The sequence below is a fragment of the Centropristis striata genome, chromosome 9 (genome assembly GCF_030273125.1).
Source record: "Centropristis striata isolate RG_2023a ecotype Rhode Island chromosome 9, C.striata_1.0, whole genome shotgun sequence".
NCBI classification, from domain to species: domain Eukaryota; kingdom Metazoa; phylum Chordata; class Actinopteri; order Perciformes; family Serranidae; genus Centropristis; species Centropristis striata.
In genome coordinates, this window is record NC_081525.1 from 27068384 (window position 1) to 27140472 (window position 72089).

The 72089-nt window shown below is 42.8% G+C and overlaps 1 protein-coding gene across 1 annotated transcript; it reads right to left on the bottom strand.

The window, feature by feature from the left end:
* Positions 1-32882: 32882 nt before the first annotated feature.
* midn (midnolin) lies at positions 32883-60474 on the bottom strand. The gene is made up of 8 exons (XM_059341368.1): positions 60094-60474; positions 57889-58117; positions 56165-56252; positions 55938-56000; positions 45056-45607; positions 43617-43794; positions 43048-43368; positions 32883-36283 (listed from the first exon to the last, which is right to left on the bottom strand). The coding sequence occupies exons 1-8, from the start codon at positions 60167-60169 to the stop codon at positions 36021-36023; spliced, it is 1770 nt and encodes a 589-aa protein (XP_059197351.1). The 5' UTR covers positions 60170-60474; the 3' UTR covers positions 32883-36020.
* Positions 60475-72089: the final 11615 nt, after the last annotated feature.

Sequence of the window (72089 nt, forward strand, 5' to 3'; positions counted from 1 at the left end):
ATTGTATATGTTTTGGGAGGGTTTGCCTGTTTTTTAAGGTGGCTGGATATACATTTTGCTGCTGCACCCTGTCCAATCTCTGGGTGTGCCACCATCCACTGTAGGTACTTCATATAACCCCATTCAACAAATCAAATGAACTGAAATGCACAACTCAGAATGAAAAGTTCCTAAATCTTTATGACCGTAAGGAGACGTCACAAAAATACTTCATAACAAGTAACTTTCCTTCATTCTGATTGAAAAATGTCCCTTGTGGGTCTTATTACATTATTAGATTATTATTAGTGATGCATGAATGCCCGACTAGCATTTGCTGTTGGAGCTAGTCAATCAAGGACTGATTTTTATACAATATGGTGCTTTCTAATACAGTCAGGTAGTTTTATCCAGTGGTTTCCAAACTAAGATTCAGGCCCCTTCAAGGGACCCCGGGGCCATGTGATAATTAATGGAGTAGAAAAGAAGGAAAACAAAGTTCTGCTACACAAATTTGTATTCATTTTTCTTAAATCTAATCTTTCATTTTTGTAAAATGTCAAATACATGCAGGTTATTACTCATTAAATTATTTCTGCCATTTGGACAAACATTTAATTTGTTTGTTCCTCAACATTAGGCAAACAGTCGTCGTAGGGGGAGTGACTTTTACATATTTCTGAGATGACTGAGCTGCTACATGCTCTCAAACTGAATTTCTTGATGTGCAGTTTGGCTGGACCCCTTTCTGTACGCTTAAAAAAAAAGAAAAAGAAAAAAGAGGAGCTGGAGTCTGAGTGCTGCCAAAAAACACTTGAGCGTTCCCTAATGCAAACAAAAGGAGACGGCCTCGCATTGGAAATTTGAGGAAGCACATAAATGTTTGCATGCATACATTCCAAACAAACCTAATTGTGACGTGGGTCGTCAATTTATAACTGTTATCTAAATGTCACGTGGGGGTAAAGCTTGTTTTGGAGTCTTGTCAAACAAATGCCGTCCAAAATCAATGTTTCATATTCAGATAGTTTTCCACTGTTTTCACACAGATGTGTTTATGTTCCTGATTCCTTCCATATTAGCTCCTCTCTTGTGTCCCTATCGCTCCTCAGGGTGGAGGGTGTTGTTATTTTTGTGAGTGCAGTTTTGCAGAGTTGGAAAAACTCTTTCATTAACATTTTTTGTGACTTACAAACAGTAAATGAAGTCATGCAGCTATTACCGACACTTATATATCCACAATGGATCACATGACAACTCATACATATCGCTTCTGGTATCCTCAGCTTTAAAGAGCATTATAGTCACTATTATCTCATCATGTTGGTTTAACAGACCCAAACTGACTCTTCGCCAAGCCCCTCCTTAGAACATCAACTGTCCAATCCTACATTAGCAACAGACACTAGGTATGGCGGCTTGCAAAGCTTTCAAGGATTTGTCTAAGGCCCCGTTTACACGAGGACACTTGCGGGTAAAAACGACAAAATATTTTATGGGAAGTGCCTTTCGTTTAGACAGTGACAGTGTTTTTGGGGATTAAAAACGCAAAAATCTGAAACCACCCTCCAGAGTGTAAAACTGTAATCCACTCCGCCGTAGCGTGTCCGTCTACACTGCCAAGACGCAAAACTCTGCTCAGATCTGCCCACGTCACGTACGCGTTTACGTCACATACATGCTCCAGTACAGGGAAATAAACAAACATGTGGGATTATTTCCAATGCGTCGAACCTTCAAGCTGCTCTGGCAGCTCTAATAAACTTACAGGAGTCTTTCCACCAAATGTACAGGATATGTACAGATAGTATTAGTGAACAGAGAAGGATCTGTAATTACCTCTATCACATTTTGGATGCACCAATTGGTCGGAGGCGAGCCAGACGACTTTGGACGAGACCTGGGAGATCTAGTGGATGGTGGAGAACTTTGTGGAAGGAGTAGCTGATGAAAATGCGTGGTGTGAAAACTTCCACATGCACAAAGATGCTCTTATGGCTTTAAGTGATGCCGCCTGGCATACATACCCAATCCAATTCACACACTTTAGCGTCACCGTATGCAGCAGATTTCCTCTTGAAAACACTCGTCCAAACGCGGAATAAAAAGTGAAGACGTGACGCCACTTTTGCGTCTTCTGTTCTGACCGTCATCATGTAAACGTAGCCTAAGTAGGCTTATTAAAGAAGTGTTTTGATGCTAACATTAACGCTGGATTTGGAAATGAAGATGCCAAAATGGTGTGCACATGGAACCAGCAGGTCTTGAAAGCAGTTAGCAGAGTTGGGCAGTTTGCCTTTTTCATCTGGGTAATGCTTGCAAATGTGCATTAGCATGTTATATATTATTATTATTTATTAACAACAGGACCAGGAAACACACAGGTGGGTCTTTCAGCTCCGCTGTGCATGCTAGCTCTTTACTTCGTACAGCTAAAGGTTTCTGATGCTACATTTAGTCAGAATGAAATGTTTGCTCAAAATACAAAGTCTATAAGGAGTTACCCTGCTGTATAGGAGCATTGTTCTTCCTTGTCTGTCCCTCATGTAAATTGCCAAGGCGCGGGGTGCATTTAGCTTGCTCTGGGACCAGTCAGAATTCCCTTGATTTTAATGTCCTCTTCATTCACAATACTCTGCCAACAAATTATATTGAACATTTAGCAATTCAATGTTGTACTCTTTCTAATTAAAGAGTTCTAACCAATGCATACCTAAATATCATTCTCAATAACTGCAGACAGAAAATGTGTAACTTAATGTCTTTAAACCATCATAATACCCCTGCCTATAACAGTAGCAGTTTCATCAGAAAAGATATGAAAAGAAGAGTAAACTTATACTTTCTTAAGATAACAAAACTTTTGTGTAGATCATCATTTCATTGATTCTGAATCACAACTTGAATAGTGAAGCCTAACACATGAAAAACCTAATGAGAAGAGGACAGCCTGTGCCTCACTGGCCATTTTAATGAGCAAACTCCTTCTTCTACCACCCACCACATCATTCCTCTTTACCTCCCCTCAGTACTCTCACCCCGTCCTAACACACTATCACACACATACACAAACATTTGCGCGGCTCATTAATTAAAAGCACAAACAATTTACGGAAGCCGGCTCCTCCAGCTTCCAGAGGTAGGGCTTTTTTTCCCCTTTCCTCCATTTGTGGAGGAATGTTTGGTTGAGCTGGGCCTTCTTGTTAATGTAAATAATTTACCTTTACCTTTATCCTGATGGAATCTTAATTGTGCCTCTCCGGCTCGCCTTGCAGCAATTCATCAAAGTCCTCCTTGACCAGAAAAAGATGCGGTGCCTGTCTTTGGGAGGGGAAGGAAAAAAATGTAGCACTTTGAAACAAAGTAAGAGGGTGCACACACACTGGTCTAGATTAATGACAACTCTCCACCAATTAAATGAGTGTTTGCTGTTTCCATCTGATGCTGCTGGTCATCTATTGTCTCTGGATATTGATCTTTATTTCAATGGAGCAAATACAACAGAGAACAATAAGAGCATTACTGGCTGGGGCCATGTTAGCTCCAAGAACATTTGGAGCGTTATTGGCGAATCCATTCATTCCGGCGCAAGGTATTCATTATATGTGAGACTGATAAATGCAAAGATGAGCTGCATGCACATATGGGCCTGGAAGCCATTCAGAGGGCAAGACTGTGTGCATGTGTGTGTGTTTATTTTCGTGTGTGCAAAGGGGAGGATCAGAGTGGAGGAGCGTGTGAGGAGGAGGGGGTTGGCTCTTTATTTTTCATTCTTGGCATATCAACCTTGGAGGGCCTCGGTGGTGCAGTAAAAAGCCATGCATCTCGGTCACGTGACCCGCAGAGTGTAATTGCTAGCCTCTCGGCTCAAAATGAAAGCAGCGTTCGTCCATTTCTCAACACGCCGGGCTAAAACGAGACCACAAAAACCCACCACTTCCCTTAGCGAGAAATGTCCCTGCACTCCCACAGCCTGCGCTCTTTACCAGAAGCAGCAGCAGCAGCTGACAAGGCAACAGTGGCTGTGCGTGTGTGTGTGTGTGTGTGTACACAGGCAGGGCCTACGCTGGTCTCTGCTGATTTATCTGTGCTTAATTATGTTGCGCTGTGGAGTCACAAGCCAATTATTTGCCTTTTCAAAGCTTTAGAACATACTCAGAAAGGGAAGTACAAGAGAGGCGTATTTTTAGCTAAAGTACATAGATGTGCTTTCACAGGTACACAGACACACCACAAGGGCACCTTTTCATTCATAGTTGTGATTTTAGAAGTATGCCCAAATAGAAGAGCCCTGCTGACAGTCAATTCTGCTCAAAAGTGGATCTCAAATACTAACTTCCACTGACTACTAGGGCTGCAACTTATAACTTGATTAATTGATTAATCTGTACTTCAACGAAAGGTTGTTAATGCATAAAAAGAAAAAAAGCTCAATCTTATTATTTCCAGTATTTTATTCAAAAGACAAAACATTGTCCATTTCTTTTTGTACACTGCTCTTTTAAACATTAACAGGTACATCTAACTAAATGCATAATGTTTTGTTTTTTAAACTAATATGTTAATGTAAAAGGAAAGTACAGACAAGGCCATAAAATAGATGGAAATGCGGATGCAGCCATGCACTAAAAATAAATGGGGAACTGTAACTACAGTATAATAGTCTAAATTTGATCAAATATTGCTCAAGTTTTGTCTTCTTGTGAAGAAATAAAGGATTCACTTTAGACCATCTCTGGGTAAGTAAAAACTCCACAATGTTACATTATTCACTGTTGCAGTGTGAATGTGATGAGACATATGCTCAGTGGAAAGAAAATAAAGATGGACCCAAGCTGCTGGTCTTATTTCAGCTAGCATTTATAGTGTAAGCTAAATCCACCTTCTATGGTAGATTTGTTTCTGTTTTGATGGACAAATGTGTTTTTTTTTATTATTTCAATTTGATTAAAAAGCGGACACTTTTGTGATGTGTCAATGTAGCCGAGCAGTAGTTTTATAAAGCTTTAGGGGCTCGGCTACACTGGTCCATCACAAAATAAAGGATAACAAACCAAAGGTATTTTCTGTCTGTTATTTTTGTTTTTAAACTAACCCCTAAATGTGTTTGTCTGTCTAAACAGACACAAATCTGACACTAATTACCTAAAAATTAGACTGGGGAGACACTGCAGCTTGCACCGTACATAAAACATATTATAATAGACCTCAACCAATCCATAATGAAATATGTTGTCAACTATTTTTATAACTGATATTATTTTATTTAATCCCTTTGTTGTTGCAGCCCTGCTGACTTCCTGTACAACCAGATTTTCTAAGTATAGAGGCATAGACTTCTCTTTCTCTTTGCTGCACACATCAATACAGTATGCCCTGCACTGAAAGAAAGAAATATGAAAGACAAAGGTGTTGTGACAATAAACTGATGAGGTGAGAGGTCAATTTTGTGTGTGCGTGTGCATTTGTGAAGCAGAGAGATATATACGGATAGAGTGCATCTGGGGGACAGGTGACTGAGTGTGTGTGTGTGTGTGTGTGTGTGTGTGTGTCCTGGTGATGAAGGGTCAGCTGAGGGTCACAGTGATCCAGTTACACTCACCTTTTCTTTCCATTGATCCCTCAGATTCCTCTGATACACTGCTGTTTCTATATTGACATCTAACCATACAGACGAATGCTGGAAGGCATACAGTCTTCCAGCGTCTGAGCTCTTTATTGAGCCGTGCGAGGCGCTAATGAGCGGGATAGCTCTCAGGGAGCCTGCATGCCGTTCTCCTCCACCTATCTTGACCTCTGTTCTCATCTCACATATGATCGCTCACGGCCACGGTGTCATCAAGACCTCATGTCTGTCTTTCAGTCTTTTCATCAATACTCACCTCTGTCTATCTCCAATTTGTCTTTTCTTCTCCTTCTCACTCCTGCTATAGTTTCCGTCTCCCTGGCTGCGTCTCTTTCCCTCCCCCCTCCTTCCCTGTGTTTCCCCGCCCTGCACACCTGCCTGTGCCTCCCAGTCCGGGCAGGGTGGAGAACAGACGGCCCCTGTGTTTTCTGATAATCATCACATAGCTTGCATGCCTTCTTCTCTTCTCTCTGTGTTCTTTCTCCTCTCCATGTGCCCCGCCTGCCAGCTTACCTCAGCCAAGCCTATAACCAACCCCCCCAGCTCCCTCCCCTCCTCACTGCATCTGCCCTGCCATACATCAGCCTTCTGACAGGCTCACTCAGCACCCACAATGCCTTGGTCTCATTCTTTTCACCTTTCGTCATCAGTTTCATCAATTGCAGCTGTCAATTGCAAAACAGACATCTAGTATGAGTGTTCTGTCCAGGAAATGGGAACCAGCATGCATTTTACAGAAAAGTCTCAGAATTTTGCAGCATTTCTGTCCAAAGAGAAATAAAAAATACTTATATAATACTATAATTAATGATATATAATGTATTAATAAGGGATATTCAGGTTTTGTTACCTCTGGAGACAGCCGGGCTAGCTTTATGATGAGCTAAGCTAACCAAATGTTGACTGTATGTTTTACTGGATTTAGTGAAGTGGGGTTACCCATAGTAAGTAAGAGTATAAACCTGGAAGCTAAGCTAAGTACCGCTAACAAAAGGGGCACCGGCAAAGTTTATTTTAGCCACCTAATAAAGCCCCACCTTGCTGTCAGATGAGTGTTTGGCACAGGGAGAACTGAAGCTGCTATCTATGCTCTCTTCAAAGACACCAAACTCCATTGACAAAAACTGTAATTTTACTGCAGGACACAGGAGTTGCTGGTCTACACTGACTTGATAGTAATGTCTGTCATTGTGGGACTTTGGTGTTTTAAAGGGTTCGTTGGATTTCACTTAACAAAACTAACCAAACAAGGCAGTGGTAAACCAGTAACTCCTGGGTCTGTGAGGTAAAATGTCTGCTGGCTTCGATGAGAGAATAAAATGGCTTCAGTTCCCCCTGTGTCAACTTAAACAGGGCTGTCTGACAGCAACGTAAGTACAACGCCACTATAATAAAGCCGAACTATCCCTTTAAGAGACAGAGTGATGTTGATCTTGTCATCATACTCTCTGCAAGAAAGCAAAAGAACATCTTTCTTTCTCTTTCTTTCTTTCTTTTTACTCCTCATCTAAGTGTTTCCACCTCCTTACCCTGACACATTTTTTCCTCTGCCCCTCCACCCCTCCCACCGTGCCCGTGTCTCAGTGCAGGTGTTCCCATTGCCCGGGGTGAAAAGCAAAGAGGAGGCAGAGCTTTGCTTCATTCAGCTATTGAGCTAATGGTTCCTCATTCACCACCCACACTGCTTATTAGGCCTGCTCTAAATAACCGAAAAAAGAAACAGAGAAGCGGCAGTCGGTTCCCTCCCAAATGCTATTCACAGATCCCACACTGCATATTACTCTACATGGGCGAGGATATCAGCTCACGGTGTCATTATTTGATCAAGTGGTTCTCAGTCATGCAGTGGTCTGTGTAGTTAGTACTTGAGGGAATGAACACCCCTGTGGGCCCCTCTAAGCATCTATTGTGTCTGTGTAAAGAAACCCCCGTGGAACAGGGGGCCCCATTGTAGAAGAAATTGTTCATTTATTAATTCATGCTATCAGGTTGCCGGGTTTCATGTTTTACAAAAAGCGCCAGCAATGGGCAGATTGGTTATCAACACCAGCTGTCCAGACTAGACTGGCTAGACTCTCCATCCCCTCCTACTCTGCCTACAGCTCCTCATGTACCATCCTGTCTGTGCTCCTATCTGTTTATCTTTCCTATCCTTTTCCACCTCCTCGTCCTGTGTACTCTGTGGCATTAAAGGTCTGGATCAGGCAGATGGACAGAGCCTCAGATCAATCAGAAAGATCAATACTTCCAGACTGGCTAAAGCGATCTGCGCAGACTGACGGACATCTGACGGCTCTGATCCGGTCCAGCCTGGGCTAGTTTCCTCTGGTCATGGATCGGCTTAGTTTAGCTTGGTTTGGTTTAAGTCCTGTCTGGTCTTGTTCAGGTCTGACATGTTAGGATTACAGTTTGAAATGTTATACAGTTTGTGAACAAATCCAATTCATCAGTCTGTATTTTAAAAAGAACCTGTGAAGGCAGAACAGAAACATCTTATCTGGTAAAGTAACGTTTCTTTCTCAGGTTTTCCTTCAAATGTTTGCCGTATTTTTGGACACATCCCATTAATTTATTCTACATGTGTCTGTTCCAAAAACAGATATCAGCAAGAGAATGATAGATGGCGAATGAATGCAACAACAATTGCACGTTACCTCTTTTCTCTCTTCATTCACAAGTCATTAAGTCAGAAGACAGCTCTGCTAAATGTCAAAAAGCTGCAGGGGGGAAACCACAGAGAGAACCTGCTTTCATTGTTATGCTCTTTGATTATACACAGGTCAAGTGGAAAGTCTATCTTCATCCTCTGAAAAGAACCTTTTTTCCTCAGAAAAACTGGCATGTACTGCGTTTGTAATTGCCCTGCACCAAGAGAACGGATCGCAGATGAATGAGGATACAGTTGCCACTTGACATCAGCTCTGATATTCTCATTTTCTCTCCTCCCCCTGAACACAAAGTTCAGACGAGGCTGAACAGAAGAACACACTGACAAAAAGCAGATTGAAAGTTGGCTTACATCCCTCCCCACCTGCCTCCCACCCCCACCTATGCCGCGCTGCTCCGTTCTAGGTCAGTTTTCTGATGATAGACAGCGACAGAGCCGAGCAGAGCTTCACGGTTCCTGCCTGTCTTCCGGCTGCAGCGTCTGGTGTGTTTGATGTAGTCCAGGCTCACCGCCGGCCCCGTCTCTGACTGTTGGCCCATGACACCAAAACTCAGACAGAGCTGAAATCTGGAGGGCAGGAAGGAAGGAAGCACACTTCCAAGACAGTCAACTTAAAAAGAAAAACAACAGCCAGTCATCACTCAGTCAGAGCTTATACACTGTGACACAGTTCAAGAGTTGTTTTCAGTGGAAGGAAGAAAAGCAGAATAAAGATAAAATGGAAATAAATTTGATGGCTTTGCTATTTCCAAAAATAGAAATGATTCTTCCAATTTAAAGTTTTCCAAACTCCTGCTTTTAGTAGCGCTCACAGCCTGGCCCTAAGAATGGCAGCGACGTCAGTCCAAAACTTAGATCCAGACTGAAACATCTAATGAGTATCAGATGGATTGCCTGGAAATGTGAAACTATTAACAGACAATGAATCCTTCTGACTTTTCCTTTAGTGCCACCAACAGGTTAATTTGTTTCAATTATCCTGTCATATTTTTCACATTTTATTTGGATTGGCACAACAACAGAATGGACTATTTGTCAACACCACTTATAACAGCTCATATGAGCGTTTGTCAAAATGACTCATATGATAATTTCGCAGCTCACAATACAGATCGGAGTGTTCAAAAAAGTTGCAGTGACTACAAAACCACTGACCTGAAGTAATGGAGGTACTGTGTCTGAGCATGGAGGCCAACCAGGAAGTGCCATAAGCTGCATTCTACTGAAAAAGTTTGGCTGCAAAAAAAATCTGCCCATTCATTTCAGTGCAAAATTTGAAAACGTCTCACGTGATTTATTACCTCAGAAAAATTTTTCAGGACAACACTATGTTCTCAATCGCTAGTAAAAAAATCTTCTTCAAGACAATTTCATGTTAATAGTTCTAATAATGGCCCCATTTAGAAGAAAATAGAAGATAAAGAATCTTATGATTTGGGGCGTGGCTACCTTTGATTGACAGGTCACTAACAAGGCGAGCCGTCATCAGGAGAGAAGCAGAGCAATGTGTATCCACGGCAACGTGTCAATAAAGTTATATATAAAGTTATTTAGATATAAAAAAGGAGGTTTACTGGTTTGGTCTCATAACTTTGACCATTTCACTGTATTTTCACTTAATGACAGTTTGTTTGAACATTTTGTTCAGTAAAAATGTCTTGTTCAGCGTTTGGTTGGACTAACAGACACTCCAAGGAGTCACTGTTCAGTTTTCTGAGGTAAGTAACATACATTTTCTTTTTCTCTTTTGCTAGCCAAAACTAACATCCCAGTTAATGCTCCAGTTAATGCTAACATGAATTAGCAGCTACTTCTCTCAGTCAGGTTGAGGTGTAGAGAGGCTGTAGTCAGTGATCAGATCCCTCTCGCTCCTCCACAGTCCAGATATGGTCTGCTCCCCGTATCGGAAACAAGATGGCGACACAAGATGGCGACGAGTGTAACGCTAAACTTGATGCTTCCAACGGGCCACAGACCAACGGGTGACATCACAGTGACTACGTCCATTATTTATATACAGTCTATGGTAGGTACATGCCGGAAGTGAAGTAGTTACGAGGATGACGTGACTAGAGCAAGATGGATAAATATAATGAAAAAAATAAATATTTTGCTGCCTGTACAAGCACCCTTCATTGCCATTTTTGAGTGGAGACCAGTCTCAATATTTAATAAAACCATTTATGGTCCCAGAGGATGAATCCTAACAACTTTTGGGGAACTTTTCCTCTAAGACAGGTTGATGTTTGTGCTTTTGAGAGAAGTCCGTATTAGTTTGGAACCTCTTAGTCCATTTTTTTTATTTCATAAGGGGGTTGTTAACGGGTGCAGATAAAAGTGCCTCCAAACAAATCAAAGCAATGAAACATCACCCCCAACCAGTCGGATCCACAAAGCACATGATGTAGTCCTGATTGACACATGGAGGTAAGGGCACAGTAAGGTTTTTTTTCAAGCAGAGCAAACATGACGGCCAGGTCACAAACTCAAGGTAAGAAATAAACAATGCAGTAACAGAATCACCTTTCATATTTGATCAACGCTACCTAGTTTGACAGTTTTATCTGCGTTTCACACATAATTTTATAACACTTCTTGACTTTTATTGCTGTTATTTAAAATGGAAGTATCTACGTAAGATTAGTGTTCTTGATATTTTCTGCAGTGGTTAATTTTACCTCAGAATAATGTGTTATTGTTAAAGGGCCTTGGCATAAGACACACAGCACACTGAAAGGGAACACATAAATACACTGTCAGCATGCACATTTGTATTCTTAGAGCATTTAAATTTCCCCCTGGGCACTTCTAAAACTGTCATGTGAAGAGGGTTTGGCTGAAGGTCACGATGTGAGTCACAAAGCAGAGCAGGCTCGTGTTTCCTGCCAGGGGAGTCGAAGAGTGTTTCATGCTTCCTTGCTGGGACAGGAAGTGGAGGGGTAAACAGAGGGAATCCCACACGCTGACGAGGAAACTCCACAGTGCCGTCCTACACTCAACCCGCAGGGACTCTCTCTCTCCCACACGCACACAGACACACATGCATGGATGCAATGCAAAGTCCACATGTGCATGCACAGGGTCCCTCATGTCCTCAGTTTGAGACAATGGATTTCCATGCAGCGTCTGGCAGAGATAAGAATTTAAATCACATAAAGATTTTTGCTTTGTTCCGTTCAGTAACTTCTGCGGGTATCCACTTTTTCAAGCTTTGTTTTAGAATGCACAGCATGAAGCGTGGTAATCTATGTGTGTGCTTGTTGTGATGGCTTTTGTCTCTTCGACAAGGAACATTACTGGGCATGGGAGGGAAAAAAAGAGCTGCAAAAAGGGAAAAAAAAAGTGACTGATATGCTTTGAACATGATCACCATCGTGATGCAATAATGTGCAACGTGCCCTTTCTAAATTTTCAGAGGAATTAGCCTAGTTTTTGAAATGTCATAGCCATTGCTCACCTTGGCGTAGCGCTTTCTCCCCTGTTAGCATGTGACCTTATTTCTCTTATCTGTGGCAGCCATGCAGGACCTCCGCTCATCTGTTTATGTGTCAGTCATTTGTGCTGCACCAAAATATCTAGGTCTGAGGCTTTGCAATGCTGTGTGTGTGTGTGTGTGTGTGTGTGTGTGTGTGTGTGTGTTTGTGTGCTTTTAGGGTTGACCGTGTGGTTGCCGCTCTGTTTTGACAACAGTGTAATACCGCGATTCGCCTAATGGGAAAGTGATCCGGAGCCTCCTGAATATTTGATGTTAATGTAATAGGAAAGTCATAAAAGCTTTTCAGATCTCAATTTATCCAGTCAAAGTCATTGATTTAACCTGCAAATTTATAGACGGTCCCTTCCTGCAGCCCCCCCAAGCTCACCACACTGAATGTTATGCCCGTAAATCGCACGTCCAAATCACAATGAGGATTTTTTTTCCCTCAGTAATTTATATTCCAAGGGGCTTAACTATCTCATTTGAATTATTTACTTGTGGGTTTGATGGAGAGACTGGGGAGCAACTATTGATCTGAAAGATTTAGAGCCTGTTGGCTAAGCTAAATGGCAGCATGTGATGGTTAGTGGAAGCGTTGGGAGGTCTGGTTATCTCCTCTTCATAAATATATGCAAAGCGGAGATATATAAAGAGGTATGACAGAGGCTAAATACATCTGTTTTCCATTTAAGTCATCACTCAAAATATACCAAAGCCCAAGAAAACCGGACTGATTCAACCAAACATTTCACGCTGACAAATGCTCATAAAAGAGGCCTCTTGAGCATTGACAAAACTGTCACAACATATTTGGGGTTGTATTTTTTCAACCTAAGCAGGACCTTCATCAGAGACTTGCTCCTACTTTACGGTTTTTTGGTTGTGTAGAAGATCTTGGGCAGCAGATGTAACAGAGGGTCAGCACGAAAGGCCTAAGGCCACCGACCCTAATACTGGCTCAGACCTCCACACTTCTGTGATGATGATGATGATCCAAGGAATCGTGCATGTGGGTCAATGAGTGCCTGCCAGGCACAGAGGGTGGGGAGTGGGGGGGGGCCAAGATGGAGCACAGGGATCAATACATAATATCTTACAAATTGAATTCGACCTGGATCGACCCAGAGGGCGTGTGTGACCGGCTGAGAACTGTGGACGAGTGCACAGTAAATCCTACTGATCAGTACGGAGGGCACAGAGGAGGGGGAGGGAGGAGGAGGGTGGGGGCGTCCTCTCACAGGGGGTGTCTGCTCAGGGGGAAGGAGGTGTGAAGAGTTGGGTTTAGAGGGCTGATGGAGGGGAGTAGAGGTGATGGAGTGAGGGGAAGAGATGGAGGTAGTATCGGTTTATCACCTCCAGTCGGGGGGTCACCCACTTCTCTCAGTCATTATCTTCAAGAGGCTTCACCCCCAATCTGTCTCTATAATGGTGGGCTTGTTTGGACACAGTCAATTTTATAGTCTCATCTGGGCTCTTCAAACGTCTATGTGTGTCTGTGTGTGGCCATGCATGTGTGTTCAGATACAACAAAGAGATAATCTTGTATTTCAAACAAGCTTTAAAGCAAAAATTCGACATTTTGGTAAAAAAAAAGTTATTTCACTTTCTGGTGGAGAGTTGAGATGAGATGATACCACTCTCATGTTTGTTTATTAAATAAAAGGCAACAACCAGCAGCAGGTTAGCTTACCTCGAAGACCATTTTTCATGTTTGTTCAATCAGAAGAAAAACAAGAGTGTGGAAATGGCAATTTTTGCGTGGTTACTGTATATAACTATCTCTTGTCTAGAAATAGACAAAGCAGCGTTGTGCAAGTTCATACTTAACAAGAGCTAAATGAACTAGTTAACAATTCTGTATTTTGAACCTATTTCACATTCATTTCCTCTGTTTTTATTTTGACAAGCTTTCCCAAAGACTAGTCAGATGCTTCAAATCGATGTGTCATTTCGATCCCGTTTGGGCTTGTTATTTCAGACCAGGTGTTGTATTAGAGTCTGTATGTCCTGTTAAAATGCTGTTTCCTGTACTGCCCCCCTTTGTAGTTAGAGTGGGATAAGGTTTGGTCCAGATTAAGGGGGAAACACATATTGACGGGGGACAGGCTTCGAAACAACAACAGTGGAGTAAATCCTTTAGTGCAGCAAAACATAGTGACTGAGTGTCATTAACTGTTGTGAGAGTGAAACAGGCTCATATTCATTAGTTGAAAACTGATACGTTCAGTTCACCATTCATCACGAACATGACCATGTTCAATGAACACTCTTTTTTGGCACTGGCAACCACCTGAGACTCAAATAAATAGTCTGCCACACAACCCAATGTAATGCACACAATTGTTCAAAAAATGTTGTGTTTACACTTCTGTTTTTCCTGGATTAAATAAACGAGATATAACCTGTTAATAGAGAGCTTTAGAGGTGCCAGTAAGTGGATTACCTTCCAACAGAGCCAGGCTAGCCGTATACCTCTGTCTCAAGTAAGATAAGATAAGACTTTATAAGAACTTTACTACAAAATCTATTCTAATGAAAGGGGTTTTTCTTCCTTTGCAATAATGTGTAGTTTGCACTTTTAATGGCTACAAGAACCCCCCTTTGGTGCAAAAACAACTCTGTTTTTCATTCTGTGCAAAATTATAATTTTTCTAAAAAAACAATAACAAGCTTGAGGTGCACTGTTCCCTCACTTTCATTTTTGTAAATGGCAGTTGGTTTTCAGAGAAAACAAAGGGAAAGTCAGAGCCATAAAAGGTGATTCACCTACATGGTGTCTGCAGTGTCACACACATCGTCTGCCTGCTCACCAGCCGAGCCCGGGGTCAAAGTGAAAAACAATCTGTGCAGCGGAAAAGCTCTCGGTCAATTCTAACCCAGAAGGCCCTTTGGTATCGCCTCGGCTCCGGTGACACGGGGGCCGATGTGTGGGTGTCGTTTACATGGGAGGCTCTGCATACGGCTGGCCTGCTGAGGTTGAGGGCACATTTATTTGAATCTGTCTAATTGACATGTTGGGATCGATGGGGGAACAGAAAGCCTCTCTACAGAGTCCGCCAATACAGAGCCGGTCCCCTGGGCCTCCACACGCTGGGGCCCGCCACCCTATCAGTCACAACCATAGCACTGAACTAAAAGACACCTCACCCCCTCCTCACCTCACTTAAACACACACAGATGGAACACACACACACAGACTAGGAAACCACCGCAGCAGACACACATATACACACAGACAATCAAACACACAAAATCCCTATTGATCATCGCCCCCCTGTTGTACCAGAGGCCCCACACTGTTTTGGGGGAGGAGGGGAGGGAGGGCAGCCTAGCAGGAGGGTCCCGGATGATCCACTGATCCCTCCATGGACAATTGGATCACACTCAGTGGTATCTACTGGAGGGCTGGTGATGTGTCACTCATAGCGCCATTGTTACTGGACAGCGCTGACACATAAAATCCATCATGAATGGAGAAATAAAAGGGACAGTGGCTATATTTTACATTATTTTTGCATTTTTACAGTTTTTCTGTCTCCATTAAGGCAACTTAAATCTGTTGGTCAAGGTTAGGGAAGGCTCATGATCATGGTTAAATACTAATACGTAGGACTTTTTTAATACTTAATACATGTCAGGTTAAGCTATACAAATTTTTGTTAAAGGGTACGATACCATGCTCATAAATGCAAAGTATTGCAAAGAGTAACAATTTTTCTAACTATTTATTACTGAAAAAAAAAAAATAAAAAAAATGGTATGCCCAACCATATAAATCATATAAGCCATATAGGTCTACTTCTTATGACCCCAGTATAAAACCATAGACTGTATAAAAGAAATGAACATAGCAACTGTGATGTCAAACATTGGTTTTTGGAAGAACTCTGGCAAGTGGGTTCACTTTTGTTATAGACTTCTATCTGTAATTGTTCTTTTGCAGCCAGTGAAGCTGATCATTAGAAAGAATGCAGGTTTAAGGCACTCCTGAGGAGGTTGCTGCTGCTCGTAAAAGACGAGTCATGTTCCTGGATGGAAAATAAAAAAGCATCATTATTGAATGTAATCTCAACAGCAATTACATTTCCTGCCAACCATATTTTGCCAAAGGAAATGGGTGGTACACAATCATATTTTGTAGGAGATATGGTTGCTGATACTCTGAATTTGACCCTTGAATATCGACAACATGACTTGTCTTTGAATTTGAATTTGTTGTTGCGTCTAATCGTTCAGTGGCCTTGGATATGAATATATCCAAACCCTATCCTTTTAGGAATGTTTTGCAAATTTTACATTTTGTCTGGTTGTATATATGTATGTATCTTTCCGGTTATAGTTTCTATCTCTGTGGTCTAAATTACATTTCTTAGATTTAACCACAATGCCAAGACTTTAACTCTAGTTGAGCAATATATCCGTTAATTTTAGTTTTCAGCCTACAAACAGTCACATTTATAGCTACTGGACCCCAAGTTGGAGATTTAAAAACAAACACCATATGTAATGTAGCAAGAACTTGTAAGGCTTTTAAATTACCCCCAATTCCCAGAAACAATAGTAAAGGACCATGACTTTATTGCGGCTGACTCTTGCTTGTGTTTAGTTCACCAACCCTAAAATTTAAACATATAAAATGTACACAAAGACATATAGAACATAAATGTTGTAAACTTACACAGTACTGTCTTTTGACTACTACTGACCTAACAGATTGAGAATTGTTCCAACAAACGCACAATTTGGCAACACAACTGCTGACACCCCAGAATCCTTCTTACTGCCACAGACACAGATGTTTCAACGTATGGCTCTTCAGAGGGATTTATGATCATAAATCATAACCACTGACAGACATGGAATAACAATCCTGCGTTTCCATCAGTGTGTGTGTGTGTGTGTGTGTGTGTGCGCGCTAGGGGCTAATGAGTGGAAGACCATTTCTGAGGAGCTTAAAACCCACGAGGCACCAGCACCTGTCCCCTTGCCTTTCAGAGTATTGTAGAAAAAGAGATGGAGAAGAAGATTGAGAAGAGGGGGGGGGGGGGGGGGGGGTTAAATCTGTCTGGATGATTATAGGGCCAAAAAAATCAGATGTTTGTCCGTAGGTGTCTGTGTAACTAGAGCCAAGCCTCCCATCATACAAACCACACAGGGTCAGCGGTGGGCTCAGGGTTTATCCCAACCCCCCCGCCCCCGATCTGCATGCATACACACCTCCTCTTAAACCCCCAATCCTCTTGCACGTGCCTCATTCACTATAAGCACACACACCACACCAACACACACAGACACACACTTGTATCCCCTCCTCTACCCCCTTTTAAAAGAGGTTTGTTGTCTATGGATTTAGCCTTGAGGGCCAAATGAAATCTGACCCCCTTTCTTTAAACCTCAATTCTAATATAGAGCAGCAGCATTAAGAAGCAACAGCTAATTACAAAGGATAAGGCCGCAGCTAATGAGTGAGGGACTGTTGTGGAGACGGAGCTGGATAAATCTGTATGGATGCAGTTTTTAATTAGGTGGCAAGGGGGTGAAAGGCGAAGGAAAGATGAGCCAGGCCACGAGGGAGTCGTTTTCCTGGCCCAGGACGGTTTACTTCCTGACTGACAACAAATCACCTGCCTGTACAGTCGGGGAAATTCACCCGGTTTTTCAGACTTTGTATGGCATTGTGTGTTTCCACAATCACAGATAATAAAATAATAATAATACATTTTATTTGTAATGCACTTTGCACTAGAGGAAATCTCAAAGTGCTACATGTTCAAAGCATAACTGTCAATTATAAAAAAGGATAAAAGAGGAAAAAACAGCTAAAAACAGAAGAAAAGGTACACATACCGTATTTCCTCAATTTAAAGCCGGGCCCCTATTCATGACCGGCCTCATTTAGTAACCGGGTGTAAAAACAATTTTTTGTAAATAAAAGCCGGCCTCTTTTATAAGCCGGGTGTCTTACCGGTGTTATGTCAAAGTCTGTTCCCCCATCGATATGTGTCCCCCTTACCTTAACCTGCACCAACCTGACCCCTGACCCCAACCAGTCCTCCTTTAAGTTGTTAACATGAGCCCAAGTTTACCTTAACCCCAAACAGTTCTCTCTACAAGGCCTAATCTTAAACTGAAATCCTAACTCCAACCGTGGAGGTGATGCTACGGAGAACACCATTCAGGAAACATCATTTGACGGGGTTAACAGATTTCAACACAACACCTGTATTTTGAAGTTTGGCCACACGAGTTAGTACTGTAGGTAAATATGGTTGTTTCTCCCGCTGTCCTAGTCATTCTCTGTAAAGTCGAGCCGTTTACCCACATTCTTCTGGGCTTTTTAGTAGTTTAGACATTTTAAATCCTGCTTAAAATGAACATTCAGCGTGCTGTTCATTGTTTGTTTACATCCGAGTACTTCCAATATGGCTGACATCCGGGTAACTGGCTACAATGCGCTGTGTAAAACACCCTGAGCTGCTCTGATTTTCTTTTTTTAATAAAAGCCTCCTTCAAATAATAGTCTGCCCCTATTATTATTGAGGAAATATGGTACATACATACATACATGCATACATACATACATACATACATACATACATAATCTAAAAAACATCTAGACGGGAGGTTTTGCTAAAAAGGAAAGTTTTAAGTCCTTTTTTAAAAGTGTCTATGGACTGTGGTGCCCTCAGGGTGTTAGGAAGGGTTCCACAGCCGTGGGGCAGCAGCACAGAAAGCCTGTCTGTCTCCCATGGTGCTGAGTCTGGTTCTGGGTGTGTGGAGTCGGTTTGAGTGGGTGGAGCAGAGGGAGCGTGTTGTGTTTTGTGGGGTGAGTAGCTCATTGAGATATGAGGGGGCGTTTCCGTAGATGCATTGATGTGTAAGGAAGGAAACCTTATATTCAAGTAAGTATTACAGTAATCCAGTCAACAGATATGTTGATATGAAACCAAGCGCCAACCTTTAGAGCTCAAGATAGTGTGGAAGTGCCAAAAGCCACAGTTCCTCAAATGGCCACTTGAGGCTGGCTTCAAAAGCGAGTCAATCCTCATAGACGCCCATATTAAATGCTCAACTTTACAGCAGAAATGACAGCCTGCTACAAAGAACAGTTTTGGTCTACAGCATTACATTTTTTTCACCTGTTTAATTTATATTCAGGTTTAAAGTAATGCATAATTAAGGCCTCACAGATGACTCATTGTTGCATTCAGCCCGCCTCACCAACACTCCTTATATTTGCTGCGTTCTTGAATTAGCTGGGAGTTAGGAGGAGTCAGGCATTGCCAAGATGGCGATGGTTGGATCCGCAGAGACGTAGTGGAGCTCAGAGCAAGTTCTCTGGAATTCAGGTAGTATAATGACTGTCACACTTGAAGATAGACATCAGAAGAGGGACTTTCACCCAGGAGACTTTAGTTTGTGTTCTGATTGTGTGTAAAAGCGAAATTGAAACTTAAGTTATGTAACAAATGCAGTTATCAACCACCTCAACCTAACCAAGTAGCTTTTGCTTGAATTTACAACATTAACCATGTGTTAAAAAAAACAACCCAGCAAGGAGTGTTCACGCTAAATGGGTCAGCAGAGTGACTAATAGAAGCAAAACATATTTAAGATGGAAGAAGAGCTACTTTCTAGGTAATAACTGCTAGAAATAATTTGGAAAAAGCTTTCCTACAAAGAGGGTTAAAAGGAATAACTTAACCACTTCAGCCCTGGAGGCATCAGGGCCTATGACATACTCTATTTGAGCCATGACCTTAAAAATTGACAGCATGAAATGCATGCTTCTGGCATTTTATTTCTCTCCGTCCCTAATACATGCATGCATGCACGCCTGCAGTCCTCCTCCATTTCCCAGTTTGCACCATCCTCGACACCCTTCCAGCTGGTGGTGATAATTGCTTTGTTCTGTCGTATTTCGTCCTCTGAACATAATTCCACAAAATGATCTGATCACTCCCACATCCTCTCTATCATTCTGGTAAAGTCCTGCTGGCATCATACTGGTTTGCATTCTCAGCCAGAACTGCGTAACACAGATTTACTAAACCAGTGGTTGTGTAAACACTAAAACTGCACTTGTTTCACACACCACTAAGCTGTAAAAGCGACACTGCTAAGAGTTTAAAAATGTGTTGCGACCATATTGCTAATTTGGCATTAACACAGAGAGCATTTGCATATTCATCAGTCACACTCTTGATAATATGGTATTATTATTATTATCTATGCTGTCTGCGCTGCTTTTAAATCATTGTCCTTGATAGTGGTGAACATATGGGGATTTTCCAGTGCAATGCTTTTGTTGAAAGGACAGAACACTGACTTATCCGGTCTCTCGTCATTTTTCTGTAAGCACTCGAAACTTCCCTGTATCTTTGTTTGCTCTGCGTGTGCTCTGCAGCTGCTGCCTTTTAGTCGTAGCGTACTAGAAATGACGTCAAGACAGTGAGAAAGGCGAGTCTCTCTCCCTCGCTGCTTCGGGTTTCAGTTTGTTACCATGGCAGCAGCTGCCACTTCCTGCCAGAGTGGGTCTTCCTGTGTTCATTCATTTTTGTGTGCACGCTCCAGAGGAGTTACGAAGCGCTGTGTTTACATTACCATATATGGGGTTTTATGAACAATGGGCACAGGGCTTCCCCCAAAGTCAAATAAACACATTAACAGTGTCCACACACAGTCGGTACACATGTGCATGCACCAGCCTCTGCATGCACGCACACACACACACACACACACAGCCCGGTGTCACGCTCCTTATCAGGCATTTGTAACTTCACCCATTTGCACACAATTATCTCCACTTACAGTTAAATGGAATGTAAATGTGTGTGCTACTTGACATGGGATTTCAAGGGACTGTGGAACAAAGGATAAAGCATAAAGCAGGTTAGGTTGGAGTCTGTTATTTGATCTTAATGTTAATTATGCCGGGGCTTTTACACACTGCACTATACAGCGTGAGAGCTACCTTTATTTTTTTTACTGCTAACAAGATAATGCCCAACAAACAACCATTATCAGAGCCATTTTCTGTCCCTGTTGCAGTCGTGTCTCTTTTGGAGGAGGTTTGAAACCTTTTCTTAGTGGAAACTATGTTAAACCCACGCACACAACCGGTGTTTCCTCGTTACGTGCAAAACAAAAAAGAAGGGGAAAGACTGAGAGAAGACTGACAAGAAAGAGAGATATAGTTGTCGAACAGTGTTCTTTAGTGTTTAGAGGCTTTGGCTGCCTCAAAGGAATCTCTGTCCTTTTCTAACACTGACTACTGTCCCACATACTTTGGGCTGATTAGCAGGATCCCTGCCCTGCCTGGCGTCTCCAAAAGGGAGGGGCAGACGAGATCATGCACAGCTCCCGGCTCAGCTCCCTGGCTGCAGAAAGGCCAACTCATTTACATTCATCGCACAAGGCTGCATGCACTCTGTCTGTATCCATGACCTCAGCTGTTTCAGCACACTGTAAAGCCATTCCATAACTCACAACCCAGCATTCACTTATGGGAGGAGGGCCAAGGGTGGAATGATGGAAGGAAGGGCAGCTGGATAAGTGGGGCGAGAGCGATGGAGGAGGAGAGCGTGGATGGCAGGGAGGAAGATGCAGAAATGTACATTTATCTGCCTTGCCCTCCTTCTTTCACTCCATCTCTCCCTCCCTCCTGCCCTGCCATGAATACCTGTTGGAGGGCATCCAAACCGCTGGCCTGCCCTTTTCATTGAGTGCTTAGCACAAGGAATCACATCGTTTGTACAAGAAGCATGGTCAGCACCGAGCAGCAACACTACACCTCTCACAATTAACTCAGACACAGGCCTAATTAGGCAACAAGAATGAGTATCTACTGTAGGTAAGGCTCTGGAGACTCTAAACTGTGCCATGTTATAGATGAGACCAGGTTGTTAAAGTTGGACTGTGCAGGCCAGTTTTAAAGCCCTGGGTTGCTGCCATACCAGGTTCTACTGTATAATTATATATTCGACAGGGTTGATGTTTCATTGTCAGGGCTCTTTTGTGCAATGTGGCATGTGCTACAGAGCCTTTAAAGGAAAATAACATGGGTCACTTCCTACTGTACCCCTTCAATGTCATTCAGACTACGATCATTTCCATGCAAACCATGCCACAGCTCTGCAAATCAGGAGAGTGTGTTTCGTACGTGAGAGGTGCAGAGAGCGAGAGAGAACGAGGATGAGGTGAAGGAAGCTCAGCCAATTTCACCCCCACAGCTGCTAAAGGTCACTGGAGCAACTGCTGAGAGGTACCTGATCTTCTTCTCAGAGGAAAGAAGTGACAGACGACAGACAGAGGACACCAACAAAAAGAGCATTTGACATATGACAGTTGCCAGAAACCTCCCAAGTGCTAAATCTGTGAGAGGATACAACAACAATCAAAATGCCCAGCACACAGATACAGTATAAGTTGGGTAGCAGCCCTGCAAAATTACATTACTAATCCAGAATTATAAAAAGTTACAAAAAGACAAATCCTAGAAACTTTGCATGTTTCTGGACCTCTGAATTTATTCAGTAGTTTGAATATATCTGTTTTTGTGTCTATTGATGGCTGTTTCCCCACGCTGGAGAAAGGATGTCATCTGCATAACTAGCTTGTGAACTTCATCAATGCAAAATAGGGACAGAAATGGTGTGCCCGAAATGACGCCAAGCGTGGTTTACATTGATGCAACTGTACAGGCTGATCAAAGACTCGAAAACATGAACGTTATTTCCAAAAATCCAAACAAGCATTTTAGCACCATTTCAGAAATAATCTCCTGTCACTACTTTCATGCCTGAAAACATATATCTCATGACACTACATCCCATTATAAAATGCAGAATTTAACTGCACAACAGCTGCTAGCACGGACAAAAAGGTCAGCAATGCCGGTTATTCAGTATCAATGTTGATTAGCCACTGGTTGTCAAGGCTAATGTTTGTGTTTGTTTTCTTCCGGTAATGGGCCACATGATAGGGCCTTGACGAACCAGGGAAGGAGCAATCAGGAGGCAAATGTGGGTGTCTGCATCATTTTAAAAAGGCATTGTTTCCACCAGTGCAGACTAAAACGTGACACCAGGGCTTTCAAACTAAACCAAGGTCAGCAGCGTTTCCAAAAGTCTCCGTTTTAGCCTTTCAAAAATGCCGGGATAGTCTTGATGCTAGGCGCAAATGTAGTTTAAGTTTTGCGCTTTATAGCGGGACTCGATTAAAAAAAATAATCTAATTAATTAGAGGCTTTGTAATTAATTCATCGAAATCAATCGCATTTTAATCGCATATAAATATTTGACCTGAGAACAGTGAGAAGTAATTTTTTTCACATGGATTTTTAGTATACCATTGAATAATGACTGAATGCATAAGCTTAAGCAACAGAAATATTGTTTATTTTTCTTCAAGTCCAACAGACCAGTGCATTTTTTTTCCATTAAGTGTAGCAATAGCATATTTAGAAATATAGTACATTTCAGAAATTCAGGTAGCCTATAGGTAGGTAGACCTTCTGTAAACTATAATACTTTGGTTTTTGAAGTAAAACACAATCCATGCTAGCTACCACACTAGCCGCTAGCTGCTATATGTTTTGAATTGAGGTGATACTTGAGGCTCGATGTGCTGTGGTGATATGCGAATTCCTTGTTGCATAGCAACACAACCATGCTCTTATCGACGCTTCCATCCGTTGTTTTTTTGTAACTAAATGTCCCATCATCCACGGGGCCAACCAAAGCGCTCTCATCAGCTTCTTCCTTCATGTTCACTGTGGTTTGTTGTTGTCTGAACTCATGAACGCTAGTTGGTGCTCCAGTATAATCGGTCCGCCTGAAACTCATCCAGTGAGAAATGTTCCGCAGTGCAAAAATAAGTGCGATTAAAATGCGTCAAAGTCCGGCCCTATTTAAAACATATTTGAAGTCTTAAGTCTTTAATTGTCAACTGACAATGGCGGAAGCACAAGACCCCTGAGGTGTATAAACTGGTATATTCTAAACATACAGACATCCTAACATGGCACAGCAGGTATACTCCTGATAAGTGAACAGATTAATGTCATTATCAGTGCATCATGGCTGTCTGTGATTGGTAACAGGGAACTCCATTCGCTGTATGTAGAACCTTGACATTTGCAATTTCCTCTGAGAAGTATTTGTCTGAGTCTTAAAATAAATGACTGTACTTTGATGAGAGAACTCTCTCTGAGCTCCGAGAGCTCGTTTTGTTGCTAAGCAGCTTGAGCCATTTATATTACAGTACTGTAGGTTTGTACTAATGCTGTGTGTGTGTGTGTGTGTGTGTGTGTGTGTGCGTGTGTGTGGTTGCTTCTACAGAGATAATTTCCTCTTCTTTTTTTCCCAGCTCAGTGATGTTTGATTAGTGAGTGCCATATGTCTGGGCGGGTGTACACATCCTGTTTACCCAGTTTCCAGGGTTTATTTTAACCATGACCTATGTGCCATTTCCCCCGGGGTCACGGGGTCAACGTCCGAAGGTCAGCTCCACACTGATGGGGACAGCTGAGCACCTCTGAGTGTAATGTGTGCATGTGTGTGTTCACTTGTCCTGCAGTGGCCCACTGATGGCTTGTTCAGGCCTTCACAGAGGAATTGCGTGCATGTGTGTGTGTGTGTGTGTGTGTGTGTGTGTGTGTGTGTGGAGCCTGAAAAAGATATCAAAGGTTCTCTTCACAGCCTCACAGCTGCATAAATATCCATCAGGTAATGTTCCAAACAGAAAGCCATTCTTCTCTTTCAACTGTGCAGGGAATAAACAAAAATAGGCAAAAGACAACAAGGTCCCTGCTGACCATGCAAACAGCCCTGGGTCTTACAGAGGAGGAGACTGTGCGGCCGAGCTCTCATGTTGATGCCCTGACCTGAAGAAAATGCATCTTCAGTGTGTTCGCTTCATTACTCCCTTGTACAGCTGGGGCTTTCATCAGAGCAAAGAGCTTGTTTGTTGTCCTTATATAAAATGATAAAAGCATGTACTCAACCAAGAGACCGAATGCATGAAAACAAAATGAAGGAAGAGTGGGAAAAGGTGGGTTTTGCAGAACAACATCGGAAAATTAAAGTCATTTTTATCCTTAAAATGTCTTGCACACATTAGCACTACCATCATTATTTCAACATATTTGCATGCACATGTTGAGGTATCACTTTAGAAAAGCTGTATGGAAACATAAAAATTCAGCCATTTCTGCTGTCTGCATCCTCAAACAACAATAAAACTTGCTCAATTGAATCAAAATGCTGGAGACCTCTCTCCATTTTTCTCTCATAGCTGGGTTAGATAGCCAAGAAGACTTGTTTGTTTCTGGTTTGAAACCCTTTGCTTCTTTGACTCTGTTTTTAATGTGGGCTCACAGCCATGCATAGCTTATAGCACCAACCTCAGAGGATAATATGCTGTAATCTAGTTTATTCCTCAAATTGATGGATTAGAATTTTTGACTTTGAAATGTCACTAATTTTACTTAAAATTTGCCTACTGCTGCTTCCCCATTTCCAGTCTTTGTGCTAAGCTAACATCTACTGGGGGTGGCTTCATATTTAACATACATGTATGTGAGTATCAATCTTTTGCAAATGTAAATATTTCCCAAACAGTCAAAATATTTCTTGAACACTTCATTTCATTGAGTAGCAAATTGTAAAATCACATCAAGGTTATCAGACCCTGCAGTCTGTATAGTCAGGCGGCTTAGCGAAAAAAAGGGGACACGCCGGACAAAAGCACCAAATTTTTTCCACATGCTCTCTATCACCATAGGTTTCAATTTTAGTAGTTTTTAGTAGTGGGAATGTGATTTTCAGATGTTCAGAGAAAACACATTTTTACATTAAAACACCAATGTATTTTTACTATTTTTGAACAAGCGAACATGCACAAAACACATCCAGCTCCCATCCACACAAACACAGGGCGATGAACTTTCATTATGACAAGAGAGTATATGATACTCGCTTTCATGCAGTGTGACATCCTGGAATATTTTCCGTTATGCTTATGTGTGTGCATGTGTGTATTTTTAAGTGAAGGGAGGATACAGCTGAGCGCGTCTTATCTTAGATCACACACCGACGTGTGAAACCCCAACTCTGCGGAACTCCTCTCCATCCCAGAGCCACAGGGTTTCAGTTTGCGGTGGCAGCTGAGTTTCTCTCTCTCTCTCTCTCTCTCTCTCTCTCTCTCTCTCTCTCTCTCTGTTCTTTTCTGTCTCTAAAGTCAGTTACATCCACAGACAGCGAGCTTGCAGAAAGCAGCAGATAAGTGTGGAGGCTGAGACTGACAGTCAGATGCAGTCAGAAATAGGCAGTGACTTCTCAGAAGAGGCTCTTGATAGTTGCAGTATGACTGGAAGCCATGTGAACTTATCAGCTGCACTTCTTGCTCATGTTATATCCAGTAAAATGTAAAGCTGTAAATAGTTAACAGTCAAAACGTTACATGCACCTGCAATATTTATTTTAAATGTATGTCAACATTGACTTGTGGTTTGTTTTGAGTCTCACGTAACTGACAAATGAAGAAGAAACCTTCTCACCAAGAACGCATTATAAACTGTAATAATCTGTCTTTTCCCCTCTTTTCCATATTTTGTTTCTTATTTAAAAATGTCATAAATTAAGAGAAAAGTTAAAATAACATACATTGACACTTAAGAGAAGGCTTAAGATTTCTATTATTTTCTTATTGTCCATAAATTCCATGAAAAGATCCGAACCAATGCTGTATTGATCCATACAACAAGCCTCCAAAACACGTTACGGAGTCACACTGTTGTACGTGCATGTAAGGAATAAACCCTGACAGCCTGTGTGTTAATGGAGGACAAAGGGGCTAAAACCACCCAACTCAAACCTCTATTTTTCTTTTTTCTTTTTTTATTGATGTGTACACAAATAACCTTAGCCCCAAGCTACCTACCTAAAGTATTGTTTTCCTACCTACAGTTTAATACTGGTGCATTTATCTGGAACTGCAGCAAACATGTACGTCATACGTGTTGGAATGTGCTGTTATATGTACACCTTTGAGTCATTCAGAATAAATAATTTGTTGATGGAACAGAGACAGCAAAATTAAGAGTGTGGCTGTGGTTCAGTTGGTAGAGCGGTCAAACATTGATCGGAAGGTTGGCGGTTCGATCCCTGACCATGGCAGCCTACATGTCGAAGTATCCTTGGGCAAGATACTTTACCCCAAATGGCTCCCGATGCTGCGTGTGAATGAATTTAGCAATGGTGGCAGGTGGCACCAGTGTGCCCTGGTAGCCTCGTCCACCAGTGTGAATGGGTGAATGAGCGCAGTCTGTAGTGTAAAGCACTATGGATAAAAGCGCTGTATAAGTGCAGTCCATTTACCAAAAACAATGAATCGCTCTCTGCTGACTTTGACTTGATACTTTTTCATTTCCTGCCACAGAAAAATGCTTAAAAAGCAGAAGCAACTTGCAACCTTGGCTTGCTAACAAGCAGAAAACATTATATTGCTAACTTGTCCTCTCTGGTAGGTGCTAAAATAACTATTTGACATGCTGAAATATAATGTTTTTTAGCTAGCTACAGGCAATTTGCCAGCCTATTACTCCTTGGTTGTAGCCTGGGTATACCCATACTGCTATGCGCGCTCAAATTTAATTTCGAACCTCCATCCAGTCTGGCAACCAGGGCCGTTTCTTTGTCCTGTTTTAGGGATCCAATCACAGAGCGGGGAGGGACGGCAAGACGATGACGCATACTACTCGGCACTTGGAAGCTTGTAGTTTTCTTACGGATCCAACATGGCTGCAGCAGACGCGAAACTCTCTTTAGCTGTAGACGGCGTTTTAAATAGTTTAGAGCGAAAGTTGAAAGGCGAAAGGTCTCTCGGCGGCTCCGCTGTCCCCCGGCTCGTAGCGAGATCACCGGCGTTGCGGTAGCGCCGGTGATCTCGCTACGAGCCGGGGGACAGCGGAGCCGCCGAGAGACCCGCAGCAGCTTGTTTATTGCCCATAAAATCAGTGGATGTGTGTGGCTGAATGACATGAGGGGGAATAAAGCGTGAAAATAAATAATCTTGCAGAAAGCGAGAACTGGAGAAGCAAAGCAGCAAGCAACACTCTCTCACAGACACACACACAACAAACATCCATTTCTGTAGCTCTACTACGTCATCTGGTATAACTGATACGATTGGCTAAGAGCTACCTACAGACGCTTTTGATAGACATTCTAAGCGCCCAATAAACGGCTCCGGAGGATCGTAAACCACACCTCCTCTACGGAGAAATGCATTGTTGGTTGCCAGACTCATTTGAGAATAGTCTGGTGTTAGCCAGGCTACCCTGGTTGCATATTGTGGCGCAAATAATTTTTCCCTCTGGTGGGCGTGCTTTTCAGAGTATGACTATTGCTCTCTGTCACTGAAATTTGGTTTAATATGATTTCTGTCCTGCTGCCATAAATAATCATCAGAGCAAAAAATTTTTATCAATGCATATAGGCCTAGATTAAAAATGTGGAGGCTCCTGGGCACCAAAATCATGGATGCCACCAAGACCAGCACGCTATTCAGTCACAGCATTCTAGTGGTCTAACATTACTTTAAGGCTATAGGTCTTCATCATACTATCTGTTGAAAACACCGGTTTCTTTTAAACTGTCAGGCTACAGTCTATGATCACAATCTAAAGGACACTAAAAACACCAGTAGATATCTTTTTTTATAATACATCTTACAGGATTTATGCAGAGAGGCTACAGTCTAGGATCACAACTTCAACAAAATACACACCTGTAGATATCTTCTATTATACAGCATACAGGATTCACACTGTCAGGCTACAGTCAGGGATCACAGCCTGAAGGACATTATGGTAAACCTGCACTTAAATAGCGCTTTTCTAGTCGCTTTTTTACACTACAGACTGCGCTCATTCACCCGTTCACACACACATTCATACTGGTGGCAGAGGCTACCCTAAACGGTCCCACCTGCCACCTGACCTACAGTCAGTGATCGAAGCCTGAAGGACATTATAAAAACCTGTAGATATCTTCTATCATAGTACTTACACTACATGATTGCAACAACACTTTCCAGGGCGAGTGGCAACAATATCAAGTTACCAAACAATGTTTAGCTCAATGGCACAAGCACACTGCTCCACCTCCCCCAATACAGTTTAATTAATTTGATCACACACTCATTCTCAACACACACAGTGATTGGTTCATACCGCTCTGCATAAGCAAATATATAGCTCAAAATAATATGTCTATGTAACCTGCATATCCAGTCATGCAGGATTTCCATCATAACACACACCCTGGCACAGAGATGCAAATATACAAGAACAATAAAACAAACCAATGTCATAATGTCATGTCTGACAATGTCAATGTAATGTCATGCCAAAGTATGAACACAACACCTTGGAGACAAGAATAAATAAACCCGTATCAGGATAGAAATTGAATTGGAATAATGTGATGTTTATCAGATCACACAAGCTAGCTGGCAAACTCCTGCTGCTACTATAAAAACTATTTGGTGAAACACTGGCACCGGTCTTCTTTCTGCTCTTTCTCCTCAAAAAGCTGCTCTACAACATCAGTAAGGCTCAGTTCAGAGTGCAGTATTGATAGAGAGTTAAAGCATTGTTTACTCATCCTCCAGGTCAGTTTTAATCCTTGCTGTGTTGGAAAACGGGCGCTCCCCCCCAGCTGTTTGTCACTGGCAAAAGTTGTGACATGTCACTAATCAAAAATGTCCCGAAAACCTGACCTCCCATTATCATCATCACCATGACTGTCACAGCCAGCAACGAATCAGATATCACTGCATTCATTGGACCGTTCGTATAGCGACAGTAGTCTATAACAAATGCAACATTGACTGCTTTTTTGAGGAAAAAAAACTACACTGCCCAGATGTTTTAGGGGACAACTTGGAAGTTTATTATTAAGCTCCATATTTATTACTTGCTGTAAATCTCCAGGAGAAACAAATGAGGTTGAGTCTGACAACAACAGAATGGGAATGTACTGGATTTTGGGGTTTTGTGACAATAACAAAATTATATAATTACACCAGCTTTGGGGGCATCATTATAAGTAAAATATTTACAAATTAGATGGGTTCAATTATCATTATATAATAACACCAGCTTTGGGGGCATCATTATAAGTAAAATATTTACAAATTAGATGGGTTCAAGTTTCCACCAAGTATTCAAGAAAAGGCCCAAGAAATTCTAAACAATTTTTCTGTCAGAATGAAATGTGCAAAGATGTTCCATTTGTTTAATAAAGAGATTTTCTACTATCTGTGTTTGTATCTTTAGAATTATTTACCCTTAAACATCACATTTCATCCATATCTGTGTTGAGATTACACTTCAGATATGCTTGTGTCGAGCAGCTAAATGCCAAAAAAGCTTTTAAGGTTAAAAATAATTGTGGCGACTGTGGATAGAAGCTGCCACCCAACGTTATACCAATAACAAAGTGACAGATGTGAACCTGGCAGGGTTTGGGTTTACCTTACCAGCTGATTAAACAGCTTACTTTGCCTCATATTTAGCATGTTCCTCTATCTATCCAAGTGGTTTCCAGGAATTGCACGACCATTGGCTATTGGTGAGCCAATCAATAAGCGATCGATATTCCCCTTTCATGTGGCTTCTCTTATCAAACTTTGCTGGCCCTGTGTTCACCACAGGCCACGGACAGAGAGGAGGCGTGTTTGCTTATGTGCAGAAGGCCACTGTGTAGGAGGCTTTCATTACCAGAATCATCTCTGCAGAAAGTAGAAGGGAGGCCAGCCATGAGAAAAAGGCCAAGGGACACATTTCTAGTCCTTGGTTATTATCAGAATGAAGGTGTAAACAACACGAGGCATCTGGCATGCCTGGCTGCAACACATTTAATGTGGATGTACCTGCAATTGGAACAAACAACAAAAGAATGGCTGCAAATCAGCACACATTACCAACAAAATAGGTCTGAGCTTAATAAGTTAGATTATCTCTGCCTGTAAGAGATGTCAGTCTATCTAATATGACATGCAGAAGCAGTTCGCGTGTTGTTGCTATGTTGCAGCTTCTCTCAGTGTGCACGCCCTGTTATTGGGACCATGCTTTTGGCATACAGTAGCTGTGCCCTTTCATGTTCAATCCTCTTTCAGCTATTTCTTGATGCTCCGAGTCAAGCTGTGTTCTCAGCCTCGCCGGTTACAAAAGCGGGGAGGCTACAAGTGCTGCTTCAAAACACCTTTTGCTGTAAGTACATGTGTCAGGAAGCGGGGCTTCACATGAGGCACGGCTCTTTCTCCTTCTCCAATCTGTCACTGCACTTCCATATTCTGTCTCATCTTGAGCCGGGCTGCACTCACACAGATGTGGAGAACATTTCTGCTGGCTCTCTCACTGAATTGCCCCCCCTCCCCTTACCCACCTCCTTCCACCCACGCATACACACAAACCCCTGGACCCTGGCTCTATTCAGTAATATGTTGCAGGATAAAAGGGGCCTATTATGGTTTTCCTTTTTTTCCTATAATGTAGGATGTTCATAACAAAAAATACAGTAAAAGTAGTTCCTGTGAGAAGAAAAAATGAATGTCTGTTTGCAGCCGATTTCTATATATGGTCATTTGCCCCAGGCAAATGTAGTGTTTACATACACTTCTGCATGTAGCTACATGCTAACATCAGGGAAACCTATAATCTGGTTGTGCGTGTTCTTTAATTTCTTCCCAATATTGGATCACATTCATGCTGGAACATGTCCAATTGTGTAGTTTTCAGTTTAGAAGCTTGTATTGGGGATTTTATCATGGTAGAAAAGTCCTACTATACTGTGCAATGATGGAAAGTATACAGATGACCCTGGAAACACTAACAAATTAGAGCAGACTGGGCTTTTTCTGGAAGAGTGCTTAAAGAGACAGGCATGAAAGAATGTAAGGAGAGGTGTAGCAACCATGGACCGTATGAGAAAAAGGAGTTTTTACAACAATAAAGAATGAACACATTAGTTTCCTACAGCTGTTTAAGAGAAGAAGCACTTCTCAAGCGCCTGTTTCAGCTGCCAAAACCAAAACTTACCACATTCTCCAAGCCTTTATCTTCACAAAAATTGTCAAAAATAACCTGAAATTGAATTGCATAGGTCCCCTTTAACCAAAAGGCTAAACTGCTGAACTTCAGTATTCTATGCAGATGCATTATTTTAACTACTTTATATATTATTATGTGGTTTTATTTATAAACATGCGTAATCATTTTAGATTAATTAAATTTTTTCATGTTAAATCTTGACTTGAAAAGTAACTAAAGCTGGCAGCTAAATGAAGTGGAGTAAAAAGTATAATATTTGCCTCTAAATGTATAAAGTTATACATGTGGAAATACTTGGGTACAAGTATCTCAAAACTGTACTTTGGTACATTCCACCACTGTATGTAGGAAAAATGTATAAAAACATATTTGATTGGACTCAACATTGACTGACTCTTTAACTTTGCTTTGTCCTTTTGCTTTGGCTTAGTGGCCGCCAGACCCCTCGGGCTTCTCACCAATAGCCCATATACTAATCCATTTATGTGCCCTTTCCACCCCTCAGCCAGCCTAGATGGTTCAGTCCAATCATCAATTACATTAGCGTTTGATATCGAGAAAGGCAATATTTTATCAATGCAATTTCAAGTGTCTCTAGTTTTTCATATGCCACTCATATCACGTTACCTCATGAAATAGATTCACACATGAAATATTAGACTGAATAGCAGCTTTCACTCAATGTTATTGAATGGGCTCGTAATAAAATACTCACGGAGACAACCTGACGTACTCATTTTGTTTTTTATTTATTTATTACCTAAAAAAAGAAAATGTTCTATCACAAGTCACACTGAAATGTATTGCTTAAGAAAAAAAATATATTCATATATTTTTTCTTTTTTTTCCTCTTTTTTTCTTTTTTTTCCTTTTTTTCTCTTTTTTCGGAAACATGTTTTTCGTTTCCATTATATTCCACCAAAAAAAAAAAAAAGGTTTTTTTTGGACATGAGCATCAGCTGCTGCTGTGTCCTGACAACCTTCTCCCCCGCTTTTTAAAAAAATGCACAAAGAAATACATAATTCACAGTTACCATTTTGGTTTCATAAATTAATACAGTCACACATGTGCTACACCGGTCTAGAGCTAGAACATTGTAAATTGTATTCTTGAATCCTGTTATTTTCAATAGTTGGCTACAAGAAAGAACAGGCAACTTAAATGACGTGATCAGAATTCCACCAACATACTGTTTTTTATCCTCTCTGTAATGCTTTTGTCATCTTTTTGTTTTGTTTCATATTTTTGAGTTTCACACAGAAGTGAGGCACACACAGAGTATAGTTCATACATATACAAAAACAAAATTAAATAAAATTTGGGAGGGGCAGGGGTTCAATTGTCCTTAAAAGAATGTTGTGTCCAAGGAAACAGGAAGTGCATGTAGTCTGGAGTCCTCACAGGACCTTTTCTTATACTGGGCTGTTTCTTGCCATCTAAGTACTGAGGTGTAAACTTCCTCAGTTAACATAAGTTACACAGATTTGTAGCTTTCTGCAGCTTGTTGGTGGGAGGACTGCGTTAAGAGGGATGTGAGGTTTGGACAACGGAGACCAACAAGCATGGCAACACAATGAAGAAATGGGACAAAGACAGTATTTGAGGAACAACACCACTTTTTTTGTTTTGATTCACTCAAACAAGCCTCACCCCTTAAAATCTACGACTCTCATGGCTGCGGATACGACAGTCCTGTGTATCAACCAATGAAAACAAGCTTAAATCTGACACTGACACAGCAAGGGCAACATTTTTAAGGCACAGAAGCCTTGACATAATAGAGACTCCACCAGCTAAAAGCACTAAACAACAGATGCCCAGTGTCCTCAGTGAGAAAAATGGCGCCTTGATGACAACAAGTCCGACAACGATGCACACAGAAAGTTTAAAAAACAAAATAAAAAAACATTCCCGCCCCCATTGTCCCCAAGTGTCTAATTTTTTTAGTGAAAGGTAAGGCCACTTAAAAAAAAGATGAGGTTCACCAAAAGGTAATCTCTCACTGCAATCTCTGGGAGTGCAATTGTGGTAGGGTGGTCGATCGATCAGACAGACAGACAGATAAAGAGACGGACCAGATGCTTCTCTCGGGTTTGACGGACAGTACTGTAAATCCGCTGGTCTTTTCGTTCCCTGCCAGAGTACGTCCACGCGAGCCTTGGTTGGCGTTGGGGCTGTGAGGAGGGGGAGGTGGCTAAATAGTTCGTAGGGCCGTCTGGGTCCTTGAGAGTCATAAACCAGCGCTCGGGGGAGTGGAGTCAGCGAGAGAGTCAGTTGCTCTTTGCTCATCATCATCTTCATTGTCACACAACAGGAATGTTCAGTGCTGAGCAAGACGCGAGTCCACACTTAACTTCATCTGTTTTGGTTTTGCGTCGTAATACTTTAGCAGGACACTGTTGTTCTAACATTGAAAAGTAAAAATTACAAAAAACCTAACCAACAAAAGCAGCATTGTTTATTTTCTTCACAAATTCATGCATGTTGTTAACCTTCATTCCCACAGCACCAGTTTTGTTTTTTTTTCTTCCATCAATAGAAAAAAGATCGGTGTAAATCACACTTCTGCATGCAAAGAAAAGTCACTTTTCCCCCTCTCACTTATTTTTTTTTTCATTTGAAGTCCCCATGTGTAGCAGCAAAACTGTGAAAGGCCTAACCTGATATGTCAACGGATGTACTGGTGGAGGCACTAGATAATGATGCTGGATACAGATCCCCACTTCTTCTCCCTCTTTTGCCAATAAAAAAATAGAGTCATTATAATGAGGACTTAGAATTTGATGTTTTATCCTGTTGTGATATAAAGTAGTGACCCATGCATTCACTCGACTGATCTTCATGATTTTTTTGAGAAACTATGGGGTTATTTGGGGAGGGACAACTCGGACAAAAAACATGGGGTATTCTAAATCAATTTACACTAAAATCAAACGTACACACCCTCATAAACCTTTTGCCAATTGTCACATTTATGTACACAAACTAATACAAACCCTCAAGAAGTCCATTCAGGTCTGTAAGACATGAGGTGGGCTGGATGAAATTTATCTTTCCGTATCATTTGTTGTGGCTAGACGACTATAATTCATGAATGAGCTAATGAATGATTGAATGGATGTATTTGTTAGTAGTCAACGACTTGACTAAAGCCACAGAGGGCTGCTGTTTTTTGAAAACAGCAGATAGGAAGAAAAATAAAAAATAGATTTTTTTCCATATACATTTTAAAGATTTTAAAATCCTCTAAAGCACTTTCTGTTAATATTAATTCATTTTGTTTACTCATTAATCATTCCTATCGATACCCTTTGTCACTGAGGTTGATATCAATACTTCCATATTCATTTTTTATTCGATTTCAGGCCCCACCTCCTCCTTCTTGCACACTCTGACCAGCTGTTATAAATCAAGAAAATGTGCAAATCAACAACTACTTTGAACTGTTATATGAAAACCTGAATGCTTTGTGAACAATGCTACATATTTTTTTGTTTATAAAATATAATAATATGTTTCAAAATGAAAAAAAAAAGGTTAACCACCCCGTAACAGGTAAAAACTAGACTCTGGTTGGTGAGTTTTGAGATCGATAAGAATGCCCGTTGGAATAATCCATATAGTTCGGCAGTTCTGCCATTCTTGTGAATAGGAAACACTGAGGCCTCTGGTGCTCCTGTCCTGTTAATTAGTCCAGTGTGGATCTCTTCATTGCTGTCCAGAGTGTGCTTAAGAAAACACAACTTAGAAAAAAAATCTGAAAATACCACCACCACCACCACCACCACCACCCAATGAATTCTGCTATGCTCAAGTTCAGGTATGGTCTCTGTAATCACACCGTAAAAAGTCTTGTACACTGTTATGTCCGGTTTTTGCCTGTCCAAATCCAAGCATCAAGACAAAGTTCTCTTGCTATTGTTGCCGTTTTTCACAAGGTCAACTGTGAAAGTCAGAATGGGATTAAAGTCTGCAGGGAGCCTTATATTTCCTGTTACAGACGCCAGCCACTTTGATTTCCTCTTTGCACAGTTCTGTGTCACCTCCTGCCAATCCACTCCCTCAAAATATATCTCTAAGTAAATCCCGAGCAATGCTTTGCACCTCTTTGAATCTATCCCCCCCCCCCGGCGGGTGGGATCAGATGTTTCAGGCCATGACGAACTCAGTCTTCAAGTCGGCCTTAACGTCGGGCTTCCACACCGAGTCGTCAAAGTCCAGGTCCAGGGAGCCCTCGCTGGACATGCTGCTGTTGCTGTTGCTGCGTCCTGCCTTCCGGTTGGGCAGCCACTGATAAGGGGCGCGCTGGTCCCGCCTGGCCTTCCTGCGCAGACGCTTCTGCTGCATCAACAGCTGCAGGCGCTCCACCTTGCAGCGAGTCGCACGGTTCTCGGTCTGACGAATGCGGTCACCTGGACAAAGAGAAAAAGAGGGGAAAACATGGTCAGTCATGCCTGTTCTCTCTGCTGGTTGGCTAGTTTGATTACAGTGAACTGAATTAACACTAACTTGAACATAAACTAGGATTGAGAAGGACGTCAATAAATGTCTTTGCTTTCGTGTGTGTTTAGCAGCAGATAAAGCAACACAGCCTTGACATTCCCTTGGCTCACACACACATACACATACACACACACTCTCACACATACACAATGTGGAATTTGGTGCTTAACCTCCCCCACTGAGCATCATTAGCCCCCTCAGTGCTATTTCATCCCCTTATCTCTGAGTGGGGAGACCTTCTTAGACCTGAATCTCCTTGAGAACCAATAGCAAGGCCAAAAAACATACACAAGCACAAGCTAGAGACGACACATTGGGATAGCTGCTTATGATATCTGCGCACATAATTGCAGATGACATGCTTCAGTGACTGGATGTGCTGCTAAGTGCATTTCTAGCTGTTGATGTGCCTATAGGAGAATCCAGTCTCGTGGGAGAGGCCTGGCATCCGACTGTGAATGCTTTCTTACAGTGGCCGAGTCAAGCCTAATTCCATTTATACGTATATTCGGGGGCTTGGAAGGAAGGGAAGGCAACCGCAATCTATTAGCCAGCTCCATTAGTATCTGTCTGGGAATTAAATAATTAAATAATGGGCTAGAATGTCAATAAACCGAAGCACAGCGGCCATCTCTGCCTGTGCTGCACACCAGAACACACACACCAGAATACACACACACACACACACACACACACACACACACCCGCATTCGAGTACATCATGTATTCACACAAAACACATACACAATGCGTATGCTTACGCACGTACATGCACACACGCACAGCTGCACACGCTCACAGGTGCATGCACGCACATACACAGCAACAGCAGCAACAGCCGCAGTAGCTTTTAACGTGGATCGATGGCAAATTAAAAAGACCTATTGATTAAACCTTAGCTCTAGTGCAGCCATCCATCTCAGGCCCAGGACAACGCTATTGGCTTTCAATAGAAAATGCAAGCGAATGGAAATTGTAAGCGGAGAGAGAGACAGGGAGAGATTGGGTTTTTTCTGCTATTTATTTTTTTTATTATGGCTGTAGCTTCCCACTCTCAGCTCATTGACCCAACACCCCCTTCTCTCTCTGTCTCTCCCTCCCTCCACCGCTTCCACACACACACTGGGCCCCCCCTTCTCCTCCTCCTCCCTCCCCCAGCTCTTGCCCCATGTCTCCCCAGAGACAGCTAGGTGGGGCAGTGTGAAGAAGTGGAAGCAGGAGGCGAGAGGGGGGTGGGCGGTCGGCGATGTGGGTTAAGGAATTCCTCCCCCAGGGGCGAATGAGGATAGAAAAAAAGGACGGAGGAAGAGGGTGGAGGGGTAAAGGATCAGCCGTAGGTGGCAGTTTTCTGAATCGATTGCGCCCTCCTCTGCTCTCCCCTCCATCGGAATGAATTCCGGACTCTGTGTGGGCTTAATTTACCTCTTTCCCTCATTTGCTTATCGGATCGAGCAGTGTAGAGCCCTTTCTCCAGCTATAAATATTCACCTCTGTCTGGCTGTGCATACTAAAGGAACTAAACTGCCACCAAGCAGCCTTGACGCTGCTTTTTGAGACCAAAAAGGGTTTAAATAGTGACACGAGTTACACAGACATACTGGGGTTTTTCCACTTCCTGCCAATGTGTTCTGTACTGATACAAACGTATGTGTGTGCATCCAGATGTCGTGAGCATTAGGGCAGCGTCATCTCTGAGGAACAGTAAGGGGGTATACCAAAGGGGGGTTCTCCTACATTAGAGCCATTGTTCCGCTGCCTCAGCTCCATGTGACATCCACATACGCTGCCGCAAGGCTTTGTTCCCCCTCCAGTCCTCCCTCTTCCCCTTATTCCCCTGCTCTCACTAGCTACAAGCGAAACCGCCCCTCGGCTGTGTCGAAATATGGCTGTACACAATGAAACGGCACGAAGCCAACACATGCCTACATACAAAATCTGTTTGTCTGCTACAGTGTCTCAGTATAAATTCTTACTTTATTTCTGCAGGGTCGTCCACTCATTATAATCCTGCTTTTTCCATTTACCACTCAACAATATATATAAGAACAGGCACACAAACACACATACACACACACACGAGGCAGTTTGTGGGTCTTTAGGTCTTGGCCTTTGTCTGGGCAAGATCTCTGAGAATGTGGAGCTACACTAAACTTGAAGCTGTGTGTGCGTGCTTGTGTGTGTGGCTATTCATCAGCGTCACTACCGGAGCCCTGGGCGGCTGGGCCGGACACAGCTGGCCACAAGGATCTCCAGACTATGTTTATGACAGTAGGGCTATTATTAGGGCTGGCTAAAAAGAACAGACTATACACACACACTTATACACAGAGAAAAACACAGGCTGGCCCAAAGCCTGGATGCAGAGCCTAAGGTTTGATGTGAGCACAATAACCTTGGAGGACCCAGAGAGAGTTGGATAAGAGACATAGGGAATGAATGAGAGAAAGAGAAAGGAAGGGCAGCCATGATATACATCCCTGCATGACACAGAAAAAACAACAGATCTTTTCCTGGAAATGCACAGTGGAAGATATCAAACAGGAGACAGGTCCAGGGCACAGAGAGCAAGGAAGAGCCAGTCTCCTTGTCCTCCTTTCTCTTTGTACCACACCCCTTCCTGCCAATCACACCAAAACTCAATCCCGAGTAGCACAGTTTTCCATCCCCAAACTCTCCTCTCTGAAGACTTTGACACAGGCCGTGTAAATACACAGAGCGCTGCAGAGAAAGCCAGAGAAAAACAGACAGAGAGACGGAGAGAAAGAGAGACAGAGAGAGAGAGAGAAGGGGTGATCTATGAATAATCGATGCGTCAGTCAGTTTTCCTTGCCTTTGAGCCCAGCCCAGCAACACAGCAAGGACTGAGATAGGGAGCACACGGGAGGGTAGGAGGAGGAGTGGGTGTGTGGAGGAGGAGAGGAGGTAGAGAAAAAGGGAGGAGGGCTGCAGTGTGCAGGAGGCACGGGGAGATTAAAGGAGCTTCTCCTTTTATTGATTGTATAAAGATTGGCCTTCATTTGCAGTTGTCTTAGTGCTGTTGTTTGTTTGTTTGCCTTGATAAGTCTTGTGATCTTGCAGAGAGAACATTGTGTTTGCTCAGCATCCAGGGAACCAGGGGAAAGAGGGAGGGGTGGATAGAGAGGAAGAGAAACTGAAAAGGAGAGCGAGGAAGAAGAGGAAAGAGAATCACATTGCAGCAAAGTCAGCCTCCTCTACTATTACTCTCTTCATGATATCGCAAAATTCACATCACTAGAGTATGCAGTATAATCTTGATATTGGTATCTGACAAAAGCTACAGAAGTACTTTTTTGATTGAGTAAGTAGTAGGTCAAAAGTGCCTGTTTTCAGGGTTCCTATGCTTATTTCCAAGTCAAAATAAAGCACTTTTCAGATATTTTCAAGATGAATTGGCATGCTATAACCTTCAATTTCAGGCAAAATCAAGCACCTTTTAAACCTTGAAAACACAACATAAAAAGTGTTTTCAAGGACTACCAGCACCTGTAGGAACCCTGGGTTTTATGTGAGACTGCTCCAGTAACTCAATGTCAACAAGTAAAAAGCTCAGAAACCACAGTAAATATGTGAAACCTGACCTGAAAAAACAAGCTATTAACACCAGAAAAAAATTAAACCAACTTAAAAACACAAACTGAAGCAGCCAATCAAATCGGAGCTAATATGAGCATTCTGACAGCCAGTGAAAGGGCATTGACAGCCCTGCAGGGACACAAGCTCTTCAATGACTTTTAGACTTCATTTGCATTCTCTCTCCCTCTCGCTCTCCTTGTCGACAATGAAAGGGCACCTGATGTGCTTGGCTGGCTTTGCTAGATAGCTCTGTGCTGCGCTGCGTCGCCGGGGCGTTCGCTGAGTTGCACGTGTGTCACCCCAAACGGTCATGTGTGTGTGATGAGGGGAGTAAAGCCTACCAGCGGATAACTTGGCCTTGGCCAAGCAGGTCAGGGCTTAAATACAGGACGCAGCGAGGTTAAGGTCGTTCTGCGTCTCTCATTCTCCCGTCTCCCTCCCTTCCCCAGCCCTGGCCGGCACGAAGCTAACATGACCTGACAAATCGAAAGGGGGCAGGAGGGGCTGAAGGGATGTGGAAGGGAGACAAGAGAGGAAGGGGGAAGCTTTGAGAGCTAACTTTGCCCCTGCTTTGCCCCTCTCTGTGTGCCTGTGTTGAACTAAGGCAGCTGCAGTGGGAGTGGGACTAAAAGGCAGCCCTATAATCCCATAGCCCTCCCCTCCTCTGGCCCACAATGGCTCAGCCTGGTGCCCTGTATGCAGCCCCTTTCCCTGGCCCCTGCACAATGGCTTTGGCTGGGCAGGGGGCTGAAGGGATGGAGGGAGGGGGGTACCGGGGAGGTCCACCCTACTCAGTAAAGGAATTTAGCTAACAATCAGCCTGCCAGGCCATGCTAAAGCCCTCCTGTTCAAATCCTGGACTGACAAATCTCCACACTCAGCAATACTTTACAGCAAAGCCATGAAACCAAGCTTGTCGCCAAAGACTTTAACCAGGCATTTGTGGTCGAGTGTGTGCGCATGTGAGTGCGTTCAAGCTTTTTATTTACGCTTGTCTTCTCCCTCTCGCACATGAACTTGCAGCAGAAAGGGTAAAGGCTCTCAGGAGACAGCCTAGCTATGTGACATTTTCAAGAGGCTGTTTCAACCCGAGTTTGACTGCACACACACATTCAGGCAGATGGGAAGTGCAGGTTATTCCTGTAGCTGAATGAAGGCAGGTTTCTGTGAAGCAGAGTTAAGCCGCGGTGTTAAGTCCAGTAAGTCTTCCATCAGGTGTCGGCTGATAACACTGCCTGAGAACGCTTAGTCATAGGCCTCCTTAGGACACCATGTGGAACGGGATACAAAGTAGGCACGCAGCCTCTGTCCACACAAACACGGCGGCACATTAATTGTCCCAGTGAGTGAACTGTGCTTGGTTGGACGGGTTACTCATTCACAACCCTTTCTGGAAGTGTACACTGTGAGCAGGAAGTCGGACAGAGCCAGTGAAGTCGGAAAAAGGACATTAGACAGGCTATTCTTTCCCCCATTTTTCTACTTCGCCATCAGTGGGCAGTTGGTAGACTGATGGACAGGATATAAACACCCATATGATGAATGGAGGCTTAGTGTTGTGGTTTTAGCAACCCCCCTCTTCCGCGTCCTCCTCCTCTCACTGCCCTCTACTTCACAAAGCAAATTCTTTTCAGAGCTGCATTTCGGAATAAATCTATTAAAAGGCCAAATGAGCACAGACAATGTATTGATGCACAACACAGACATGGAAAGAGAGGGAGGAAGACAGAGAGAGAGATGGATTTTACAGACGAGGCTGTTTTTGGACAGCAGATGGGGGAAACAGTGGCGTGGGCTGACTAGAGATGACAAGAGTGGGAGAAGAGGGGAAGGGTGGGGAGGAGAAGGGGAGGGGTATGTAGGTGGGGGCAGTAAAGTAAAGGTCTTCCCTGAGTTAGGAAAATAAGCCTGTGTTATTCCAACTGTTCACTGAACACTTGTAAGGGCAGCCTGGGTGACGCAAAGGAATACTGCATATTTCCCGGTTGATCTGTATTCAGTTGCTGAAACTAAAACACTTCATGTTTGCAACTGAAGGTCATAAAACAAGGGACAAAGCCAGAGAATGACAATAGAAATGTATGCGCTTGCTTTTTCACACAAAAGAAAACATTAAACATAAATCCCTGTACTCCGAGACCTTCCCTAGCAGACTATTCAACAAAATTTACCAGCAGCTCACCAAAGGCTAGCTCGATTTCCTCAACAGGAGATAAGGAGGCAGCAGAGGACAATGCTGTTTCTCTCAGCACAGCCAGTCTAACCTTACAACATTGACTGAATGTTATCACTTCTGGACATCTGTCTGACACTCAACATCCTGTGTCTCTGCAAGGAAAGAAGGTTTTTAAAAACACACTCAGTCCCCTAAACGGTATCATCTGAACTCCAGCACCTGTCCCGGCCAAACCCTTGGGCATGGGTTTGTGGAGGTTTGTCCACCAGCCCATACATGCTCCAGCTGTAGCCCTTCTTTAAGAGGCAGGTTAAATCACCCAAAGCCTAATCTAATCTAAACATAGCCCAGCCCAGGCTTGAAGGGGTAAACTTATCTCCTTGGCGCACAAAAACAAAGCCAACTCCGGTGCCTGACAAGTGAAGCCTGACTGAACAGGTTTGGAGAAGCTTGTATTGCATTACTAAGGAGACCCCCTCCCCCCTTCTCCTCCGCCTCAAAACCCAAGAGAGATACCGGTACATGTATGACTGTTTTTGTTCTTTACTTTGACTTCACTGTTGCTGCTTTGTCAGTATTAAAGATGAAAATAAGTACTTTAACAAGGCAATGATGCAAAATCATCCCAACAGAACTGATAGCTAACAATGATGTTCTGTAAGAATAGAAACAGAAGAGACAAAAGATGACAATGAATTCTTTAGTAGGTTACAATCTCACTAAAACGACAGGTTCTAGAATGAAGTCATTTAACACACAAAGGCATGCACGCTTCTCCAAAGCTGTAGCAACTGCAGGAACATCTGCCTCAAGGGATGCACAATGACTTAATGTGTGTGTGTTTCTGTTTGTGTTCCTGACATGCATGCATGAGCAGAGGGAGTGCAGTGTGGAGTCACTCACCAGGGGGTTTGCACATTCGGATCTGGCTCTGGCACTGCACCAGCGGATGAAGAGTCGGCAGAGGGCTGCTCGGGCTGCTGGGGGGCACAGAGGTAGCTTTGGCAGAGAGGCCCATGCCAGCAACCTGGGGCGAAGGAGGCGGCGAGGGGGACGGGGAGGTGGGTGAACCACACTGGGTCTGGTATCGGAGCTGGGTGAGGGAGGGGGGCATGCCCTGGTAGTGCCGCGTGGCGCTCAGGAGGTCGTTGAGGATCTGAAGGATGGTACCAATATCTCGTCTGGGACGCCCACTGCTGTCTTGGCAGTTTGGGTGCAAAGTGCCTGAGGGTGGGAGCAAGAAAAATGGTTACAAAAGAGTTTTCAATTAAATGCAAAAAAGCATTTAAGGACACACGCATGCCCACAGCAGACACTGAGACCAGACAGAGCAGAATGTGCTGAATGGTCTGGGTGTTTTTTTGTGACTCATGCAAGTTCTCATAAAAGAGGCTTTCAGCTGGATATCACTGGGTGCAGACTTATTGCTTGGAGCAGCAATAAATCCTAATGACAGCTCAGTGTCCTCTCACCTGAAAAGGTCCCTGAGAAGACTCCGGGAGCGTGGTTGACGAAGCTCTCAATGATCGCGCCAGGTTTACGGGAGCGTGTTGAGGGACTGCTGCCGCTGCTGGGACTGCTGGGGCTGCTGGGACTGCTGGGGCTGCTGGGACTGCTGGGGCTGCTGGGGCTGTTGGTGCTGCAGTTAGCCTGGAGGAAAAACATTAAGTAGCATAAAGTGAGGCTTCAGGGCATGGGAAAGTTGTGTAAAAAGAACAAAACTGTACACAATGACATCACATCTCATACTGTGTTAACATTTATCAACTGACATTAATGCATAACTTGTGAGTCGTGAAATGTTGAAGCCCTTATATATACAGAACATGATGTAAGCTCTGTCCTTAAGATATGATCATGGGTTCACTAAGTGACCTTTAAAAGTTGTAAATACTATTCACACTATGTAAGTAACCTATGCAGTGAAAGGCTGATGGTTATAAGAAACCCCAGAAAACAGGAAACCTGAGCTTTCTGCCATGCTATAGACCCAAAGCACATATCTCGTTACCTCAAACCTGAAACATGCAAACTTAGCAAGCCTTCACCTTAGCTTACCGTGGATAACTCAACTGACATCTGAAAGTGAAATTGAAACCAAGGCAAAGGTCTCTGTGGCAGGCAAAAGGTCTGTGTTTGTGTGTGTTATGCATGTGAAAGCCTAATGAGGAATAGCCATTTCCGTTTTCTCACTAGTAAACAGGGCCGTCTCTCTGTTTTTCTTGTTATCTCCCACATAGTCCACTGACATCTGGTTCTTATTCACTTTCCATAGGCTGGAGCTCGGGGAGGTAGAGAAAGTATAAACAGCAAATTTTGTTGGCGCAGGCGAGTAAGTATGTTTGTGTATGTGCAGCTGTTAACCAAATAAAAATAAACGGCTGTAAAGGTTAATGATAAATGGCCGACAACAATGAGGTTAATGATCAGTCTTCACATGAAACTCTGATTCATTAAATCTGCCTCCCTTTGAATCTTGCTCTCTCAATCAGTTTGTCTCCACCTCCCCTTCCTCCATATGACTCAATGGGCAGGATGAGGTCATAGGGACACCGTGCCTGTCCTGGTTTATGTGTGTGTTTGGGAAGCAGACAGCACTCCAGTCATGACTAAGTGCACTTTGGTTTAGAAGCACACACACATCACATGCAAACGTTCTCCAGACCTGAGTAAACCACCAGTTTGCACTCATGCTGCTGGGATATCCCGCTAATCTAATCAATTTAAATCGAGTATGATTTAGTTGTGTGCATGGCACTCAGGTCAAGCAGTCATAACCCGTCCCCACCATTGTTCATTCATGAGAGGGCTAAGTGCCTATGATGACATCAGTTATGTAAAAGTTGATGTGTTTCATGCATGTCTCCTTACCAGGCTGTAACAAAAACATGAAGATATTTCTGAGACTAACCTCAGGGCAGAGGACCGGGGCTACAGGGCTGGCCTGGCCCACGTCGTGGCTGGGTTGGCTTGAGGAAGGCTGGTGGTAGTGGTGGTGGTGATGATGGTGATGGGCTGGGGAGCGGAAAAGACCTCCAGGGATGTGGGACGGGCGAGGGGAGTGGGGGGGAGGAGGGGGAGTAGGGGGGCTACAGTGAGCGGAGGAGGGCGACTGGTGGTACATGGGAGGAATGGGCTGGTGGTGCGTGGTGGGCAGGGGGAAGGAGGGGGAGCCTGGGGGGGAGGGGGAGGAAGGGAGCAGGTGAGGCTGGGGCAAGTGGGAGCTGGGGTGACTGTGTGGATGATGAGGGTGGTGGGAGTGCGGGTGAGGGTGGGGAACACGGGGCTGACCCGTGGGTTGTCCCATTGCCGTCTCTGCATTGCCCCGGGTGATGAGGTGTCTGTGCTGGAGCTGGGGACCGCCAGACTGCTGCGCCGCCAACTGCAACTGGACGAACATCATGTGGTCACCGACGCGCAGTGCAAGGGTGAGGGGGGATCGGCCGGACAGGAAGTCACTGACCTACAGAAGGAAAAATCAAAATTTGAGCTATACTTTCAGAGAAACACAGCTTTGCTTAATTAAGGGTTCGAGTACAATTCAAGCACTTTCAAGGTACATTAACCAATAATATCAAGACTCTCAAAGCATTTATTATCACATCTAAAGTGTTACTTTGAATGCAACTGCAATTTAAATAATAAATCATTGATCACATGAGTGGCGGTGAGGCTGCATCACCAGATTGTCAAACATGAAGCATTATTCAAGGGCTATATATAAATTCAAGCACATTCCTTCCTAACGTTGAAGACATGGTGGTTACATGTAAACATTTTCCAAACTCAAGTTTCGTACAAACCCTGCAAGTTGCAAAAATAAGCAATGCATACATGATTTATTGGTGCAGTTGTATTTACAAACTAAGTCTGCATCCAGATTATGTACTGAAGGCCAAAGCCTTTCAACAGGAAAAAAACTCCCCCACACATATTGACTTCCTCCTTTGTAAATGAACAGTCTGCACCATGGATGGCAGTTAAAATGCACACAACAGTGCTTTGAGCTGCTCCTCTCATGGAGACACAGACACACCACATTAGCCCATCATGCAATCAATCACTTTTCTGTAACACTGGCCTATTTACATCTGCTGGGGAGCGGTAGATGAGGAGACCTATTGGAAAACGCACACAAATAGAGCCCACTCTCCCTTGCCTCCCACTGCCCCTCAGTCCGTTCTTACTCAGCAGTGTCATTCAGCTCAGAGACAGAGGCCACCCTTCTGCCTGGCCCGGGGCCTGAAAAATCAGTCCCACGTCCAGGAAATACACCCGCCTGCCTCTCAAACACAGAATGGCCGATTGTCCGTGGCGGATCTGGAAAGGCTGCCCATTTTTGAAGCTCTGGCAACGGCTAATAGGAGCCAAGAGTGGAGGCCTTCACTGTCCCACCCGTGGCCCGGATGGACACACATAAACACACACACAGGATAGTGGAGCTGTCACGACTTGGCTGGAGGATTCACACTAAACAACAAAAGTTTTCTTGCCCCCCTTCCCCCCTCCTGCATGCCTGCGGCTCTGTTGCTGTGTATGACTGTGGCAAGTCTGTGCATGTGTGTCGGTGCGTGTGAGAGTGTTTATTTTCTAGCGAGAGTCATTCGGGGGTCAGAAAGCTTCTTTGGGTCTTGAAGACTCAGCAGTAATGACATCTCAGGTTCTCCCCAAATAGAAGTAAACTGAAACAAGCAGCACTGGCAAAATACAAAGTGACGCTTCTGTCCAAAAAGGTTTCAACAACTTCGACTGTGCCTCTGCGCTCTCAGTCCCCAGAGAGGCACAGAGGGAGGGGGAAACAGGAAGACAGAAGCAGCGTCGTAGAGCTACACAAGGGAGGAGAGAGCACAAAAAGGACGGGAGACGGAGTAAAAGAATAATGACAAAGCAGAAGTAAAAGAGAAATAGATACAAAGACAGCAAGAGGGAGCAGAGGCCTCACCCCCCTTAGACCCTGCAGCCTTTGGTTTGGAGTGTGCTTGTGAGGTGTTGGCCTGTAGTTAACCCTGTGAATCACAAGGCTCTGTCCTCCATCACTTCTCTCCCTTTTCTTCTGCTTATTTATTTCTCTATCGACCGCTGCCTCTCTGTTGCCAGGGTGACCTTTGCACATTGGTATTGACATGGTGTGGAAAAGAGGAGAGGCAGGTGAAAGGACGAGGGGGCTGGGATGATCTGATGGCTGCATTTCAACATGTAAATAATCAACACCTAAAGCAGCAGAAATCAGCATAAAGGACGCTGCAGGATAAACAGAAACTGAACCTTTTCAGAGTGTAAACTCAGCCACTAATTGCTTGTTGATAGTCAAGTCCACACCCATGATTACCCTGTCGTGGTAGGACAATAAACTCAGCAGGGTGGGGTGTGAAGTGAGGAGGAAAACAGGGCAGGGTGCTACCTGATATGACTCGAGGAAACTCTGACTACAAAAGGTCACCTGCTAGACAAGATGTGTGTGTGTGTGTGTGTGTGTGTGTGTGCCTGTTTGAGACCTCAGGGGGAGGCGGAATCCTAAAAGTGGGTGGGGGGAAGAAGAAAGAGAAAAGGAGGAGGAGGAGACGCTTACTGTGTGTGACTGACAGCTGTCAAGAGAATGAGTCGACAGTTTGCCAACCCACAACACACACATACAAACGAACAAGCAGACAAAGTCAGAGGCCCTCAGGGAGACCTTCCACCCATGTTTAGTTAAAGGGCGGGTGGAAGATGTGTGGGGGGGGGGGGGGCACCCCTGGGAAATAAGGTTGTCACAATTCCAGAATTTTAAACTGTGATACAAAACTAATGTAAAACAAAAACACTCTTGTTTTACCAAGTCTCTGTCTAAGGTAGTGTTCTGACCTCCGATCCTGATCAACAGAGACGGGTTACAGTTCACACCTGGCATCAGAATCAGCCTTTAGTGACTGCTTGTGATCAGATTTCACTTCCCTGCTTACATTTGATTTTATCTGTTAAGAAACTGCAACTGCTGCTAAACAGAAGTATTAGTTCTCAGTCTTAATGCTACAGAGGACTGCAGTGGCTATTCAGGTACTTCACTTTCAGTTATTAGAAGAGACAAATCAACCATGTGTAGGAGAACTGCCTTGCTAAATATGGTGCTCACACTGTTGTATATATGTTTATTCTCAAGGAGATAGGGTTGGGATTACTAGTACCAACACCAGTATTTGCAACAATATAGTAATTCATTTGATACCTTTATTACTTAATTTAATTATTGACTGTGAGCAAATAGTCATTTCTTTTCTAACTATGGGTGCAAAAAGAATTGAATGGACATATTGTTTGACTTAATACCATTAAGTACTAATGGCCAACCCTACAAGAAGAATGCATTTCTTCCTGTAAAGGAAAAGGAATCCAAAATACATTAGGTGTCAAGTCTGAACAGGGCCTTTGCTTCCCAACTCAGTTTCTGTGTGCGCAAGCACGTGTGAGAGAGAAAGTGAGAGAAAACGGCCGACAGTGAGTGACAGCAGGAGAAACAGAGAGGAGGCTTGATTACCCTTATAATGACTAGTGTGGATTATTCAAAACCACCAAGATGAAATTCATGTACTCCTACTGAGCTCCCAACACCACATGGCAGGCTACAAATTAGCTTGCGAGAGAAGACAAGCCTTTCTTATGGCCGTCTGCGGTGGTTTGTTATGAGAGACGCAAGACAGGGAGAGTGCAGGGCCCCACTTTTGTTGTGTTAAGGCAGACTGGGAGAAACCAGCCATTCATTGTTCTCTTTCTGATGCAGCAGCAGTGGTATGCAAAGAGAAGAGGAGCTCATGCTTGAAGAACAAGGTGTGCAGCACACATTATACTCAACTGAAATGTGATGGGCAGCGTCATGACAGAGTCTATCCAGTGACACACAGGTGATGATAAAGAGCTGTTTCACTTAATTGCTCCTCTTTACCAACTGACCCCAGAGCCAGCACCATCAACCATTTTGTTTTGGGGTCCAAGAGGTTGTATTTTGTTTAGCAGGAGGCTTTGGTTGCTACGCGGTGATGGGGGAGAATATGATAAGGGGCAGCCAGGGGAGGAGGGGTGGAGAAAAGATGGAGGAAAGAGAGAGGGGGGGTGGGTGGCATGAGAGAGGAAGGGAGAAAGGATGGTGAGGGGGAATGGGGGATGCGGGCGATGGGGGTAGGGTGTCAGAGTGGTGGTGGGTGATGAAATATTCAGTGAGAGTGTGCCTCTGGCTCCTTCCCTCTTTTTTTTTCTTTCGACATCTCTGGCTGACAGTTTTATTTATTGGGGTCCCTGTGGTTCAAGGAACTCATTTGCAGTCGTTCTTCCTTTGCACACTAAGCGAACTAAGGGAGGGAGATAAGGAGTGAGAGAGGAAGAGAGAGGCTGAGGGAGGGTGAGAGGGAGAGGCAGAGGGAGGGAAAGATAGAGAGAGCTGGCAGCACTGAGCTGACATTCATGAACAACTGAGCAGCTTTGTGCCAGAGAAAAGAGGATAGAGGATTGGAAGGCGGGACAGGAGGGTGGAGCGAGGGAAGCCTTGAGAGGAGGAAGCCATTCTGGTTCCACTGCAGCAGCTCACCTGTCCTATCCTCCAGGTGAAGGTACAGTTCAAAAACCTGCTTATTAACCCGCCTATCGACCCACATGTTTTGATCGCACCAGGACACTATTGATAGTCTTTGTGCAGACACATACCGGCTAAAGATGCAATAACAGCCTCTCAAAAGAGAAAAGGAAAAAAAAAAATCAATGACTTGCATCATGCCCCGAATCCTAAAAGCAGCCGGGGGGGCTCTTCAAAGGCCCTATTAGAAAGATAGGCGTCTGTAATGCTGCCTGATAAGAAACAGAGGGGGCTAGAGAGGACCAGCTGGCCATCACTGAATTTGATCGGCAGAGTGAAAAGAGAGATCAGAATGGCAAAGTTCAGGATGATCAGGTTCCAGGCTAAAGCCACTCCTCACACAACAACTGTGCCAACAACTGACCAGCAACACTGGGCTGATTCACATGCACATACAAGCCTGTCAGCACACAGCACTCATGCATGAGCTCCAGTTCAAGGCAAACAACAGTAAAGCAATCCTCATTTTCACTGTACCCCGCAAAATAAATATGTGTATAATTGTAAAAACAGCATCATCACCAACACCAAAAGAAACGGAGGATGGAAATTGCATCTAATGTTTGAGGCTACATCCACACTAATATGTTGGAAACTTTGCTTTTGTGTGGGTGTTCCTTTCTCATATTCATGGCTACCTTTGGTGATGTATAAAGCTTCCGATACCACTCTTATATTTCGCTTTACAACAAATCCCAACCTATGATTTTATGCCGCCATTATTGCACTGTAACAGTTTCAAGCAAAGAAATATCTGGTCCTACTTTCTGCTGTTGCTGTTCTTCCTCAGTAGTATTTTCTGTATTTTAATAACAAAGCAATGTGAGACAATATGATTCCTGTTTACAATGACATGCATGAGCAATGAACGTGAATGATTGCGTTATATGAAGTTTCAGGTGGACGGAGATTCTTCCTGATAAGGTACTAAAAAGATTGTGTGGGTACGGAGATCACTGTTATTTTAAAAACACCATTTTAAAATGAAAACATATTCGTGTGGATGTGGCCTGAGGTTAAGTAAGTGGCTACAGGCAAAGGGAGGAGAGGCAGGAGAGGAATGATGGAGAAAAGATGACATATGGAGTAGTGGCAGTAAGAAATGGCTACTGTGAATGTGCAAAGAGTGCTGTCTTCCTTCAGTATGTTTTTGTATGACTTAGTGGATCGACCTGGGTATTTATGACCCCTGCCTCTCTGTTCCTCCAGTACCATATGCCTAATTGACTTCATTAAACTTGGTGGTGGCTATCAGACGTGACATTCCTAGCCGCCATCCTCCCACACAGTAGCCCCACTAGTCACGATGCCTGCTACTTGAATCACAAAAGCTCAGTGTCGCCAGGGAATGGAAAGAAATGACGGTCACGACTCAAATATGGAGAAATAAGACTCCCCTGGCCACAGAACAAGAGAACACACAAAGACATTAAAATGGATGTTGCCACACACACACAGACACACACGTGCAAGCAAATGCATACACACAATAGGACAATGAAATCCCCTGCAAAATCCATCTATCCATTGATTGCCCCCACAACACACCTTGATTCTCTCCACCCATCCCAGCACCCCCTCCCACTGTGCGTTTTAAGCATCACAAAGGAGATTACACAGGTGCAAAAATACTGCGTGATCAGCTTATTAATGCAATTTTCAAGGCCAGGATTTACATAAGCAGGGACTGAATAGGCCTTTAGATCTGCATTGTCTTGTATTCCATACACAATTTGATTTACACATCCAGCAACAAATTAATTTCTGTAGCTTTAATTTAGGTAACAAAAAGCAAATTACCATTCTAAAGAGCAAGGACTCTCTCTTATACTGCATGCATATAAAAAGCCTTCAATTCAATGGCAGCGGGGAGCTAAAATAAAAAGGGGAAGATCCTCTCATATTGACCAACAAACTGATTCAAGTCATTTTTCAATTTCTTGCACTCCCAAATCCTCGATACAATTACTCTCCAATGATTTCCAGTAGTGTCAATCCGGCTGATTAACTAGCATCTAGATAAGGTGGTCCACAGGGAGCAGGACTGGAAAAAGAAACATATTGACCATCTGCATTGAGCTGTTTTACAAACAGTCATGTGCCGGCACACAGACATACACAGGTACACAGATGATTATCAACATTATTTTCCAAAATCTAACATTTCAAGTAGAAAGTCAAATGTCTTTGTACTCTTTTGTACTGATTTCTTATTTTTTTCCCCTTAAGATTTTCACCTGCATTTCTTGAATTGGGATGGGAACTGATAGGATTTTATTGATACCAATGCCATTATTGATTCTGCTTATTGGATTCTGATAAATGTTCTGTTCTGGAAATAAAGTAGGCCTACAAATGTTTTCAGCATCAACTCAATTGTAAAAATGTTTCAATATATGTGTTACCACCCTCAGTTGTTGTTATTATAATATTACAGACGTAAGCAGCACTTTTGCCATCTTTGTTTGTGAAATGACGGCTTGCTTTGGACAGTTTGTTCCTCTACACCACAACTCCTTCTTGTTGAAAGTTTCCAGGAGTGTAGACGCATTAGTTTGCTGCAATTGTTTTGCAATGTGTCAGAAAGACATGCTGGCATTGACGAAAAGAACTGTCAAGCATGGAGACATCCGATTCTGATGGAGTTACCCAAGGAAATGAGCTCATCCTCCTCATTACCTCCAACCTACAGAACTTGCACACATGCATCGACTTGACATGTAACAGAATAACTTCAGCAAAGCTCTCTTTTTCTTTTCCCCTCCACCTTTCTGGCCCTTCGTGGCACCCCCTGGGGGAGCAGAGGGAAGGAAATGAGGTAAGGGTGACCCCGAGGTGACTCCCCGCAGATTGTTAGATCCCACTAGTTTGCATCTGCCCGCTTCTAGACACAATGACAAAACTGTGCCATATCGTTCCTCGAGGAAGAGGAGGAGGAGGAGGAGGAGGGGAGTGGATGAGGACAGGAGGTGCTTGTCTGCGGGAGCAGGAAAAGTAGAGCAGATACATAACAGCGTATTCCGCGGGGACATATGGAATGGCAACACACAGCCTCCTCCCAAAGCAATCTGTGTTAGTGTTCAAGGCAAAAAAAATTGTCAATCTGCAGCCTGCTGAGCCTCACTCCAGCTGGAGATTGATTTTGAAAACCAGTGCGCACTGCTGTAGCTGCCCTCTATTGGGTATACTTGATGCCTATGGATGCATGGAGGATGAAAGGGGATCGTGGGGGGAGAGCCAAACATAAAGAGTGACCCTCAATCATTGTTGTGTGTTTGAGGGTTTGTCAGCTGGGCAGGTTTGGTGCTTATGCTTTAAGACAGGAACAAAGAGGTGGCTGCATGGGGGAAGGGCAATGGGGGGATGGTAAGGGTGATGCCTGCCTGCCTGGTTGGCTTTTATTCTAACATCAATGTGCATCAATGAGCAAATAGTCCCTGTGTGCTGAGAGGGACACATAATCCTTCTCTTTCTGTCAAATACCAAGATCAATAGATGGAGAGCTGATGTCACTGTCTACATACGCCCAGAAATTGTGAATATTGCTTTCAATTCCCTTTCTCTGCTTGTCTTGTGAGTATATATTCATTTTACCCATAGAATCAGACATTTTCTCATTCTCTGAACTCAATCCTCAATCCTCTTAAATATATCCTTTCAATTCTGGTGTGTGTGTATGTGTGTGTGCCCGTGCATGACTGCATATGTAAGCTGAACACACAACCTCTATTTAGCAGACAGAATGAGAAGAAAGTAGCACAGGCAACTGTATTTTGATGGGTTGTCAGGAGGCAGTGGCTTAATACAGCTTAGATGTCATGCGAAAAGTCTAGTGAGATGCCAGAGCAGGAATTAAGGCAGCCCAGGATTGTCCTTGCTAAAGAAGTCAGCCATCACGGTCAAACCGAGGCAGCTAGCCGGACTTGCAAACCACAGCACATTTAAATTATAGGGCCCTGGGAGAGCTGTTAAGCAGAAACAAGAGAGGGAGAAGGAGGAAAAGGGGGGAGACGGAGCGAAGGAAAAAAATCCCATTTCGATAATTGCCGGGGCTCCATTTCCATAAAACATTTTCTATCTAACTTGTACCACAAAAGTCTGCAAGGGCCCTAGAAGCTGTCATGTTGTGCTTGGTTGGTTGGCTAGCTAGCTGCTAGCTGTGAACTCCCCCAGAATCCTGGTAAAGGAGAAGGTGATCTGCTCAGCCCTGCTGTCTCCCATGAATACACACACACTTCCTGGAAAAACACCCAATCTGAAAATGAGGCCTCAACATGACCAAAAAACGGGTGGGCGGATGTGTGAGGGAGTTATAAGAGGACCAGGGGTTCAACCCGCTTCATCCACAGCTAACAACCACCCCACATCTCCCCCAGGCTATTTTTGGGTGTATGGGCATATCAGTTATCATGTCAGACACTTTTAAGAGCTAAGTGCATTGATTGATTTTTGATAGCCCCAGAGTTAGGGGGGAGGGGGGAGGAAATGAGGGAGAGCTTTTGTGTTCCTATTTTCTAATCTTACTCAGATCCTTAATCTCTCTGCAATCTATATCATTCCATTCCGCTTCATGAATTATAAAAAAGAATCAATTTCTCTGGATAAAAACACACTAAAGCAGCTTTATGCCTTTTTTTTTTAACCTTTTACCCCGCTATCCGCCTTACTGGGCCCTTTATTCTCTCAATCCCCACTGCAGGATTACAATTAATATTGCAGAAATTTGAATGCAACAGTTACCAATTCTTGTGAAAAAAGCAAGCATCCGACTCATAATGGAACAAAAGTAATAAGAACACAGGAAGAAAGACAAAGTGAGAAATCTGCTCTTCTGTTGAATTATCATCTGGTGAAAATGACGGTCACTCATGGTTGCCCAGCGAAGGCGTACCACATGATGGGCAAGGCTTGCTTCCAGCCCACTACCACTCTGACTGACACACACACACCCAGTAACAGACGCGCACACGTTCACTTACACACACCTACACACATGCAGTTGTCTGCTGTCAGTGCTACGAGACGCATGCTGAGTTCACACACACAACAAGGCCAGGATTTCCACCAGAAAATTATCAGCAGGGATTGAAGCCGCACCAAGCCACACTCTGCTATCTCTGATCAGCCCACATCCTCTGATAAAAATTCGACTTAATATGTGGTGTCGTTTTTTGGACGAATCCATCATCCGCTTCCCCATCATGTACTGTTTTGACATCAGTCAGCAGCGCATCACTGATGCGCTTACGTACATCTCAGTGTTACCCAACGCTACAAAAGGAAGTAGGTGTGAGTCAGTCAGTCAGCTGCAGAGTGTTTCATACGTCACACTGTTGCCTGTGTGCATTCAGCCTTATCGCCTCCCTTCTCGCTCGCACTCTCTCTGCGGCCAGCTCGGAGAACTCTTTGCCTTTTTCGCTTTACTCTCACTATTGATCATTTTGGTGAGTCATGCCACATTGACTCAAATGCATACTGTACAGCAGGCCTACAGAGCCATTTCACTGTAAGTAAGAGGAGTAGGACCCACTCGGGCTGTGCATGCACGCTAGGCTTCCAGGAACCCTATGCTAATACTGAGTGAGAAGGCTGTCATCTGATGATCCAGCACTATGTGTATGAGTGAGTGAGCCTGCACTCAGTCTCCATGCTGCCACAGCACACTTCCTGGAAACTTGCCTGTGCATGTGTGTGTGAATGTGTGTGTTAGAGCATGACATACAGGAGGAGTGGAGAGAGAGATTACAGATAAAGGCATAAACAGAAAGGTGGATGTGAGTGCTATGTGCTGGTCCTCTCAGCAGCTCGCAAATAAGCCTTTCATGCATGGTGTTCGCCATGGCTTTCTGCAGCAGATGCATGCACACACTCACACAAGATATCACAGATGTTACTAGGATACAAGGGGTGTTGCTGCTTATTATATCCTGACAGCTCACACTGGATGTCTAGCTTGGCTTGGCTTGTTTAAGAGGCTGAGATTAGGCAAGCAAAGAGGCTTGTACTTGTGCAGCCTGCTCATCTCATCTCTTTCTCTCTGCCTCCGTCATATCTGGGTGTTACTCTGCACTTAACCAAAGCTACAACCTCCCATATCACCATGCAAACACAAACACACAAAAGGCTTAAAGATCCATTTAGATAGTTTGTTACATGATTGCCATTTCAGCACAGAGAAACAGTCTCTTACCTGAGTTTCTGTTAGACTCTCCAAGGCTTGCATTACTGACTGCTCGGGTCTTGATGCTTGAGACTGCAAAAAGAAGAACAGAATATTTGAAAAAGAATCAACTTAATGCACTAAAAATGAGCAGTCTTCAATTATGTAAAGTAATAAATATGCAGGTAGTGCTCATGTACTATTTTTTGTTATTGATGGCTACAAACTAAATAAAACCACAGCCAGGTGAGCCTTACCATTAATCCTGCTTCAACTGTTGGTACAAGTGTTAACTTGCTCCCATCAGAGATGCCTAGATCCTGGAGTTTGCCTGAACTTAGTCGCCTGCAGGGTTAGAGAGAACAAGATAATTAGACTGTGCTGACAATATCTTCTCTCTTCAGACACACAAACAGCCTTCAGCCAGGGGGGGGCAGACAGAATTCAAAACTAGTTTGGAAAAGAGCCGTGGGTGAAAAGCTCCATGAAAGAGAAGTATTGATTGGGCTGTCATATTTCAATTTCGAGTATAGTGGAGCTTGACAACCGCTCGCAGTGGATATCTGGCACCACTGCCACTTGCCTAAGTGGAGGTAAGTATTTTCTTTTGCCGTTTTGAGTTGTACAAATGAGAAGCAGAAACTCCAAAACCAAAACCACAATCATTTTAATAGTTTTGATAATAGATAAACAGCATGACATGCAGCTATTATTGATATTATTGTTCTATTGTTCTTAATTGAACTGTGTAATAATAGCTGTGATTCTGAAGAAAGCTGATATATAATGGATTTCCAGGGCTTTATTCATCAATGTTGGTGCAGAGCACCAGAGGAGAGTCTGCTCAACAATGAGGAAATGGTCTTTTCTTGCAGGTCACGATGCACTAAAACAACACCCTGTGTGTCTCCCTCTGTGCCTGCTTTGGTGTAGTGAAGGGTGTTTAGGACAGCCTGCTGTACAGGCATGACCCAAATCTCACCCCATGCAGCTGAACAAAGGCCCTCAGCACTGACTTGCTGTAGGTCTACAGTTTGAGGAGCAGGAGGGGATTAAAAAGGGGGTTTCAGGTTTTAAAGGATGATGTGATTTATTGGGTGATTACAATGGGTGGGAGGGGATGGGGCCTGAAAAACAATGCTGACTGTTTGCATGTAATAAAGCCTCCATTCTCTTTTTGCATAAAACCACCTGCACTATTGTTAATTCATTTAACCTGCATGATTCATTTGGGAACCGCCTAATACTCTAGGTTTCACTTACTTTTGAATAATAAAGGTTTTTAACTCCCTCGTCCATGCAGCATTGTAGTAATGTGCTATTATCTGAGTGCTGACCAGCCCATATCTCTCACCAAAAAATCCACTGAAACCAAAGTGACACTTAACATTTGTACCCAGGATACATCCACCTCCCATTATATAGTAAAATATAAACATGATATATGCCTGTGCAGCAGCAGAGTAAATAAATTACAGGATACTAAGACCGTGTGACTTAACTCATTAATGTTTAACATGTTTGATTCCCACAGCATTAGTAATTCAGTCAGGCTTCAGTATTTATAATGAAGGAGGCATGAATCAATGCAAGTCTGCAGATCGGCTCGTCAATACTGTTCCAGTGACCGGTGCGTCCCCTATGCGTAATTCCAATACCGTGAGTCCTAATGGTCAGTAGTTTCCTTGAATGTATTGACGACCAAAGCAGCCAAGGTTGTCTCTGAAGCTCTGGAGAGCTCGGCCACGCATAAATCCAGAGTCTAGATTAAAGCATATGACTGCAGGCCCGAGGGGGAGCATCTAAACTCGATGTATTCACATTTTAAAACTGCGGAGTAGCCTGGATATTATGTCAGCGTATAGTACGCATACATTCTGGCCTTTAAGGACAAAGGCGTGAATGAAATGCATGTTTATAATATCATTAACCATTTATACACTTCTAGTAAACAACCCCTAGTATTTGTTATATCACTTACGTTTCTTTGTGTAGCAGAGCGAGTCTCTCTCTTGGTACTTTGAGTCTTTGCGACAGCCTCCTCTTTAGTCCGTCCACGGTCTCCTCCTGGGGCAGGGAGAGCTCGAAGCGGGTGCCGGTGGTGGAGTGGATGTACAGATTCATGGAGGGCTCCGTCGGGACGGCCTCGCAGGACGAAGCCCCGCGACTGGTGCAGCTCCGGGCGCTGGGGTGCTGGTCCATCCGATAACCTGTGGTCAGAGAAGGGGGAGACAAGACGAGCAGAGCCGGAGGATGAAGCGGGTGAGGAGGAGGATGGTGAAGCAGATCCGCCGCTTCGGCTACCGTCCCTTGTTTTGCTCGCAAATCAAAGGCAGCATTCGGAGAGCTTTCTCTCTTTCTTTCACTCGCTCTCCGAGAGTCAGAATAAAAGCCGCTCCGTCTTCTCTCCGCTCGATATCATGAGAATATTCCCATAGGAAAGTCCACTATAAGGCTCGCTTTCTCTCTTTGTTTGAGCTTTTTTCTTTGTTGCCCTTTTCCAACGTGCAAGCAAAAAGTCTTCCTATATGCTACATAGATGGGTGAAAGCCAGGCAGAAACGCAAGTATGTTGTCAGCAAAAATGCCATGGACGCGCATTTACGCAGGCGGTTACCTTTAAAACAAAAACTGGGGCGTTTAATTAAAAAAAGAATATAAATTCCTCTCGGTGTTTTTTAGCCTTTTCAAGCTTTAGCTGAGAAAAACACACGGTTCCGTAAAGCTGCAAAGCCTCATAGAGTTAGCAGTGAGAGGCTCTCCGCTGCGCACTCATACCCACGGCAGCTCCAGTGAAATATCGACAATGAACATTGTCACAAAGTATCCCACTTCCACCATCGATAAATACGCCCACAGCCCACAGCCAGGCCAGCCAATCACAGGAGTGCTCCTCCAGGACGCTGCTGATTTCAGCCAATAGCAAGAAGAGATCCACACCCACGTGGAGGGCAAGCGAGTTTAGGCCATTCATAATAAATTACAGCATAGAACAAAATATATGCCCATATTACAGCAGCATAAACTGAGGTCCGTGGATCTTAAGAGGCCACTGTAGAACTCAACTGAAACAACGAATTTTTTTATCATATTATATGACTATGGTTGTTATGTAGCCTACTCTTTTTATTTTTGATTTTAGCCAAGGCTGGAATCTCTCCACTTGAAGTCTGAATCTGTGTACGGTCCTTGGTCCAAAAATGCTTTTTTGTTTGTTTTCAAACTATAATCAAAATAACATTTATCATTAAAACAACAGCCGCACAACTGCAAGAAAAAAAGTCTTATCAGTCTATTTGATTCCACTCAACACTGTTACATCTAAGTTATCAGATGGCTGTAGTGGCATTAACAGTGCTGACGCCATCCTCTTTCCCCTGACCTCAGCAACATGCACAAACTAGTAAAGTGAACATTAGACCGAGGTTTCGCTTCAGGAAGAAGAAAATACTCGCAATATAGGCTACACATGCCAGTAACAGATGTAAGCCAGCGTTTAATAGGCAAATGAGACATATAAAACATGAACTGCATGCAGTAGTGGTGCTGCATAAACTCGTGTTTTCCATTAACGTCTGGTCAAAAGATAAAAGTAAGCATAGGCCTACATATTTACCACACAGGTATCTAAATAGAGTCAGTTCACTTCTAGAGAACACAAGTAGGGGCTTTAAACATAATAAAGCAGATACTAGATCGCCATCCAGTGGCTAAGGAATAAACTTTGACAGTCAAAACTTAGTGATTCATAGTTTACTTTGTGTTAGGTAATTCAGTCCGGACTTGACAGCAGGCATTTACCCATCAGAAATATGATTTAACTTGTTTTTGCTATAGACTTTATCATGAAATGTGCTTATTATATTGTTAGAATGTTGTCATGACAGTATAATACAATGAGGTTGTTATTATTGTGCTTCTAAACAGACAACATCAGCAACGACTTACTGTCAAATACTAATTATAATTTACAGTAACAGTGACATTGTCCTGTCGTCGATAGCGGCCTTATTAAGTTAATCATGTGCAGAGTATTTACAGGGAAGGTGGCTCATCCAATCACTTGACAACATGCTTTTATCGATTGACTGCTTGTCCCCAATCAATGTCTTACAATACAGCCTGCGTCAAACTTCCCTACAGCGGCAACGTCAAAGTGCTTTAAATTGGTATTAAAATGTACTTACCAATTATTGTGGCGAGAACTTTGAAGCTTCGCTCAGAAGTGTGTTGTGTTCCAGTCTGTTCCCCCAGCTTTGGCATGTAAGATAAGCCCAAACAGTGGAATAAAACTGGTAGATAAATCCAAAAACACCTGAATATCCACAAGGTTTCTTCGTCACTGAAGGCTCGTGCGTGTACAGTGTCCAGCGCGTAATAACGCACAAGAGCTCGAGACTCCGGACCAATAAGGAGCCGCAGTTTGTCCTAAGATACCTCGGCGGCGTGTTGTTAGCACACCGGCGTCTTTCTTGGTAATAAGAGCACAGTGGGGAAGGTGAGACACCTCTTAACGCACTCTTCTCGGATATGGGTGGAGAGCAGCGTTCTTGTTCTGTCAGCATGTGATTTAAGGTGGCCTCGCTCCGCTGTAACCGTCTCTAATGTCCAGCGTGTTCCAGCCGCTGGGAAAGAATGTGCCTACGCAAAGCTGCAGCAGATAAAGATATCCAAGTGTGTCAATGTTCTCTAAACAGCAGAGAGGGCTTTTAATGGTGCGAGAAGCCGGAATAGAAACAAAACAACACAGTCTGTTGTTTACCACCTTAACAAACAGTTAATGAAATGAATGCTTTGGTGATATGAGGGGTGTTGCCAGCCTCTGACGACATAAGAGAGAAATGTCACCGGGCAACGGAGCAGGTAAACAGGCTCCATGGAGACGAGGCACGTACATCGATAAACAAAAACTTTTCTGACATTATTGTATGTGTTTAGGGGAATACACGTCAGATAACAAGGTATTGAGGTATTTTATGAGCATTTGTCACAAATCATGAATTTGATAGCAAAGCAGTCGTGCAACTTGCTTTTTTCACACAACTGTCTTTTGCAAAAATAAAAAATATAATATATAATAATAAAAAATGTATATTATATCTATTACAAGTAGAAGTATGCATTTTAAATAATAATGTCAGTTAAATGTACTTTTTTATACATAGATTTTTATAGATTTTTTTTTACCATAACAAAGAACATTTAACAACGTTCGTATTTTCATATATTCATATTTTTAAGAGCAAACTTAAGACTTCTTTTTTTGATTTGGCTTTTAGCTGAACCATTTTTAGAGATTTTTCTGCTCATGCATATTAGTGTTATAACATCTCTTTTATTTATTTATTTGCTACTATATATATATATATATATATATATATATATATATATAACTTTTTTTTAAATTTAATTATTATTATTATTATTGTTATCATGCTCTACTTCTTAATTATTTTATCTTACCTTACTTTATTTTTTATCTAATTAATTTCTAAGCTGCCTCCAGTGTTTCCTCACTGCTCCATGTTGAGATGGAGCTTCCTCAGTTTGTGCTTTGTTTTTAATGGGATGGTGGATGGGGGGTCAGGGGTGGTTTGCTTGTTTCTATGTTTTATTATTATTATTATTATTATTATTATTATTATTATTACTTTCTCCTTTTTTATGTAAAGCACTTTGTGTTGCATCTCTCTTGTCTGAAAAGTGCTATACAAATAAAGTCTGATTGATTGATTGGTTGAATGAAGTGCCATTACATTCTCAGCAATACAGAATAATAAAAAACAATACAATAAAGCAATAAAATAACAATAATGATAATAATAATAATAAAAACTATGAAACAAAAGCAAACACACACAAGAAAAAAAGCACAAACCTGAAAGGCCTATGACTGTCTCTTCACCTTTCAACTAAATCTGCAGGTCCTCCTCCCTTTGTTCTTATCTACCACCATATCCCTTCTGTTTTTGAAAAGGGGAGAAAAGGAAAGAAAAAAGGAACTCCAATAGTTAAATGTACTTTAAATAGATACTTCTCTCTCAGTATGGTCATTTGTATAGTTGTAATTTGTAGTGTTACCTTGGATTCTTGAAGGAAACACTGTTCTCGCATGCCTCCACAGTGAATGTGAAAACAGAGTAAATGCTTGATGAATTACTGTAAATAGGGGCTGCGTTCAACAACACGGACTCTAGCAAAACAAACATTTACAACCTTTCAAACAACTCATGCCATCTAATCCAAGTCTTATTTATCCACTTGTATGCCCAGTACTTCCCAAAACCATACTGTTTAAATCACTTCTGCACAGACTGTTTAAAATGTGAACGTAGTTTCTGTGACATCACCCATTGGTTTCTGAAGAGGCAGGCTGAATGCAACAGCTAACCACCTATGATTATGCATAACCCTATAGAGACTAAACCCCTTTTTGTACCAGGCTAAATACTTTTACTTTTGCTGTGATGCTGGTTATTTTTACAATGTCAATGAGGATTAACTCCCTTTTGTAGCCTGCCTCAAGTGGCCAGTGCAGGAACTGCATTTTTTTTGCACTACATGTTACAAAGTTCAAGAATTCAAGGTACATCATGGGATGAGTAAATGACATACAAATTATCATTCTGAGGCTAAAGTATTCTTTAAAGTATTAAAAATAAATCAACTCACTATGAACTTCTCCCTTCAGGTATATTATGTCATTGCTTATGTAGACAAAATGTAGTCAATAATTATGTGTTGCAGCTTGTCAAGTTGGAGCTAATTCTACCTCTTTTTGACACTTTCCTGCAGTTTAAAAATGCATTCTATCATTTGTTTTGTAAGTTCATCATATTGTGAAATTACAAACCACAAGTAGCTGCAAAAAGAACAATAGTGTAGTATAGCAAAAACAATGCAGTAGTAGCCTGAATGTGCACTTTGTTCATAGTACATGAGAGCAAGCTATTGTTCTGTCTGTGCACTGATTACACGCATCAGATAGATGGTAATCATCACAAAAAGGTTCACCTGAAGGACAAGAGAAATTGTGCAATGTGTTTAAGAAAAAAAAGACCTGACTTTGCTTCAGAACATGTTAACATACACCAGCCAAGAACTGTCCTTTCTTCCAGCCTCAGGACCAGCACGGACTGTCTGTCTGATTACAGAGACACACTCCTCCTCACTGTGCAGGGGAAGCTGTGCCCCACCAGCATATTATCACACTGTCTGAGAACTGAATCATCCTGGTGTGTATGTGCGTGTGTGTGTGTGTGTGTGTGTGTGTGTGTGTGTGTGTGTGTGTGTATGCGTGAATGCTTGTGAGATAGAGAAAACAGAGTGTGTTCAAAAGAAACATCTCCCAGAGAGCAGACAAAGGTCCCTGTCTTTGCCCAGTCCCGACAGCTTTATCTGTCTCCATCTCTTTCTTTCTCTCTGGGAGATGCTGACTCATTGGAACAAAGTGAAAGGAGCCTCCTCCTGTACTTGAAACACAACCCTTTGTTTGAGTCAAACGCTGCACTTTTGAATTAGCTTGCTCCGTGACTTGTTCTGCCCGCTTCTCTGTGCTGGCAGGAGCACATTATGGACTCTGTTTGTGTTGGAGACTTTAGTGCAGAGCGGAAGCTAATGTGCAGTGATGTTTGTCACTGTGGCCGCTTGAGAGTCAAGTTCTTCTTTCAGCCATGAGACGGCTTGGCTGCACTCGTCAGCAGCTCTGGCTGTCAACACATCGCAGGTCATGCAGAACACTCTGACCTTGTTTGCCTGAATTAGACCTTGTCGTGCAGCTGACAATCTGATATGTTTTATGACAAAGGTGAGACTAACACTGCGTGTTATATTGATCATGAGATTGTCCTATCAGTCCGTGCTATCTTATTCTTCAGGGGTGACACTGCAGGTGAATAGGGGGGAAACTTCCCAGTTGATTACTTACATGAAGACATTAGTTATGCATTGGAAGTTTTCTACATATGTGTACATTTAAATATACAAGTTATTTTATTAAATATGTAAATTATTGAAGATTCTTATTTGATTTTGTTGACACATTAAAGTAAATGGTTTCTACAGAGGGAATTTGGGATATCTTTTAAGTACTGTCAACAGCATTAAAATACAAAATCTTTGCCATGCTTTTAGGACTGAAATGTATGTGAATCAGGCTATGAATGATATATGAATGAACTCCTCTACAAAAACCTTCAGACCATAGATATGAATAACACTGCAAGGTTTAGTGTATGTAAGTGCTATTGAAGTGGAGATTTCTGGCTCAGAGTATGGGAAAAAAGACATGCAATTCAAAACATTTTGTAAGACAGTTGAATAGGGTATAACTAGATATCATTGCATAGATATCATTATGAAAGTCACCCAGATGACAATTACTTTTTTTTGGATAGCAAGATGTCTGACATTTTATGTGTTACTATGCAAATGAGGCATTATCTAGTGGTAACTTTTGGTGAAATTAGGAGGACAGACAGAAACATTCAAAGTGTCATCAAATAAACACCCGTATGTGTATTTTGGATGTTTTCTTGGGAGTAAAAGCACCCCAAATCTCACAAGTGCATGAAAACATAACAACGTTTTCGCCTGCAGTGAATGTTTGTAGGTATTTTGGGTGGAGACCTCCATTCAGTCTGTCATTTGTTTTAATCCACAGTAGCTAGTACAGCATGTCCCCTCATTCTATCTGTGGTAATGTAGCTAATCACAATGTGATTAAGTAAAAGAATGCCGTTAATGCACAAATTTATCATCAGGCAAGGCTAAAAGCGAAATGTTTTTCACTGTATGCTGCCGTAGGATGCACATGGGTAAGCCTGTGATGGAAGATGCAAGAGCAACCTCCCTATGCAGCTACATGATAATGCATCACACATACTTCTGGGAAGAGTTTATTGACAGGGAGGAAGGCCGTGTGGGCGGGTCGTAAACATTTCACATTGCATATCAGATCTGGTGGGACAGAGCAGCCTGCTTGTGATTGTGTGCGTACCCGAAGTTTGTGTGTGAGCAACGACGTGCAAGTAGTTGTGTGAGAGACTGAGTGCGTGGGACATGTGTGGGCGTGTGTGTGTGTGGGTGAGCAGCATTCCTATCCATCAAAGTCACCAGTGGGCCGCCCTCTGCCTCGGGAGAAAAAATGAACCATGCCCGACGCACTCAGCCTGCCGCTGTTGTTCTCCTGCCACCATTTCCTCCCTGATTCACCCTGAGTGGCTGTTAGCGGGACAGACACACCTCGCCGGCCATCACCACGCTACATTCACAACACTACCACAGGAAGCTGACACATACAGATGCCTGCATACCATTCATGCTGATACAAACGGTGTGAATTCATACTTGTAAAACTGATCATACAAGGAGTGTCTGTTTTAATGAAAGGTGCGAGGGTGGCTCTGAAATAATAAATCATGTATACTCCAACACACAGGCACAAGTTGAGTCAGTGCACTTCCTGTCTCCTGTCTGGTGTAAGATACCTCATCATTTAATGTCCTGATTTGGTCCGACCCGCTCCCATCCCGGCTTTACTCTTGGTTTTGACTAAATGAAGCCCAGATCTTTATGTGTATCTAATTTGATTCACGTGTTATCTTTGAGATGGTATTGACTACAGCCTAAGTGCCTGTTACTGTAAGTGGATAAAGTTTCTGAATTATATGGACATTCAGGCCTTTAAATGGTATGTACGGGCAGACTGGTGAGTGAGACTGAGCAGCAATTTTAGAGTCAATTTCAAACTAAAATACATTAAACTAGACTCAGAAATAAAGGTAACATGTTACTGGAAGTGAGCGATAGGGGGATACAAGGTGACTTAGCAAGATATAAGACATGGTCGTGAGTGTATGCATGTTAGGGAGGACACAGTAATCAATACACACCAACATAAGTTGGTACAAAGAATTTAAATGCTTTTCTTAAAGGGACGGTTCATCCCAAAAATCAATATATTTTTATCAATCTAAATCGTTTGGGTTTGTTTAGTCGAGCAGTTTCATGTGGAACTATTTTCTTTTCATATCATTGTGCAGGAGGAAGTGTGCATCTACTCAGTGATGAGAGGCTTCTGTTTGTGATGTAAGATATAAGCATCCTGAGCTGTGACATTAGCTAGCTCAGTGCTGCAAGGTTAGCTACAACAAGGTCTGTGGGTTGAGTAACCAGGTCATGGAAAGAGAAATTGCTGTTGAGAAGGCAGACATCCCTGTGGCTGATATTTCAAACACTGCAACTCACGCCAAAACAATCTAGTTTATACTGCTACAAGTAAGAGGAAAAAAATGTACTTTTGATTTTGGGGTGTACTATCCCTTTAAGACGGGCAGATTTTTTTCCGATATTATTCTTATAGTGAAACATCTGCACTTGCACAATGCAATTTACATCTGGATGCAAATGTTCAGACTTATAGAACGAATAACTATATGAACATACATAGAGACAAAATGTGTGACTGAAAATGTGATCCACTTTTAATGACTCAGCTCATTATTTCACAAGAACAGTTCATTGCTTATTTGATTCCAGTCATTTGTGTTGCAAAATCTCCTTTCCAAAATCCACATGACAGTTTTATTTCATAATGCCGCTATTTCGTCTTTCTCAATTAGCAAGCAGGGCAAGGACAGTTATGCGATCGGTCTGAATGACGCATATTCTCATATACCCCACATCACATATGATGTGATCATGCATGCACTGATACCTGTGATGACTCATCATACAACACATTATAAGCATGATGCATGATGCCACTATTTATCACAACTTCTTTCTCAACTGGCAAATAGGGCATAGACAGTTATGTCATCGGCTGCTGCTTTGGTCTGAATGACGCATGACCTCATAAACCCCACATCACACATGATGTGATTCTACATGCACTGATACATGTTATGACGCAGCATTCGACACATTACAAGCATGATATGTAGTGTATGATTCTGTCTGTTAAATCCACATATGTGCAGCTCAATTGCTGAAATGGATTTAATGTATTAACACAAGGAGGTGTGAAGTCACAGCTATCCTATCACCTAAAAATGACGTTCCTATACAATGAAACTGCAAACACGTGGCTAGTGTTGCAAATTAAAACAAAACTACTTTCATAGGTTTTAGGAAAAGATCATGGTTTGGGTATGATAACGTATATCTCTTACATAACCTAAGTTAGGTATATACAGTATAAGTAAGTTACATACATAATGTTAATTAAGTCTCCAGGATGAAAGTTTTCTCCTGTAAATGTATGAAATGTAACAAACGGAGAGAGAATATTATCACATAATCAGTAAAAAGAAAAATAAAGAATAAATACACTTGTATTTATTCTTTATTTTTCAGATAACTACACTGTAATAAATTATTCTGTAGTCATTTCATTTTACTTAATATATTTGATAAAATGTATTAAATATAAATGCGTCCTTGATTTTGAGGCAGTTGTTTAAGTAATTTTAATATAAAAAATGTTTGAGATAGAATCTACTTATTTTGATCACATTAAATATAATCTTTATGTGTATGTAATTCTAAATCAAGAGAATTTTGACTGAATCCAACACAATAGAATTAGTCCGTTTTTAATTGACAGGCACTTCCTGTTAAGTCGTTATTAACTCAACTTGTAACGTAGTTAGATTTAATTAACAATATTGCGTGCAATCTGTTGCCTCAATTTTATTGAGTAGCTATTATTTATCTTTTTTTTACAGTGTATGTAACCACGAGCATGGAGAAATTGAGCAGAAATTCAATTTTTGAACAGATACACTTCAGATACTCTTCAGCATTTAGGGATTTTCCCTCCATAGCTTGAAGAAATCTGGTCACAGTAGTGGCAAATGTGGAGTGGGATCAGTGTTACATTTTGGGATGGAGTTCAAAAGGAATCAAGACACAGCGTAGGGTGAAAAACCGAGTCATCAGAGAGCAGAGGGGTGAGGAGTTGTGTGGGAGTCGGAAGGGCTTCCGTGTGGACAGGGCCTCTGATCCCACACCTGCAGAAGGAGCCCTGTTTGAAGTTCTGCTCGCTCGCCCTCCCGGCTCACAGCACAGATGATTGATGACACATCTCGAGCTCTAAGGCTTTACACACCAAAGCAGACAGTGTGCCAGAGAGAGTGTCAAGAGCCCAGGCCTGATAGAGAAAGAGAGAAAAAATGTGTAAAACGTGCCGTGACAAGGAACAAGAAAAGAACGTGTCACATCAGACTATGATTTAGTCACAGTCACAGCTTACAGTAACTTCTGAACATCCCAGACAGGGACATTTCAGCAAGACCCCCGTATCACTAAATTCTCCTTATCTTTGTTCTGAAAACTTTTTGGTTAAACTTTTCAGGAAGCGGATATTTCATTTCTTAATCCGTGTGCTGCGGTCAACGACTGATAAATGAATCATAACATCAGCTTGCGTACATACTGTAAAGTTTATGTATTTCAGTTGCTGCTGAGTGAGTGATGACTAAACACAGCAACCTCTGTATTGAACAGTGCCCAGAGGCACAATGGATACTGTCCAAGCCTTTTACAATAAAGCTCGCTGTATTCATTCTCTTCAGCTGGCACATTCTTCATATGCCTCAATTTGTGTGTGTGTGCGTGCGTGCGTGCGTGTGTGTGTGCGTGCGTGTGTTTATGAGTAACATTATGTACTGTTTGTGTTTTGTTTCTATACGACATTTAGAACATGTTAGTCACTCTGTCCTTAGTCGACACATTCCCAAATCTCAAGGAAAGTTGATGACTCATACTTTACGAGTACCACGTGTGTTATCATACCATCATGTCTCATGTCTTGGAATGTGAATGTTTTGACACTATAAGTGTGTTGATCCGTGACTTTATCACTGGTTATAGTGATTAATAATGTATATCTTTTTATTATAGCATAGTTGCCCTCTTAATTTACTGTGTTGTTTGTTTGTTTAAAGGTACAGTTTGTAGGATTGTATGGCATCTAGTGGTGAAGTTGCAGATTGGGAGCAGCTGATTGCCCCAACCCCTCATCCCTCCATTTCCAAGCATGAAGGAACACCTATGCTGGCCTTCAGGTAAAGCATAAAGGCAGAATGCTCTCTCTAGCTAGTGTTTGGCACTGTTGAAACTAGGAATGTCACAGTACCAGAAATGTAGTTTGTAGTCATTTTTTAAATACTGGGATGAGTCAATTGAAAATTTGCGGTCACTATTGATGGTAGCTAAGATATTTAAAAATTGTAAAATGTTTTTGCAGGATGCTCTATGTTGCACTAGTGTCATTCTCTATGACCATTCCATGGTGTGCAGTGTTTTAACTCTGCCTTCTAGTATTAGAGCAGTTCGCTTGATACCTTGACTGAGGTGGAAGTAAAAAGTAGGCTACCAGGTATCAGGTGGGTGCAAAACAACCAAAAAGAGCTAGTCAAGTTGAGTAGAGTCGCACCATGCAGTGAAAACAGCATAAAAATAAAGCTAGTTAGCTTAGCTTAGCATAAAAGAGTGGAAGCAAAGGAAAACTGCTAACCTGACTCCTTCCAAAGTAAAAAAAAAAATGTTTAAAGACCTCTGAAGTTCACGAATGAATACTTTATATTATTTATTTAAAAAAAATAGAAAGACAACAAGTTGTGGTTTTATGAGTCATACGTTTTCTAGGTCAGATGAAGTTATGTAAAAAAAAAAAAAGCCTTAGAGATGCTGGTAGACTTATTGGAAAGAGCGATGCTTGCTGTCTCCAGTATGCTAAGTTAAGCTAACTGTTGTAGCTGTTGCTTCATATTTAGCACAGATATAACAATATCAATTCTCCATATAAATCTTGGCAATATAGCAGATAAGTGTATTCCCCAAAATGTTGAACTGTTCCTTAATGCAATATTACGAATCACAAACAATTGCTTGTAGTAGCATAGTAATGTGAATCAGCATTGTAATCAGAGCCTCCACATGGAACCTGTGAGAATATGATGTACTGTTATGGCTTAGCCTATCACGTTTGTAACAGGATTCTTCACACTCTGTTCCATATTCTGTCCATGAGCGGCTAACCATTTGTCTTGTTCACAGTCTTTCTTGTGTGGTGATGCTGCACGACTCATACTGGTGGTGCACTGCACTCCCAAACCCCAGATCCAGGCCTGTCAACCACTTACTGCAGAGACTAATCCAAATGGTGTAAATTCGACACCCCCACAAAGTGGACCTGATAATTGCTGCCTTTTACAGAGCCGGTCTGCTCACACTAAAACGGCCCATAATAGGACTCAGCCGGGAACTGGGCTGTATGTGCTAAATAAGCTAATGAAATCCACCCACAGGACACAAGCCGGGCACGATAAGAACCTTTATAGCTGTGAAACTCGGCCAAGCTGGGAGGGTGTTAGCTCTATCTGTTTGTTTATTTGTCTGTTTGACAGCCCACGGCGTAGCGCCGGGGGGAATGGTGGTCCGACAAAGGTTAGATGTCAGCGTGGAGTGTATAATATAGAACAGAACAGAATGAGTGAGAGAGAGGCTGGAGAAAATGGGAGTGAGAGAGAGTGGAGGAGAGAGAGACTCAGGGCAGGAAGTGTGGGTGGCTGGGTAGGTGGTTTTGGCAATGCAGAACGGACTTCTTGCGTATTACTTCTGGTAAAACAAAGATACGGCTTTTGCAATGGCTCTACCCATTCACTGAGTAGTATCAGTTGTAAAAATTCTGCTCTTTGAGGTCAGTGTGTGTAGAGGGGGCACCAAATCAGTTTAAGAGCAACATGTTGTGATGTGCACCAGTACTCCCAGCACTTTTACACTGAAGGAAGACAGATAGGAGATAATAGCAGTGAATATGTGCATGTGTGTGTGTACAGTACACAGTGATGAATACCAGATGCAGGCATTTCCTTTGTTGGTGCAAGCAAGTTCAGAACTTGCCAAATCGCCCTGCTCTCCTCCCACACGGTTGAATACTTCCACACACACCCACACACACTCAGGATCCCTGCCCACTAATCCTCCTCCATCCTAGGTTTAGGGGTAGCCGAAGCTGCAGGCTAATTCAAACTTGGCTGGAGCTCCTCTGTTTTATATCTCTCCTGTTGTCTTCCTCTTCTCCACCCTTGGTCCTTGCACACAAACTCTTGCCTAATTAGTTTTTTTTTCTATCTCTCCATCTGCTTTTTCCCCCTCCCCTTTTTTTCTCAAGAGATCCTACTCCACTCTTGATTCTTTCTATTTTTTACTCTACTTTTACTTTCTCCTTCCTACTGCAGCAGTGTATCTGCTCCCTACGGCAGGTCTTTTCTCTGCAGTTGACATGCAGTAATCTAATCAGTGATAGTGAAGGTCATTACGGGTCACATGATCAGGCTGGCTGGTCGCACAGAGAGTTGATCTCATCTGTGACGTCGGACCAGAGGAGTGCACAACGGCCTTCTCCCTATCACATTCTTAAAATAGCTCCCTGTCCCCACTGACGAGTCATCCATTCCCGTCTCCCTCTGGCTCTGCCGCCCCCTTCCCTCTCTTGCTATCTCACTCTTCCTCCCTCACTCTCCCCCTTTGCTCCCTTTTCTTTTCACCCATTCTCTCTCTCTTTCTTCCTCTTTGCCGTGTCACTGTTTGTGTTTCTCGATAACAGCAGTAATTCCATAAAAGAGTTCATTGTACTTTATGCTGATTGCTCTCTAGCAGACGGCTATCTCAAACCATACGCCTGAACTTTAAAACATATTCTGTTACAGTTGCATTGCAGGGAAACCTCCATTCATGATTTTTTTTTTAAAAATATGACAACAAAGACTTGCAAATGTATGCAGCTTTCCCTGCCCCTCCACTTGCCCAGCACTTCAAGCATTGAAATGTCACCGTCATTTCAGAGAAGAGGTGCATTTGGATACCGAAAACAGAATGCCACCGATTGCGTGTAGTTAAATATTTACAGTGTATGGGCGGAAAAGCAAAAGTGAGTCACACAGGGAGGCTGCACTGACCCTCTGTATCTATATAACTAATGATCAAAGGCGAGGTTTCAATTTTAACCCTGTCCACAAGCAAGGCAGCGTTTATTCTGTCGTGACAGCTCCACCGCCTACACCACGGAGATCCTGTTGCTCTCAAACACGAATCAGATGCTGACATTATCATATATATAGATAAAACCAGGAAGTGATATATTTTCAGTTCCAATGCAAGCCAGTACAAACCA

Coding starts and splice junctions, on each gene's coding strand:
- midn (XM_059341368.1), bottom strand. CDS start 60,169: ATGCCAAAGCTGGGGGAACAGACTGGAACACAACACACTTCTGAGCGA. Junction 56,001..56,164: donor CAGTTGAAGCAGGATTAATG/GTAAGGCTCACC, acceptor TTCTTTTTGCAG/TCTCAAGCATCAAGACCCGA. Junction 45,608..55,937: donor AGAGTCTAACAGAAACTCAG/GTAAGAGACTGT, acceptor TTCCTTCTGTAG/GTCAGTGACTTCCTGTCCGG.